Here is a 72,089-nt window from a genome sequence, read left to right as displayed (position 1 = left end):
TTTGCAAATATTATTATTATTATAATTTATTATAATTATGTATTTATGGTCTGAGCTGGGTCCTGGTGGTGGTCTCCAGAGCTCTGTTTCTGTTTCTCATTCCTGCTGTCTTCTGGGTCAGGAACACACACGGTGGGTCAGGACATCGGGATACTCATATCTGTTTGTTATCAGAACTCAAGATAAGACCCAGATAGAGACAGTTCGAATCACAGATGTTTATTAACAAAACAGGGGGCAGCAGACGACAGGTCAAGGGCAGGCAGAGGTCGGTAATCCAGGGCAGAGACAGTAAGATACAGAACAGCAGGCAGGGTCAGGATAGGGCAGGCAGAGTAGGCTTGACGAGACAAGTGGAGACAGAGGGCTGTGAGACAAAGGTTTACAATCCTTGATACATAAAAAGTATGATGTATACGGAGGGTGCTGGGCAACAGAAGACGAACAGCAGAGGGGCTAAGGATTTTAGAGACGGGGAAAGGTCCGATAAAATGGGGGGAAAGTTTGCTGGACTCCACCTGGAGGGGCAGATCCCAAGTGGACATCCATACCCTCTGCCCGAGACGATAACGGGGAGCCGGGGTCCGGTGGCGGTCCGCCTGTCATCGATACCTGGAGGGAGTCTTGAGAAGAGCAGACCGTGCTCTCTTCTAGGTACGGCCACAGCTCAGGGAAGAGCGTGGGGCTGATAACCCATCGAACACTCGAAAGGCGAGAGACCAGTGGCTGAGCAGGGGAGGGTGTTGCGTGCGTATTCTACCTACACAAGTTGCTGGCTCCAGGTGTTGAACCGGGTGAACAGCAGGACCCATCGAGCTAGCCTGGAGTTAAGCCGCTTGGCAGTGTGCAGATATTCCAGGTTCTTGTGATCCGTCCACACAATGAATGGATGTTCCGCCCCCTCTAACCAGCGCCCCCACTCCTCCAATGCCATCTTCACCGCGAGTAGTTCTCGATTCCCCACCTCATAATTCCTCTCCTTGGCGTTAAGACGATGGGAGAAGAAGGAGCAGGGATGCAGCTTAAGGTCCAGGGCAGAACACTGGGACAGGACGGCCCCAACTCCGACATCCAAAGGGTCTACCTCCACCACCAACTGACGGGACGGGGTCCGGATGGATTCATATTGGAGCTGTGGTGAAGCGGTGCTTAAGGTCCAGGAACTCCCGGTCAGCAGCTGGGGACTACGTGAACGGGACCATGGGAGAGGTGAGTGCTGAAAGGGGGGAATTCAGGGTGCTGTAACCAGGGTGCTGTAACCAGGGTGCTGTATCCAGGGTGCTGTAACCAGGGGTGCGAAGGTGAATGGAAAGATACTGGTGCTTTCCATGCCGTCCCTAGGACGGGTACGTTACTTGAGTGGGTTGAGTCACTGACGTGATCTTCCTGTCCAGTTTGTCGCCCCCTCGGGCTCATGCAGTGGAGGAGATCTTTGTCGGCTATTCTCAGCCTTGTCTCAAGGTAGTAGGTTGGTGGTCTGTTGATATCCCTCTGGTGGTGTGGGGGCTGTACTTTTGACAAAGTGGGTGGGGTTATATCCTGCCTGGTTGGCCCTGTCTGGGGGTATCGTTGGACGGGGCCACAGTGTCTCCCGACCCCACTGTCTCAGCCTCCTGTATCTATGCTGCAATAGTCTATGTGCCGGGGGGCTAGTCTGTCAGTCTGTTATATCTGGTGTTATTCTCCTGTCTTATCCGGTGTCTTGTGTGAATTTAAGTATGCTCCCTCTAATTCTCTCTCTCTCCCTTCCATCCCGGATGACCTGAGCCCTACAACCATGCCTCAGGACTACCTGGCCTGATGACTCCTTGCTGTCCCCAGTCCACCTGGTCGTGCTGCTGCTCCAGTTTCCACTCTTCTGCCTGCGGCTATGGAACCCTGACCTGTTCACCGGACGTGCTACCTTGTCCCAGACCTGCTGTTTTCAACTCTCTCTCTCTCTACCGCACCTGCTATTTCAACCTCTAAATGCCCGGCTATTAAAAGCCAAGTGACATTTACTCCTGATGTACTGACCTGTTGCAACCTCTACAAACGCTGTGATTATTATTTGACCCTGCTTGTCATCTATGAACGTTTGAACATCTTGGAGAAAAATCAGGCCTTAATGGCCATGTACTGTTATAATCTCCACAGCCAGAAGGGGACTGGCCCCCCCTCAGAACATAGTAAATAATGAAATACAATCTAATTAAACTGAATCAATATTTATTCAGCTACATTAACACATCAATACAAGTAAAAAATGAAATACAATGAACTTTCACAACTACAATTACAAACTGCAACTATATCAAGAGTTAATAAACCATATTCCCTGAGCTTAAAAACATTTTCTAAATCACTATTGTTATTATTATTAAAAGGCTACAGACAAAAGTTGTATGAAAATGATTTTAAAAGGTTAAACAAATATCCCCCCAAATATTAAGTAACTCGTAAAAATATAAAAACTGTTGTTTTTCCTCCCAGCTGCTGGTATTGATGGCTGGTATAGGTCTCACTCTGCTGGTATTGATGGCTGATATAGGTCTCACTCTGCTGGTATTGAGGGCTGGTATAGGTCTCACTCTGCTGGTATTGATGGCTGGTATAGGTCTCACTCTGCTGGTATTGATGGTTGGTATAGGTCTCACACTCTGCTGGTATTGATGGATGGTATATGTCTCACTCTGCTGGTATTGATGGATGGTATAGGTCTCACACTCTGCTGGTATTGATGGCTGGTATAGGTCTCACTCTGCTGGTATTGATGGATGGTATAGGTCTCACACTCTGCTGGTATTGATGGCTGGTATAGGTCTCACACTCTGCTGGTATTGATGGATGTGTAAGTCTCACACTGCTGGTATCGATCAATGGTATATTTCTCACTCTGCTGGTATCGATGGATGGTATAGGTCTCACTCTGCTGGTATTGATGGATGGTATAGGTCTCACACTCTGCTGGTATTGATGGATGGTATAGGTCTCACTCTGCTGGTATTGATGGCTGGTATAGGTCTCACTCTGCTGGTATTGATGGCTGGTATAGGTCTCACACTCTGCTGGTATTGATGGATGTGTAAGTCTCACACTGCTGGTATCGATGGATGGTATAGGTCTCACTCTGCTGGTATCGATGGATGGTATAGGTCTCACTCTGCTGGTATTGATGGATGGTATAGGTCTCACACACTGCTGGTATCGATGGATGGTATAGGTCTCACACTCTGCTGGTATTGATGGCTGGTATAGGTCTCACTCTGCTGGTATTGATGGATGGTATAGGTCTCACTCTGCTGGTATTGATGGCTGGTATAGTTCTCACTCTGCTGGTATTGATGGCTGGTATAGGTCTCACACTGCTGGTATTGATGGATGGTATAGGTCTCACTCTGCTGGTATTGATGGCTGGTATAGGTCTCACACTCTGCTGGTATTGATGGCTGTGTAGGTACTGAAGTCAGAGTTCTGGACTCTCTTCTTCTTCTTTGGTCTCCTCTGTCCCTGACGGATATCCAACGAGGCATTACACAGGTCTCCTTCCTCCTGAGAGAGAGAGAGAGAGAGAGAGAGAGAGAGAGAGAGAGAGAGAGAGAGAGAGAGAGAGGGAGAGAGAGAGAGAGAAACACAGACAGAGACAGAGAGAGATTTTACAATTAATCTGTTAATATTATTCATATATAATCATACATTATTATTATTTCATGAAATGCATCATATCACTATGTTTTACTGCTTATTCCTTTAGTTTTTAATGAGTATACTCGCCAATGCTTTGAATAGTACTGGGTTACAAATAACCTTGACTACAAATAAAGATGGCCACCAGTCATAGAACTACAACACCCATTCCGACTGTACAGATACATTACCTTCTCTCTTCTCTCACTTCCCCTGGTGGTCGTCCTGTTCAGAGGAACCTGAGTCTCAGCTGCAGCTGCAGAGGAAGAGTTATCACCATTAAAACAACAAGTAAAGAACACATATGATATTGAACTGTCAATTTAACATGGTTTACATTAGTTTACCAGAGTATTTGAAAGAAGGTTTGATTGATTGATTGATGGCTGGTTTATTGATTGATTGATTATTTCATTGATTGATTGAGTTGGAGAGTAAAACAGATTAAGTGAGAGTGAATGTATACTAACTTTGTAAGTAAAATAATCAATTTTGTATATTATTGATGTTGTCAAAAACAGAAGATTAGGATATAGGATGTTCCTTACTTCAACAGTTAGTAAGATGGAATTTAAATATATCAAATCGACAAAAGGAATGAGTGAGTCAGTGCATGCTATGAAATAGTGAAAGAGCACATAATGCTATTGGTAATGAAGTTAGTTTCCCTGTTGTTCTGCAGAAGGAGTAGACACAGGAAGAGGAGAGGAGGGAGGAGAGGAGAGCAGACACAGGACACAGACTGAACAGCAACATCCAACACAGTCCACAGTCTACATCAGGAGAGGAGGAGGACTCAGGAGGACTGACGTCTGGACAAAACATTAAACACGAACAGAACTACTCTCTTAGAGTGAGATGTCAATTATCTAATGCTGATTGGATGTTTACAGATGATCTTGAGGCAATGTTTTATGACCCTAGATCAGCCTCGGATGATTGATTCAAAATAACATTTAATGGAACCCAGACACACCAATACTAATACAATATTAATAATACCAAAGATACAGCAAGAAGATCTATATATAGAATAATAATAGTTCTTACCAAGTGAAATCCTAGTGGTGATGTTTCCATAGTGATAGACCCCTTTCTGTTTAAGAAAACCTTTCCCTCCATCATCCTCCAACTTGTACTCCTTAGTCCCACAGTAGTAGAGTCCCAGGTCAGATCCAGTGATGTTCTCAATCAGTAGATCATAGGAGTTGTTGGAGGCGTTCCACACCAGATTATATCCAGGGAAAGGGTTGGGAATATCAGAATTTTCTCGAAGATTAACGTAAACCTTGTATGTTGAAATAACAAGAGGTGGCTGGTACTTGTGAGAACAGTTCCTATACCACATAATGTATACTCCAGTAGTTATGTTGCAGTCACAGTAGAGAGTGATGTTGTCTCCTGGTCTGACTCTCAGCTCCACCTCTGATGCAGAGATCCCATCCTGACTGGAGGAAACAGCACCTACAGGTAGCAGAGGAACAGTGTTAGGATGAACTGACTGGAGGAAACAGCACCTACAGGTAGCAGAGGAACAGTGTTAGGATGAACTGACTGGAGGAAACAGCACCTACAGGTAGCAGAGGAACAGTGTTAGGATGAACTGACTGGAGGAAACAGCACCTACAGGTAGCAGAGGAAGGAACAGTGTTAGGATGAACTGACTGGAGGAAACAGCACCTACAGGTAGCAGAGGAACAGTGTTAGGATGAACTGACTGGAGGAAACAGCACCTACAGGTAGCAGAGGAACAGTGTTTGGATGAACTGACTGGAGGAAACAGCACCTACAGGTAGCAGAGGAACAGTGTTAGGATGAACTGACTAGAGGAAACAGCACCTACAGGTAGCAGAGGGAGGAACAGTGTTAGGATGAACTGACTGGAGGAAATAGCACCTACAGATAGCAGAGGAACAGTGTTAGGATGAACTGACTGGAGGAAACAGCACCTACATGTAGCAGAGGAACAGTGTTAGGATGAACTGACTGGAGGAAACAGCACCTACAGGTAGCAGAGGAACAGTGTTAAGATGAACTGACTGGAGGAAACAGCACCTACATGTAGCAGAGGAACAGTGTTAGGATGAACTGACTGGAGGAAACAGCACCTACAGGTAGCAGAGGAACAGTGTTAGGATAAACTGACTGGAGGAAACAGCACCTACAGTTAGCAGAGGAACAGTGTTAGGATAAACTGACTGGAGGAAACAGCACCTACAGGTAGCAGAGGAAAAGTGTTAGGATGAACTGACTGGAGGAAACAGAACCTACAGGTAGCAGAGGAAGGAACAGTGTTAGGATGAACTGACTGGAGGAAACAGAACCTACAGGTAGCAGAGGAACAGTGTTAGGATGAACTGACTGGAGGAAACAGAACCTACAGGTAGCAGAGGAAGGAACAGTGTTAGGATGAACTGACTGGAGGAAACAGAACCTACAGGTAGCAGAGGAACAGTGTTAGGATGAACTGACTGGAGGAAACAGCACCTACAGGTAGCAGAGGAACAGTGTTAGGATGAACTGACTGGAGGAAACAGCACCTACAGGTAGCAGAGGAAGGAACAGTGTTAGGATGAACTGACTGGAGGAAACAGCACCTACAGGTAGCAGAGGAACAGTGTTAGGATGAACTGACTGGAGGAAACAGCACCTACAGGTAGCAGAGGAACAGTGTTTGGATGAACTGACTGGAGGAAACAGCACCTACAGGTAGCAGAGGAACAGTGTTAGGATGAACTGACTAGAGGAAACAGCACCTACAGGTAGCAGAGGGAGGAACAGTGTTAGGATGAACTGACTGGAGGAAATAGCACCTACAGATAGCAGAGGAACAGTGTTAGGATGAACTGACTGGAGGAAACAGCACCTACATGTAGCAGAGGAACAGTGTTAGGATGAACTGACTGGAGGAAACAGCACCTACAGGTAGCAGAGGAACAGTGTTAAGATGAACTGACTGGAGGAAACAGCACCTACATGTAGCAGAGGAACAGTGTTAGGATGAACTGACTGGAGGAAACAGCACCTACAGGTAGCAGAGGAACAGTGTTAGGATAAACTGACTGGAGGAAACAGCACCTACAGTTAGCAGAGGAACAGTGTTAGGATAAACTGACTGGAGGAAACAGCACCTACAGGTAGCAGAGGAAAAGTGTTAGGATGAACTGACTGGAGGAAACAGAACCTACAGGTAGCAGAGGAAGGAACAGTGTTAGGATGAACTGACTGGAGGAAACAGAACCTACAGGTAGCAGAGGAACAGTGTTAGGATGAACTGACTGGAGGAAACAGCACCTACAGGCAGCAGAGGAACAGTGTTAGGATGAACTGACTGGAGGAAACAGCACCTACAGGTAGCAGAGGAACAGTGTTAGGATGAACTGATTGGAGGAAACAGCACCTACAGTTAGCAGAGGAACAGTGTTAGGATGAACTGAATGGAGGAAACAGCACCTACAGGTAGCAGAGGAACAGTGTTAGGATGAACTGACTGGAGGAAACAGCACCTACAGGTAGCAGAGGAACAGTGTTAGGATGAAATGACTGGAGGAAACAGCACCTACAGGTAGCAGAGGAACAGTGTTAGGATGAACTGACTGGAGGAAACAGCACCTACAGGTAGCAGAGGAACAGTGTTAGGATGAACTGACTGGAGGAAACAGCACCTACAGGTAGCAGAGGAACAGTGTTTGGATGAATCACAGAATGTCACTTTGATATCATAAACTTCTCCACATGTAAAACATGTCTTTACCACAATATCAGAATCATAAGATAACAAATCTAGTCAACTATAAAACCACATCAAGAAACCAGCTATCATCCAGCTATAAGGCCCCTAACCCTAACCCTAACCCTAACCCTAACCCTAACCCTAACCCTAACCCTAACCCTAACCCTAACCCTAACCCAAGGTCTTTGCTGCGTATTTCCGTGTTCATGACTAGATATACGTTACCATGAAAGGGAATACGAGCAGCGATTGGTTCGATGGAGTGGAAAGTTTTCAGCTTGTGGTCCTTTTCTCTGAAACCCATGTTGTGTGACATGAAGAGGAGGGTCTAGCATCGAGGAAAACAGGTTTCACACCAACATGACGTCAATGGAAAATATTCAGCTTTGAGGTGTTCACCTTAGATAGCAACACCTTAAGAGACCTATAGACACTCTATGAAGAAACAAACACACATTTTGATGACTGAGTTGACCTTTAAACCTTGAAGAAAATACATTTATACAGAGGCTTAAAGTAGGTCTATAGGACTTGATACCTATAGTCAGGAAATAGGAGATTGAGACACACCCAGCTACTCTGAACAACAGGAAGTCAGTGTGGGTTTCCTGTGTACTGAGTGTGTCTTTTCAGCCAATCAGTGACTAGCTCTTATATGAGTACTGTAATGCCAACATCATAATATCAGACTTATCAACATTAGTTGTGGTCAATGTATGTATCTGTTTACATGAGTGCACATATATGTGGGTATATGGGAGAGTGTCCATATATTATTAGATAATAATAGAGTCATACAAACACGCAAGCATGCATGCACGCTCACACACACACTTATGAGAAGGTACAGAGTGGCTGGCCAAGCAGTTGACACATCACGTGTCAAGTAGATGGAAACATTGTGGTTTCTACAGACCTGAAAACTACCCCACAGAACTGAATTCCAGGCATCACTTAACCCTTCAGACCTCCCCTCAGACTTGAAACCCAGGCCCCCCTTAACCCATCAGACCTCCCCTCAGACCTGAAGCATAGGCCCCATTAACCCATCAGACCTCAGTCCCGCTTAACACACAAAAAGGACTAGGCATTCATATGCAATCATAGGCACACACACTCACATAACCCTTCAGACCTCCCCTCAGACCTGAAACCCAGGCCCCCCTTAACCCCTCAGTCCTCCCCTCAGACCTGAAACCCAGGCCCCACTTAACCCCTCAGTCCTCCCCTCAGACCTGAAACCCAGGCCCCCCTTAACCCCTCAGTCCTCCCCTCAAACCTGAAACCCAGGCCCCCCTTAACCCCTCAGTCCTCCCCTCAGACCAGGAAACCCAGGCCCCCCTTAACCCCTCAGTCCTCCCCTCAGACCTGAAACCCAGGCCCCCCTTAACCCCTCAGTCCTCCCCTCAGACCTGAAACCCAGGCCCCCCTTAAACCCTCAGTCAGACCTGATTGGCAGAGAAGACACGCTCAGTACACAGGAAACCCACACTGACTTCCTGTTGTTGCCATGGTGCTGTCATTCAGCCAGAAGAAAAGAGTCCAAACGTTATTGTTACAAGTTAATTTGTCACAGATATCTATCCCCTTCACACATATTGACCAGAGTGTGTATGGCAAACTTTAGGTCTAAAATTAGACCTACTTCCTGACTACAGGTATAAAGGCCTACTTTAGGTCTAACATTAGTCCTACTACCTGACTATAGGTATAAAGGCCTACTTTAGGTCTAACATTAGACCTACTGCCTGACTACAGTTATAATGGCCTACTTTAGGTCTGACATTAGACCTACTGCCTGACTACATGTATAAAGGCCTACTTTAGGTCTAACATTAGTCCTACTGCCTGACTACAGGTATAAAGGCCTACTTTAGGTCTAACATTAGACCTACTGCCTGACTACATGTATAAAGACCTATAGGCCTACTTTAGGTCTAACATTAGTCCTACTGCCTGACTACAGGTATAAAGGCCTACTTTAGGTCTAACATTAGTCCTACTGCGTGACTACAGGTATAAAGGCCTACTTTAGGTCTAACATTAGTCCTACTGCCTGACTACAGGTATGAAGGCCTACTTTAGGTCTAACATTAGTCTTACTGCCTGACTACAGGTATAAAGTTCTACTTTAGGTCTAACATTAGTCCTACTGCCTGACTACAGGTACAAAGGCCTACTTTAGGTCTAATATTAGTCCTACTGCCTGACTACAGGTATGAAGACCTATAGGACTACTTTAGGTCTAACATTAGTCCTACTGCCTGACTACAGGTATAAAGACCTATAGGCCTACTTTAGGTCTAACATTAGTCCTACTACCTGACTACAGGTATAAAGGCCTACTTTAGGTCTAACATTAGTCCTACTGCCTGACTACAGGTATAAAGGCCTACTTTAGGTCTAACATTAGTCCTACTGCCTGACTACAGGTATAAAGACCTATAGGCCTACTTTAGGTCTAACATTAGTCCTACTACCTGACTACAGGTATAAAGGCCTATTTTAGGTCTAACATTAGTCCTACTGCCTGACTACAGGTATAAAAGACTACTTTAGGTCTAACATTAGTTCTACTACCTGACTACAGGTATAAAATACTACTTTAGGTCTAACATTAGTCCTACTACCTGACTACAGGTATAAAATACTACTTTAGGTCTAACATTAGTTCTACTACCTGACTACAGGTATAAAATACTACTTTAGGTCTAACATTAGTCCTACTGCCTGACTACAGGTAAAAAGGCCTACTTTAGGTCTAACATTAGTCCTACTGCCTGACTACATGTATAAAGGCTTATAGTCCAACTTTAGGTCTAACATTAGACCTACTGCCTGACTACAGGTATAAAGGCCTACTTTAGGTCTAACATTAGTCCTACTGCCTGACTACATGTATAAAGGCCTACATTAGGTCTAACATTAGACCTACTGCCTGACTACAGGTATAAAGGTCTACTTTAGGTCTAACAATAGTCCTACTGCCTGACTACAGGTATAAAGGCCTACTTTAGGTCTAACATTAGACCTACTGCCTGACTACATGTATAAAGGCCTACATTAGGTCTAACATTAGACCTACTGCCTGACTACAGGTATAAAGGCCTACTTTAGGTCTAACATTAGTCCTACTGCCTGACTACAGGTATAAAATTCTACTTTAGGTCTAACATTAGTCCTACTGCCTGACTACAGGTATAAAGACCTATAGGCCTACTTTAGGTCTAACATTAAACCTACTCCCTGACTACATGTATAAAGGCCTACTTTAGGTCTAACATTAGTCCTACTGCCTGACTACAGGTATAAAGGTCTACTTTAGGTCTAACATTAGTCCTACTAACTGACTAGAGGTATAAAGGCCTACTTTAGGTCTAACATTAGTTCTACTACCTGACTACAGGTATAAAATACCACTTTAGGTCTAACATTAGTCCTACTGCCTGACTACAGGTATAAAGGCCTACTTTAGGTCTAACATTAGTCCTACTACCTGACTACAGGTATAAAGTCATATAGTTCTACTTTAGGTCTAACATTAGTCCTACTACCTGACTACAGGTATAAAGGCCTATAGCCCTACTTTAGGTCTAACATTAGACCTACTGCCTGACTACAGTTATAATGGCCTACTTTAGGTCTGACATTAGACCTACTGCCTGACTACATGTATAAAGGCCTACTTTAGGTCTAACATTAGTCCTACTGCCTGACTACAGGTATAAAGGCCTACTTTAGGTCTAACATTAGACCTACTGCCTGACTACAGGTATAAAGGCCTATAGTCCTACTTTAGGTCTAACATTAGTCCTACTACCTGACTACAGGTATAAAGGCCTATAGCCCTACTTTAGGTCTAACATTAGTCCTACTGCCTGACTACAGGTATAAAGGCCTACTTTAGGTCTAACATTAGTCCTACTGCCTGACTACATGTATAAAGACCTATAGGCCTACTTTAGGTCTAACATTAGTCCTACTGCCTGACTACAGGTATAAAGGCCTACTTAAGGTCTAACGTTAGTCCTACTGCCTGACTACAGGTACAAAGGCCTACTTTAGGTCTAATATTACTCCTACTGCCTGACTACAGGTATGAAGACCTATAGGACTACTTTAGGTCTAACATTAGTCCTACTGCCTGACTACAGGTATAAAGACCCTATAGGCCTACTTTAGGTCTAACATTAGTCCTACTACCTGACTACAGGTATAAAGGTCTATTTTAGGTCTAACATTAGTCCTACTGCCTGACTACAGGTATAAAGGCCTTCTTTAGGTCTAACATTAGTCCTACTACCTGACTACATGTATAAAATACTACTTTAGGTCTAACATTAGTTCTACTGCCTGACTACAGGTATAAAATACTACTTTAGGTCTAACATTAGTTCTACTGCCTGACTACAGGTATAAAGGCCTACTTTAGGTCTAACATTAGTCCTACTGCCTGACTACATGTATAAAGGCTTATAGTCCTACTTTAGGTCTAACATTAGACCTACTGCCTGACTACAGGTATAAAGGCTTACTTTAGGTCTAACATTAGTCCTACTGCCTGACTACATGTATAAAGGCTTATAGTCCTACTTTAGGTCTAACATTAGACCTACTGCCTGACTACAGGTATAAAGGCCTACTTTAGGTCTAACATTAGTCCTACTGCCTGACTACAGGTATAAAGGCCTACTTTAGGTCTAACATTAGTCCTACTGCCTGACTACAGGTATAAAGACCTATAGGTCTACTTTAGGTCTAACATTAGTCCTACTGCCTGACTACAGGTATAAAGGTCTACTTTAGGTCTAACAATAGTCCTACTGCCTGACTACTGGTATAAAGGCCTACTTTAGGTCTAACATTAGACCTACTGCCTGACTACATGTATAAAGGCCTACTTTAGGTCTAACATTAGTCCTACTGCCTGACTACAGGTATAAAGGTCTACTTTAGGTCTAACATTAGTCCTACTGCCTGACTAGAGATATAAAGGCCTACTTTAGGTCTAACATTAGTTCTACTACCTGACTACAGGTATAAAATACTACTTTAGGTCTAACATTAGTCCTACTGCCTGACTACAGGTATAAAGGCCTACTTTAGGTCTAACATTAGTCCTACTACCTGACTACAGGTATAAAGTCATATAGTTCTACTTTAGGTCTAACATTAGTCCTACTGCCTGACTACAGGTATAAAGGCCTACTTTAGGTCTAACATTAGTCCTACTGCCTGACTACAGGTATAAAGGTCTACTTTAGGTCTAACATTAGTCCTACTGCCTGACTACAGGTATAAAGGCCTACTTTAGGTCTAACATTAGTTCTACTACCTGACTACAGGTATAAAAGACTACTTTAGGTCTAACATTAGTGCTACTACCTGACTACAGGTATAAAATAATACTTTAGGTCTGACATTAGTCCTACTGCCTGACTACAGGTATAAAGGCCTACTTTAGGTCTAACATTAGTCCTACTACCTGACTACAGGTATAAAGGCCTACTTTAGGTCTAACATTAGTCCTACTGCCTGACTACAGGTCATAGCCGGCCGCGACTGGGAGACCCATGGGGCGGTGCACAATTGGCCCAGCGTCGTCCAGGGTATGGGAGGGAATGGCCGGCAGGGATGTAGCTCAGTTGGTAGAGCATGGTGTTTGCAACGCCAGGGTTGTGGGTTCGATTCCCACGGGGGGCCAGTATGATTATTTTTATATTTTTTATAATGTATGCACTCACTAATTGTAAGTCGCTCTGGATAAGAGCGTCTGCTAAATGACTAAAATGTAAAATGTAAAGTCCTATAGACCTACTTTAAGCCTCTGTATAAATGTATTTTTTTCAAGGTTTAAAGGTCAACTCAGTCATCAAAATGTGTTTTTCTTTCTTCATAGAGAGTCTATAGGTCTCTTAAGGTGTTGCTATCTAAGGTGAACATCACAAAGCTGAATATTTTCCATTGACGTCATGTTGGTGTGAAGCCTGTTTACCTCGATTGTAGACCCTACTTTTCATGTCACACAAGATAAGGAGATAAGGACCACAAGCTGAAAACTTTCCACTCGATCGAACCAATCGCTGCTCGTATGCCCTTTCATGGTAAAGTACATCTAGTCATGAACACGGAAATACGCAGCAAAGACCTTGTTACTCAAAGACCCAGCTACTCTTTGACAGTCACCATCAGACCATCAGACCACCAGATGGACAGGCTGTGTGTTGCTCTGATTGCATTCTTATGTGAGTAACTTGTTTTACTGGGCCTTATAGCTGGATGATAGCTGATTTCTTGATGTGGTTTTATGGTTGACTAGATTCGTTTTCTTATTATTCTGATATTGTGGTAAAGACATGAGGTTTATATTTTACATGTGGAGAAGTTTATTATATCAAAGTGACATTCTGTGATTCATCCTAACACTGTTCCTCTGCTACCTGTAGATGCTGTTTCCACCAGTCAGTTCATCCTAACACTGTTCCTCTGCTACCTGTAGGTGCTGTTTCCTCCAGTCGGTTCATCCTAACACTGTTCCTCTGCTACCTGTAGGTGCTGTTTCCTCCAGTCAGTTCATCCTAACACTGTTCCTCTGCTACCTGTAGGTGCTGTTTCCTCCAGTCAGTTCATCCTAACACTGTTCCTCTGCTACCTGTAGGTGCTGTTTCCTCCAGTCAGTTCATCCTAACACTGTTCCTCTGCTACCTGTAGGTGCTGTTTCCTCCAGTCAGTTCATCCTAACACTGTTCCTCTGCTACCTGTAGGTGCTGTTTCCTCCAGTCAGTTCATCCTAACACTGTTCCTCTGCTACCTGTAGGTGCTGTTTCCTCCAGTCAGTTCATCCTAACACTGTTCCTCTGCTACCTGTAGGTGCTGTTTCCTCCAGTCAGTTCATCCTAACACTGTTCCTCTGCTACCTGTAGGTGCTGTTTCCTCCAGTCAGTTCATCCTAACACTGTTCCTCTGCTACCTGTAGGTGCTGTTTCCTCCAGTCAGTTCATCCTAACACTGTTCCTCTGCTACCTGTAGGTGCTGTTTCCTCCAGTCAGTTCATCCTAACACTGTTCCTCTGCTACCTGTAGGTGCTGTTTCCTCCAGTCAGTTCATCCTAACACTGTTCCTCTGCTACCTGTAGGTGCTGTTTCCTCCAGTCAGGATGGGATCTCTGCATCAGAGGTGGAGCTGAGAGTCAGACCAGGAGACAACATCACTCTCTACTGTGACTGCATCATAACTACTGGAGTATACATTATGTGGTATAGGAACTGTTCTCACAAGTACCAGCCGCGTCTTGTTATTTCAACATACAAGGTTTACGTTAATCTTCAAGAAAATTCTGATAATCCCAAACCTTTCCCTGGATATAATGTGGTGTGGAACCCCTCTAACAACTCCTATGATCTACTGATTGAAAACATCACTGGATCTGACCTGGGACTCTACTACTGTGGGACTATGGAGACTAAGTACAAGATGGAGGATGATGGAGGGAAAAGAGGTATTAAACAGAAAGAGGTCTACCACTATGGAAACATCATCACTAGGATTTCACTTGGTAAGAACAATTATTATTCTATATATAGATCTTCTGGCTGTATCTTTAGTATTATTCATATTGTGTTAGTATTGGTGTGTCTGGGTTCCATTAAATGTTATTTTGAATCAATCATCCGAGGCTGATCTAGGGTAATAAACCATTGCCTCAAGATCATCTGTAAACATCCAATCAGCAGTAGATAATTGACAACTCACTCTAAGAGTTTAGTTCTGTTTGTGTTTAATGTTTTGTCCAGACGTCAGTCCTCCTGAGTCCTCCTCCTCCTCTCCTCCTGAGTCCTCCTCCTCCTCTCCTCCTGTAGACTGTGGACTGTGTTGGATGTTGCTGTTCAGTTTGTGTCCTGTGTCTGCTCTCCTCTCCTATTCCTGTATCTACTACTTCTGCAGAACTACAGGTAAACTCACTCTCTCACTCTCTGTCAGGAGTCACTTAGTCACTCATTCATTTTTAAAGTCTGGGTATTCCTAATCAACCTTTCTTATTATTCTAATAATTAGCTATGTTTTTAACCTTCGTTTGAAAAGCATCTTGACCACAATATGTAAACATCTACTTACTTTGAACTGATGTGTCCTAGTTTGACCTCGAACGTGGTGTTTTAATGGTGAGAACTCTCCCTCTGCAGCTCCAACTGAGACTCAGGTTCCTCTGAACAGGACTACGACCAGGGGAAGTGACAGCAGAGTGCAGACTACAGTCAAGGTGGGTGTTGTCGTTTTATTTTTTGTAGTCATCTTGATTTGTAGTCCATGTGTTTGGCAACCGAGCCTTATTCAAAGACTATTTTCAATGTCAGATATGATCATTAAAAACAGAAGGAAAATAGCAACAATACATAATGTATAATCCTAATGTATGATAATATATAATTAATATTAACAGATTATTAATTTAATCTCTCTCTCGCTCTCCTTGTCTCTCTCTCTGTCTCCTTGTCTCTCTCTCTGTCTCCTTGTCTCTCTCTCTTTCTCTCACTCTCTCGCTCACTCTGACTTCAGTACCTATACCATCCATCAATACCCGCAGAGTGTGAGACCTGTACCAGCCATCAATACCAGCAGAGTGTGAGACCTGTACCAGCCATCAATACCAGCAGAGTGTGAGACCTGTACCATCCATCAATACCAGCAGAGTGTGAGACCTATACATCCATCAATACCAGCAGAGTGTGAGACCTATACGTCCATCAATACCAGCAGAGTGTGAGACCTATACAATCCATCAATACCAGCAGAGTGTGAGACCTATACCAGCCATCAATACCAGCAGAGTGTGAGACCTATACCAGCCATCAATATCAGCAGAGTGTGAGACCTATACCAGCCATCAATACCAGCAGAGTGTGAGACCTATACCATCCATCAATACCAGCAGAGTGAGAGACCTATACCATCCATCAATACCAGCAGAGTGTGAGACCTATACCATCCATCAATACCAGCAGAGTGTGAGACCTATAGCATCCATCAATACCAGCAGAGTGAGACCTATACCATCCATCAATACCAGCAAAGTGAGACCTATACCATCCATCAATACCCGCAGAGTGTGAGACCTATACCATCCATCAATACCAGCAGAGTGAGACCTATACCATCCATCAATACCAGCAGTGTGAGACCTATACCATCCATCAATACCAGCAGAGTGTGAGACCTATACCATCCATCAATACCCGCAGAGTGTGAGACCTATACCATCCATCAATACCCGCAGAGTGTGAGACCTATACCATCCATCAATACCAGCAGAGTGAGACCTATACCATCCATCAATACCCGCAGTGTGAGACCTATACCATCCATCAATACCAGCAGAGTGAGACCTAAACCATCCATCAATACCAGCAGAGTGTGAGACCTATACCAGCCATCAATACCAGCAGAGTGTGAGACCTATACCATCCATCAATACCAGCAGAGTGTGAGACCTATACCATCCATCAATACCAGCAGAGTGAGACCTATACCATCCATCAATACCCGCAGTGTGAGACCTATACCATCCATCAATACCAGCAGAGTGAGACCTATACCATCCATCAATACCAGCAGAGTGTGAGACCTATACCAGCCATCAATACCAGCAGAGTGTGAGACCTATACCATCCATCAATACCAGCAGAGTGAGACCTATACCATCCATCAATACCAGCAGAGTGAGACCTATACCATCCATCAATACCACCATAGTGAGACCTATACCATCCATCAATACCAGCAGAGTGAGACCTATACCATCCATCAATACCAGCAGAGTGAGACCTATACCATCCATCAATACCAGCAGTGTGAGACCTATACCATCCATCAATACCAGCAGAGTGAGACCTATACCATCCATCAATACCAGCAGAGTGTGAGACCTATACCATCCATCAATACCAGCAGTGAGACCTATACCATCCATCAATACCAGCAGTGTGAGACCTATACCATCCATCAATACCAGCAGTGTGAGACCTATACCATCCATCAATACCAGCAGAGTGTGAGACCTATACCATCCATCAATACCAGCAGAGTGTGAGACCTATACCATCCATCAATACCAGCAGAGTGAGACCTATACCAGCCATCAATACCAGCAGAGTGTGAGACCTATACCATCCATCAATACCAGCAGAGTGTGAGACCTATACCATCCATCAATACCAGCAGAGTGAGACCTATACCAGCCATCAATACCAGCAGAGTGTGAGACCTATACCATCCATCAATACCAGCAGAGTGAGACCTATACCATCCATCAATACCAGCAGAGTGTGAGACCTATACCAATATGTGACAACGACAGTTTTGATATTTTTAAGAGTTACTTAATTTTGGGGGGAATATTTTTATATTCTTGTTTTAAACCGTTTCATACTAGTGATTTCTTTTTTAACTTTGTTTGTAGCCTTTTAATAAGAATAACGAAATTGATTTAGAAAATGTTTTTAAGCTCAGGGAATATGGTTAAATAGCTTTTGATGTAGTTGTTGTTTTGTAATTGTAGTTGTGTAAATTAATTGTATTTCATTTGTAAGTGTATTGATATGTGTTAATGTAGCTGAATAAATGTAAATGCAAATATTGATTCAGTTTAATATGATTTCATGTCATCATGTCTTTGTCTCCCCTTAAGGTCTTTGAGGACAAGGTCATGCTATTTGGTTTGACAAATTCTCCAGCAAACCTTTGAGGTATTTGAGGGTGTGGCTTAGATGTGAAGAGTTGTGATTTAGAGGTGAAGAGGGTGTGGCTTAGAGACTAGGAGGGTGTGGCTTAGAAACGAAAAGGGTTTGGCTTTAGAGGATGACAGATATGCATAACCAGAGCAAGGAGGCTAAGGGGCGTGATTTAAATGTTACGTGGTCTGGCTTAGAACCGAAGGGGTGTGGTTTTAGGAGCTAATGGGGTGTGGCTTAAGAGGAAGACAGCGTTGTTGATTAGAACCACAGTAGTTTCTGTGGTTTCATACAAACACGTCGCCCTGGAATCTTTAACCCCTGTTCCTGTAAAGCTACCGTCCTGTTGGTTACAACTGGGGTTGGAGCGAATACCTACAGGAGGGTAGCTCTCCACAAACAGGGTTGGAGAGCCCTGACGTGGCCTATGGCTCAACATTTTAAGTGTCTTAAATGTAGCTCTGTAAAGCTTTCAGTGAAACCACATTCTCAATAGAGTTACATAGTGAAATCAGGTTGATTATACCACAGAACAGGAGAATCTCTGAAAAAATAGCCATTTCATTCCAGAAGATAACCATTACAAATAGAAATCATACATGAAAAGTAGCTCAATCTAAAATAACAAATCCATTACAATACAACTACTATTTTGTAGACCTTTTCAAATGGAAAAAAACCTTTATAAAATAAAATAGAAATAAAATAAAAACTGCATTTAAAAGCACTCTAAGCCCTTACTAAAAATTCACCAAATTAAAAGCAATAAAAACCATATGGGTAATAGAGAAAGAATGAGACAGACCAGCAGATGATGGTGTGATGAAAACATGACAACAGTTTAATGCTGATCTCATTGGACACGTAGAAGAGAAAATTCAATTCACTACAGACATGGAGAATGACTGGTCTCTGCCTCTTTTCTGGACTTCTCTCCTCTCCTTACCAACTCCTGGTTTTAACACAACAACACAAGATGTTAAACTGTTGTTATATCACTGTACTGGATGAGAAGTTAAGTTAACAAAAACTGATATGAATATCCCCATGTCCTGTCCCACTGTGTGTTTTCCCGACCCAGAAGGCAGCAGGAATGAGGAACAGAAACAGAGCTCTGGAGACCACCACCAGGACCCAGCTCAGACCATAAATACATAATTATAATAAATTATAATAATAATTATATTTGCAAAATAAAATGATGTTTTTCAGAGATTATAATGTTCTGTAGTATAATTCACCTGACTTCTCTATGTAACTCTATTGAGAATGTGGTTGAAAGCTTTACTGAGCTACTTTGAGTAAACTTCAACCATAGGCTAGGTGTTTGTATGAAACCATGGAAACTGCTGTGGTTCTGTTCAGCATCTGTCTTCCTCTAAAGACACACCCCCTTAGCATCTAAGCCACACCTTCTTAGCCTAAGAGTCACACCCTTGTCACGTCTAAGCCAACCCTCTTAATATGTTAGCCACACCTGCTAATTGTCTAAGCCACACACTCAAACAAAAACCTCTGAAAGGTTGCTGGAGCCTTTCCAAACAGAATGGTATGACCTTAACATTGAGGAAACCATAGGGCAGAATTTCCCAAACTTGGTCCTGCGGACCCCAAGGGGTGCACATTTAAAAAACCAAAACGTTCCATAGGGTTAAACTGCGTCACTCTTGGATCATCTGTCTTGCAAGTAGCGCTGTCACATTGTCTCTTTTTGATACAAGCAGTGTCTTCACATTTCACCACACCTAATTTTATAATCAATTTTAAATGCTTACGGCAATGAAAGTAAAATCAGTAAATCAAATTAAACTAAATCAATATTTATTCAAGGTACATTAAAAACATATCAGTTCCCTTTACAAAAATATATATGACCATATTTCCTGAAGTTTTGAAAATATTATTTTACTCTGATAGATTCAATGCAGGTGTGTTCTACAGTTAAATTAATGCAAGCTTAAAAACATCAATTTTAATAATTATAAAGGCAAAAAATAATACTCAACCATAATAAAATGACTCTAAACTCATTGTCATACGTTGAGAGAGAGAGAAAGATATTGGAAGTTAAAAGTATTCCATAAAAAGTAAAAGAACTGGTAATAACATCAAAGTTCTTGTCCTCCCAGTTAAGACTATAATGTTTCAAGTCTCACACACTGCTGGTATTGATGGCTGGTATAGGTCTCACTCTGCTAGTATTGATGGAGGGTATAGGTCTCTCACTCTGCTGGTATTGATGGCTGGTATAGGTCTCACACTCTGCTGGTATTGATGGATGGTATAGGTCTCTCACTCTGCTGGTATTGATGGAGGGTATAGGTCTCACACTCTGCTGGTATTGATGGATGGTATAGGTCTCACTCTGCTGGTATTGATGAATGGTATAGGTCTCACACTCTGCTGGTATTGATGGCTGGTATAGGTCTCACTCTGCTGGTATTGATGGATGGTATAGGTCTCACACTCTGCTTGTATTGATGGATGGTATAGGTCTCACTCTGCTGGTATTGATGGATGGTATAGGTCACACTCTGCTGGTATTGATGGAGGGTATAGGTCTCACACTCTGCTGGTATTGATGGATGGTATAGGTCTCACTCTGCTGGTATTGATGGATGGTATAGGTCTCTCACTCTGCTGGTATTGATGGAGGGTATAGGTCTCACACTCTGCTGGTATTTATGGCTGGTATAGGTCTCACACTCTGCTGGTATTGATGGATGGTATAGGTCTCTCACTCTGCTGGTATTGATGGAGGGTATAGGTCTCACACTCTGCTGGTATTGATGGCTGGTATAGGTCTCACTCTGCTGGTATTGATGAATGGTATAGGTCTCACACTCTGCTGGTATTGATGGCTGGTATAGGTCTCACTCTGCTGGTATTGATGGATGGTATAGGTCTCACACTCTGCTGGTATTGATGGATGGTATAGGTCTCACTCTGCTGGTATTGATGGATGGTATAGATCTCACTCTGCTGGTATTGATGGAGGGTATAGGTCTCACTCTGCTGGTATTGATGGATGGTATAGGTCTCACACTCTGCTGGTATTGATGGATGGTATAGGTCTCACTCTGCTGGTATTGATGGAGGGTATAGGTCTCACACTCTGCTGGTATTGATGGATGGTATAGGTCTCACTCTGCTGGTATTGATGGATGGTATAGGTCTCACTCTGCTGGTATTGATGGATGGTATAGGTCTCACTCTGCTGGTATTGATGGATGGTATAGGTCTCTCACTCTGCTGGTATTGATGGCTGGTATAGGTCTCACACTCTGCTGGTATTGATGGATGGTATAGGTCTCACACTCTGCTGGTATTGATGGATGGTATAGGTCTCACACTCTGCTGGTATTGATAGATGGTATAGGTCTCACTCTGCTGGTATTGATGGCTGGTATAGGTCTCACACCCTGCTGGTAGTGATGGCTGGTATAGGTCTCACACTCTGCTGGTATTGATGGATGGTATAGGTCTCACACTCTGCTGGTATTGATGGATGGTATAGGTCTCACACTCTGCTGGTATTGATGGATGGTATAGGTCTCTCACTCTGCTGGTATTGATGGCTGGTATAGGTCTCACTCTGCTGGTATTGATGGCTGGTATAGGTCTCACACTCTGCTGGTATTGATGGATGGTATAGGTCTCACACTCTGCTGGTATTGATGGCTGGTATAGGTCTCACACTCTGCTGGTATTGATGGCTGGTATAGGTCTCACACTCTGCTGGTATTGATGGATGGTATAGGTCTCACACTGCTGGTATTGATGGATGGTATAGGTCTCACTCTGCTGGTATTGATGGCTGGTATAGGTCTCACACTCTGCTGGTATTGATGGCTGTGTACGTACTGAAGTCAGAGTTCTGGACTCTCTTCTTCTTCTTTGGTCTCCTCTGTCCCTGACGGATATCCAACGAGGCATAACACAGATCTCCTTCCTCCTGAGAGAGAGGGAGACAGAGCGAGAGAGAGAGAGAGAGAGAGAGAGAGAGAGAGAGAGAGAGAGAGAGAGAGAGGCACACAGATGGAGAGTGAGAGAGAGAGACAAGAGAGAGATGGTGAGAGAGATACAAGAGAGAGAGAGATTTAACAATTAATCTGTTAATGTTATTGATATATAATCATACATTATGATTATTTCAAGTAATTCATCATATTATTATGTTTTACTGCTTATTCCTTTAGTTTTTAATTAGTATACTTGCCACTGCTTTGAGTAGTACTGGGTTACAAATCGCATGGACTACAAATAAAGATGGCCACCAGTCAAATAACTACAACACACATTCTGACTATACCTTCTCTCTTCTCTCACTTCCCCTGGTGGTAGTCCTGTTCAGAGGAACCTGAGTCTCAGCTGCAGCTGCAGAGGAAGAGTTATCACCATTAAAACAACAAGTAAAGAACACATCTGATATTGAGCTGTCAATTTAACATGGTCTACATTAGTTTACCAGAGTATTTGAAAGAAGGTTTGATTGATTTATTGATTGATTGATGGTTGATTGGTTGGATCAATTATTGATTTATTATTTCATTGATTGATTGAGTTGGAGAGTAAAACAGATTAAGTGAGAGTGAGTGTATTCTGACTTTCTAAGTACAATACTGACTTTTATCAAATAAAGGAATGAGTAAAAGAGTGCTATAAAAGAGTGAAGGAGCATATACAGCTTGTAAATAATGACTTAACAATGAATGAGTGACTAAGTGACTCCTGACAGAGAGTGAGAGAGTGAGTGTACCTGTTGTTCTGCAGAAGGAGTAGACACAGGAAGAGGAGAGGAGGGAGGAGAGGAGAGCAGACACAGGACACAGACTGAACAGCAACATCCAACACAGTCCACAGTCTACATCAGGAGAGGAGGAGGGGGACTCAGGAGGACTGACGTCTGGACAAAACATTAAACACAAACAGAACTACATTCTTAGATTGTCTACTGCTGAATGGATGTTTAAAGATGATCTTGAGGCAATGTTTCATGACCTTAGATCACCCTCGGATGATTGATTCAAAATAACATTTAATGGAAACCAGACACACCAATACTAATACAATATTAATAATACTAAAGATACAGCCAGAAGATCTATATATAGAATAATAATTGTTCTTACCAAGTGAAATCCTAGTGGTGATGTTTCCATAGTGGTAGACCTCTTTCTTTCCAATTAGTTTTCCTTCTTCCACCACGTTAGTCTCCATAGTCCCACAGTAGTAGAGTCCCAGGTCAGATCCAGTGATGTTCTCAATCAGTAGATCCCAGGAGTTGTTAGAGGGGTTCCACACCACATTATATCCAGGAAAAGGGTTGGGATTATCAGAAATGTCCTGAAGATTTTGGTAAGTTGAAATAACAAGAGGTGGCTGGTACTTGTGAGAACAGTTCCTATACCACATAATGTATACTCCAGTAGTTATGTTGCAGTCACAGTAGAGAGTGATGTTGTCTCCTGGTCTGACTCTCAGCTCCACCTCTGCTGCAGAGATCCCATCCTGACTGGAGGAAACAGCACCTACAGGTAGCAGAGGAACAGTGTTAGGATGAACTGACTGGAGGAAACAGCACCTACAGGTAGCAGAGGAACAGTGTTAGGATGAACTGACTGGAGGAAACAGCACCTACAGGTAGCAGAGGAACAGTGTTAGGATGAACTGACTGGAGGAAACAGCACCTACAGGTAGCAGAGGAACAGTGTTAGGATGAACTGACTGGAGGAAACAGCACCTACAGGTAGCAGAGGAACAGTGTTAGGATGAACTGACTGGAGGAAACAGCACCTACAGGTAGCAGAGGAACAGTGTTAGGATGAACTGACTGGAGGAAACAGCACCTACAGGTAGCAGAAATACTGAATATAATTTTGATATCATAAACATCTGTACAGGCAAATATGTACTAGATGTTATTCACCACAGTCACCACAATATCACAATAATAAGACAACAAATCTAGTCAACTATAAAACAGACGAGCAACAAAAAGAAATCAGCTGAATCACAGAATGTCACTTTGATTTCATAAACTTCTCCACAAGGAAAGATGAACCTCATGTCTTTACCACAGTGATCACAATATCAGAATAATAAGATAACAGATCTAGTCTACCATAAAACCACATAAGAAACCAGCTATCATTCAACTATAAGGCCCAGTAAAACAAGTTACTCACATAAGAATGCAATCAGAGCAACACACAGCCTGTCCATCTGGTGGTCTGATGGTCTGATGGTGACTGTCAGAGAGTAGCTGGGTCTTTGAGTAACAAGGTCTTTGCTGCGTATTTCCGTGTTCATGACTAGATATACTTTACCATGAAAGGGCATACGAGCAGCGATTGTTTCGATGGAGTGGAAAGTTTTCAGCTTGTGGTCCTTTTCTCAGAAACCCATGTTGTGACATGAAGAGGAGGGTCTAGCATCGAGGTAAACAGGTTTCAAAGTAACGTGACGTCACTGGAACATATTCAGCTTTAAGTTGGTCACTGTAGACAGCAACACCTAACTAGCAGCACCTGGTCAACCACATGAAGAACCAAACACTCATTCTGGTGTTAATGTTGACCCCCTAAGAAAATGCTCTTGAGACAGAGACCTATCTTGAGACAGAGACCTATCCTGAGACAGAGACCTATCTTGAGACAGAGACCTATCTTGAGACAGAGACCTATCTTGAGACAGAGACCTATCCTGAGACAGAGGCCTATCTTGAGACAGAGACCTATATTGAGACAGAGACCTATCTTGAGACAGAGACCTATATTGAGACAGAGACCTATCTTGAGACAGAGACCTATCCTGAGACAGAGACCTAAGGTTGGCCTATATAACTGCAACCTGCCAGTATTAATGTTTGATTTATCAAATGATGAACATCCAGTAATCATAACATTTAAATCCTCACCATGATCTGTATGAGCTAATTGAGGAATCCCAAAATTATTATTTATCCACCACACATCTAGGCCTCACCAATGTTGGACACCCTGAATTGAATGCAGCAAGAAATTACAATCAGAAACTACAATAACCATGATGCTCTGGAGAGGATGTGATGGTACATTCAAGTCAATTATAGTTTAAGAGCTATGCCATTTGTAGTTCTTTATCTTTGTGGATGTAGTTCTGTATCTAACAATCTCTTTTTCTTCAGGATTAGTGGGAAAACAAATAGGACATAGACAGAGATATGATGCACTCAGTGAGAACATGTGTGACATCATCAGGAGAATAGCAGCACCATGGGTGAACAACTACTTATAACTTGGATGTACTCTGTTCCTCAGGCCAAATGGTAGACAGACAAACAGACAAACAGAGAGACAGACATCACCATGGCAACTGCAACAGGATGTCAGTGTGGGTTTCCTGTGTACTGAGTGTGTCTTCTCAGCCAATCAGTGACTAGCTCTTATATGAGTACTGTAATGCCAACATCATAATATCAGACTTACCAACATTAGTAGTGGTCAATGTATGTATCTGTTTACATGAGTGCACATATATGTGGGTATATGGGAGAGTGTCCATATAATTGTATATCATGTATATTCCTATGTCTGTGGTTGTGGTTTACTCAGCTAGTGCTGCTGCTCTGTAGGGGAGGGGTTAAGGGGGGCCTGGGTTTCAGGTCTGAGGAAAGAGCAGTGAGCTGGGTCTGTCAGTAACAGGGTCAGAGTAGCTGGGTCTGTCAGTAACAGGGTCAGAGTAGCTGGGTCTTTCAGTAACAGGGTCAGAGTAGCTGGGTCTTTCAGTAACAGGGTCAGAGTAGCTGGGTCTGTCAATAACAGGGTCAGAGTAGCTGGGTCTGTCAGTAACAGGGTCAGAGTAGCTGGGTCTGTCAGTAACAGGGTCAGAGTAGCTGGGTCTGTCAGTAACAGGGTCAGAGTAGCTGGGTCTCTGATGCAGATATCAGTTAGTATGACAGGTACACACAACCATAAAGGATACAAGCACAACTACTGCCCTGCACTCTCATGTTAACAGTTCACACCTCTTGACTTGAACTAGTCCATCTCAAGGTCTGATGGGTAATGTTAGACTCCAGATGTGGAACACATCCAGACTGAGATGGACCCACACCACATGAGGAAGTCACACCTCATGACTTGAGTCTTAGAGGTGTTGATACAGCTGAATGACTTTGTTGTTTCAGTCAAAGTAACATCATAAAGTATCTATCTGGTATCTGTTCCCTCTTACAGCCTGTTAATACTACACTTTATACCATGCATACCTGGAGAAATATTACATATAATTAGATAATAATAGAGTCATACAAACAAGCAAGCATGCATGCACGCTCACACACACACTTATGAGAAGGTATAGAGTGGCTGGCCAAGCAGTTGACACATCACGTGTCAAGTAGATGGAAACATTGTGGTTTCTACAGACCTGAAAACTACCCCACAGAACTGAATTCCAGGCCCCACTTAACCCTTCAGACCTCCCCTCAAACCTGAAACCCAGGCCCCCTTAACCCCTCAGTCCTCCCCTCAGACCTGAAACCCAGGCCCCCCTTAACCCCTCAGTCCTCCCCTCAGACCTGAAACCCAGGCCCCCCTTAACCCCTCAGTCCTCCCCTCAGACCTGAAACCCAGGCCCCCCATAACCCCTCAGTCCTCCCCTCAGACCTGAAACCCAGGCCCCCCTTAACCCCTCAGTCCTCCCCTCAGACCTGAAACCCAGGCCCCCCTGAACCCCTCAGACCTGAAACCCAGGCCCCCTTAACCCCTCAGTCCTCCCCTCAGACCTGAAACCCAGGCCCCCTTAACCCCTCAGTCCTCCCCTCAGACCTGAAACCCAGCCCCCCCTTAACCCCTCAGTCCTCCCCTCAGACCTGAAACCCAGCCCTCCTTAACCCCTCCCCTAAAGAGCAGCAACACTACCTGAGTAAACCACAACCACAGACATAGGACTATACATGATACACAATCATATGGACACACTCCAATATACCCACATATATGTGCACTCATGTAAACAGATACATACATTGACCACTACTAATGTTGGTAAGTCTGATATTATGATGTTGGCATTACAGTACTCATATAAGAGCTAGTCACTGATTGGCTGAAAAGACACACTCAGTACACAGGAAACCCACACTGACTTCCTGTTGTTCAGAGTAGCTGGGTCTTTCAGTAACAGGTTCAGAGTAGCTGGGTCTTTCAGTAACAGGGTCAGAGTAGCTGGGTCTGTCAGTAACAGGGTCAGAGTAGCTGGGTCTGTCAGTAACAGGGTCAGAGTAGCTGGGTCTGTCAGTAACAGGGTCAGAGTAGCTGGGTCTTTCAGTAACAGGGTCAGAGTAGCTGGGTCTTTCAGTAACAGGGTCAGAGTAGCTGGGTCTTTCAGTAACAGGGTCAGAGTAGCTGGGTCTTTCAGTAACAGGGTCAGAGTAGCTGGGTCTTTCAGTAACAGGGTCAGAGTAGCTGGGTCTTTCAGTAACAGGGTCAGAGTAGCTGGGTCTGTCAGTAACAGGGTCAGAGTAGCTGGGTCTTTCAGTAACAGGGTCAGAGTAGCTGGGTCTTTCAGTAACAGGGTCAGAGTAGCTGGGTCTTTCAGTAACAGGGTCAGAGTAGCTGGGTCTTTCACTAACAGGGTCAGAGTAGCTGGGTCTTTCAGTAACAGGGTCAGAGTAGCTGGGTCTTTCAGTAACAGGGTCAGAGTAGCTGGGTCTTTCAGTAACAGGGTCAGAGTAGCTGGGTCTTTCAGTAACAGGGTCAGAGTAGCTGGGTCTTTCAGTAACAGGGTCAGATTAGCTGGGTCTTTCAGTAACAGGGTCAGAGTAGCTGGGTCTGTCAGTAACAGGGTCAGAGTAGCTGGGTCTTTCAGTAACAGGGTCAGAGTAGCTGGGTCTTTCAGTAACAGGGTCAGAGTAGCTGGGTCTTTCAGTAACAGGGTCAGAGTAGCTGGGTCTTTCAGTAACAGGGTCAGAGTAGCTGGGTCTTTCAGTAACAGGGTCAGAGTAGCTGGGTCTGTCAGTAACAGGGTCAGAGTAGCTGGGTCTGTCAGTAACAGGGTCAGAGTAGCTGGGTCTTTCAGTAACAGGGTCAGAGTAGCTGGGTCTTTCAGTAACAGGGTCAGAGTAGCTGGGTCTTTCAGTAACAGGGTCAGAGTAGCTGGGTCTGTCAGTAACAGGGTCAGAGTAGCTGGGTCTTTCAGTAACAGGGTCAGAGTAGCTGGGTCTTTCAGTAACAGGGTCAGAGTAGCTGGGTCTGTCAGTAACAGGGTCAGAGTAGCTGGGTCTTTCAGTAACAGGGTCAGAGTAGCTGGGTCTTTCAGTAACAGGGTCAGAGTAGCTGGGTCTTTCAGTAACAGGGTCAGAGTAGCTGGGTCTTTCACTAACAGGGTCAGAGTAGCTGGGTCTTTCAGTAACAGGGTCAGAGTAGCTGGGTCTTTCAGTAACAGGGTCAGAGTAGCTGGGTCTTTCAGTAACAGGGTCAGAGTAGCTGGGTCTTTCAGTAACAGGGTCAGAGTAGCTGGGTATTTCAGTAACAGGGTCAGAGTAGCTGGGTCTTTCAGTAACAGGGTCAGAGTAGCTGGGTCTGTCAGTAACAGGGTCAGAGTAGCTGGGTCTTTCAGTAACAGGGTCAGAGTAGCTGGGTCTTTCATTAGGCCAGAGTGTGAGAGTCCAAACGTTATTATTACAAGTTAATTTGTCACAGATATCTCTCCCATTCACACATATTGACCAGAGTGTGTATGGCAAACTTTAGGGCTAAAATTAGACCTACTTTCTGACTACAGGTATAAAGTCCTATAGGCCTACTTTAAGCCTCTGTGTAAATGTATTTTCTTCAAGGTTTAAAGGTCAACTCAGTCATCAAAATGTGTTTTTATTTCTTCATAGAGTGTCTATAGGTCTCTTAAGGTGTTGCTATCTAAGGTGAACACCTCAAAGCTGAATATTTTCCATTGACGTCATGAATGTGTGAAGCCTGTTTACCTCGATTGTAGACCCTACTTTTCATGTCACACAACATCGGTTTCCGAGAAAAGGACCACAAGCTGAAAACTTTCCACTCGATCGAACCAATCGCTGCTCGTATGTCCTTTCATGGTAAAGTATGTCAAATCATGAACACGGAAATACGCAGCAAAGACCTTGTTACTCAAAGACCCAGCTACTCTCTGACAGTCACCATCAGACCATCAGACCACCAGATGGACAGGCTGTGTGTTGCTCTGATTGCATTCTTATGTGAGTAACTTGTTTTACTGGGCCTTATAGCTGGATGATAGCTGATTTCTTGATGTGGTTTTATAGTTGACTAGATCTGTTGTCTTATTATTGTGATGTTGTGATCACTGTGGTAAAGAGATGAGGTTCATCTTTGCATGTGGAGAAGTTTATGATATCAAAGTGACATTCTGTGATTCATCCTAACACTGTTCCTCTGCTACCTGTAGGTGCTGTTTCCTCCAGTCAGTTCATCCTAACACTGTTCCTCTGCTACCTGTAGGTGCTGTTTCCTCCAGTCAGTTCATCATAACACTGTTCCTCTGCTACCTGTAGGTGCTGTTTCCTCCAGTCAGTTCATCCTAACACTGTTCCTCTGCTACCTGTAGGTGCTGTTTCCTCCAGTCAGTTCATCCTAACACTGTTCCTCTGCTACCTGTAGGTGCTGTTTCCTCCAGTCAGTTCATCCTAACACTGTTCCTCTGCTACCTGTAGGTGCTGTTTCCTCCAGTCAGGATGGGATCTCTGCAGCAGAGGTGGAGCTGAGAGTCAGACCAGGAGACAACATCACTCTCTACTGTGACTGTATCATAACTACTGGAGTATACATTATGTGGTATAGGAACTGTTCTCACAAGTACCAGCCGCGTCTTGTTATTTCGACAGACAAGGTTTACGTTAATCTTCAAGAAAATTCTGATAATCCCAACCCTTTCCCTGGATACAATGTGGTGTGGAACCCCTCTAACAACTCCCATGATCTACTGATTGAGAACATCACTGGATCTGACCTGGGACTCTACTACTGTGGGACTGTGGAGTACAAGGTGGAGGATGATGGAGGGAAAGGAGGTATTAAACAGAAAGGGGTCTATCACTATGGAAACATCACCACTAGGATTTCACTGGGTAAGAACTATTATTATTCTATATATAGATCTTCTTGCTGTATCTTTGGTATTATTAATATTGTATTAGTATTGGTGTGTCTGGGTTCCATTAAATGTTATTTTGAATCAATCATCCGAGGCTGATCTAGGGTCATAAAACATTGCCTCAAGATCATCTGTAAACATCCAATCAGCAGTAGATAATTGACAACTCACTCTAAGAGAGTAGTTCTGTTTGTGTTTAATGTTTTGTCCAGACGTCAGTCCTCCTGAGTCCTCCTCCTCCTCTCCTCCTGAGTCCTCCTCCTCTCCTGATGTAGACTGTGGACTGTGTTGGATGTTGCTGTTCAGTCTATGTCCTGTGTCTGCTCTCCTCTCCTCCCTCCTCTCCACTTTCTGTGTCTACTCCTTCTGCAGAACAACAGGTAAACTAACTTCATTACTAATAGCATTATGTGCTCTTTCACTATTTCATAGCATGCACTGACTCACTCATTCCTTTTGTCGATTTGATATATTTAAATTCCATCTTACTAACTGTTGAAGTAAGGAACATCCTATATCCTAATCTTCTGTTTTTGACAACATCAATAATATACAAAATTGATTATTTTACTTACAAAGTTAGTATACATTCACTCTCACTTAATCTGTTTTACTCTCCAACTCAATCAATCAATGAAATAATCAATCAATCAATAAACCAGCCATCAATCAATCAATCAAACCTTTCAAATACTCTGGTAAACTAATGTAAACCATGTTAAATTGACAGTTCAATATCAGATGTGTTCTTTACTTGTTGTTTTAATGGTGATAACTCTTCCTCTGAAGCTGCATCTGAGACTCAGGTTCCTCTGAACAGGACGACCACCAGGGGAAGTGAGAGAAGAGAGAAGGTAATGTATCTGTACAGTCGGAATGGGTGTTGTAGTTCTATGACTGGTGGCCATCTTTATTTGTAGTCAAGGTTATTTGTAACCCAGTACTATTCAATGCATTGGCGAGTATACTCATTAAAAACTAAAGGAATAAGCAGTAAAACATAGTGATATGATGCATTTCATGAAATAATAATAATGTATGATTATATATGAATAATATTAACAGATTAATTGTAAAATCTCTCTCTCTCTCTCTCTCTCTCTCTCTCTCTCTCTCTCTCTCTCTCTCTCTCTCTCTCTCTCTCTCTCTCTCTCTCTCTCTCTCTCTCTCTCTCTCTCTCTCTCTCTCTCTCTCTCTCTCTCTCTCTCTCTCTCTCTCTCTCTCTCTCTCTCTCTCTCTCTTCTCTCAGGAGGAAGGAGATCTGTGTTATGCCTCGTTGGATATCCGTCAGGGACAGAGGAGACCAAAGAAGAAGAAGAGAGTCCAGAACTCTGACTTCAGTACCTACACAGCCATCAATACCAGCAGAGTGTGAGACCTATACCAGCCATCAATACCAGCAGAGTGTGAGACCTATACCAGCCATCAATACCAGCAGAGTGAGACCTATACCAGCCATCAATACCAGCAGAGTGTGAGACCTATACCATCCATCAATACCAGCAGAGTGAGACCTATACCAGCCATCAATACCAGCAGAGTGAGACCTATACCAGCCATCAATACCAGCAGAGTGAGACCTATACCAGCCATCAATACCAGCAGAGTGAGACCTATACCAGCCATCAATACCAGCAGAGTGAGACCTATACCAGCCATCAATACCAGCAGCTGGGAGGAAAAACAACAGTTTTTATATTTTTACGAGTTACTTAATATTTGGGGGGATATTTGTTTAACCTTTTAAAATCATTTTCATACAACTTTTGTCTGTAGCCTTTTAATAATAATAACAATAGTTATTTAGAAAATGTTTTTAAGCTCAGGGAATATGGTTTATTAACTCTTGATATAGTTGCAGTTTGTAATTGTAGTTGTGAAAGTTCATTGTATTTCATTTTTTAAGTGTATTGATGTGTTAATGTAGCTGAATAAATATTGATTCAGTTTAATTAGATTGTATTTCATTATTTACTAAGCTAACATATGGAATTGTTTTAAGATGGTCATACCATGGATCATTTAGCTATTTGATTTAGAATTTTAGGACCCCTTTAGGTATAAAAATATATATATATATAAAACATTTTTTTGTTAAATATTTAATTTGGCCTTGACTACTATAGCCCATAGAAACACATTGAATAACACATTCATAAATGGCAAAAAAGACTGTCACAAAATAAATCATAAGTTTGAAGTGTCTGAAAGCTCAGGGAATATTTTAGTTTTGTGGGACATATTTAAGTTCTTATTTTTGTTGGCACCAAACTACCTCCATACTTCCATTTGTTTGTATGGGTTACCTTCAGACGAGCCCTGTGGCACTTTAGGGGGTTGTACACCGAAACGGAGAACATCATCGTATTTGTGAGTCTCCCCTTTCCACAGTGGGGTCATATTAGTTTATCGGACAAACCGTTCGGACGCTACAGACGTTTTGGTGAGAAGACCGACAAAAACCGCCGTAGCTCGGCCACATTCCACCGCGGATGCGGAAGGCAGGATATTGAGACGTAGGCTATGCAAAAATCTCGGATTTTGATGGGGATTTTTTTATTATGTTACTCAAACGTTTAAGGATTAACCTTGTTCCTGGAAAGCTACCGTTCTGTAGGTTTTCAATCCAACTCTAATTTAGCACACCTGATTCTAATAATCAGCTGGTTGATAAACTGAATCAGGTTAGTTACAACTGGGGTTGGAGCGAAAACCTACAGGAGAGTAGATCTCCACGAACTGGGTTGGAGAGCCCTGACCTAGCCTATGGTTGAACATTTTAAGTGTCTTAAATGTACTGTAGCTCAGTAAAGCTTTCAGTGAAACCACATGCTCAATAGAGTTACATAGCGAAATAAGGTTAATTATACCACAGAACAGCAGTCTCTGAAAAAACATCACTTTCATTTGAGGAAATTAGATCATGCTGATCTCATTGGACACGTAGAAGAGAAGTTAAATTCAGAATGACTGGCCTTTGCTTCTTTTCTGGACTTCCCTCTTCTCCTTACCACCTCCTGGTTTTAACACAACAACAACACAACATGTTAAACTGTTGTCACATCACAGTACTGGATGAAAAGTTATGTTAACACAAATGTCACACCCTGATCTGTTCAATCAATCAAATTAATTTATGAAGCCCTTTTTACATCAGCAGATGTCACAAAGTGCTATACAGAAACCCAGCCTAAAACCCCAAGCAGTAAGCAATACAGATGTAGAAGCACGTGGTTAGGAAAAACTCCCTAGAAAGGCAGAAACCTAGGAAAAAAACTAGAGAGGAACCATGTTCTGAGGGGGGGCCAGTCCCCTTCTGGCTGTGGAGATTATAACAGTACATGGTCATTAAGGCCTGATTTTTCTCCAAGATGTTCAAACGTTCATAGATGACCAGCAGGGTCAAATAATAATCACAGCGTTTGTAGAGGTTGCAACAGGTCAGTACATCAGGAGTAAATGTCACTTGGCTTTTCATAGCCGGGCATTTAGAGGTTGAAATAGCAGGTGCGGTAGAGCGAGAGAGTTGAAAACAGCAGGTCTGGGACAAGGTAGCACGTCCGGTGAACAGGTCAGGGTTCCATAGCCGCAGGCAGAAGAGTGGAAACTGGAGCAGCAGCACGACCAGGTGGACTGGGGACAGCAAGGAGTCATCAGGCCAGGTAGTCCTGAGGCATGGTTGTAGGGCTCAGGTCATCCGGGATGAGAGGGAGAGAGAGAGAATTAGAGGGAGCATACTTAAATTCACACAGGACACCGGATAAGACAGGAGAATAACACCAGATATAACAGACTGACAGACTAGCCCCCCGGCACATAGACTATTGCAGCATAGATACTGGCGGCTGAGACAGGGGGGGTCGGGAGACACTGTGGCCCCGTCCAACGATACCCCCAGACAGGGCCAACCAGGCAGGATATAACCCCACCCACTTTGCCAAAGCACAGCCCCCACACCACCAGAGGGATATCAACAGACCACCAACCTACTACCTTGAGACAAGGCTGAGAATAGCCCACGAAGATCTCCTCCACTGCACGAGCCCGAGGGGGCGACAAACTGGACAGGAAGATCACGTCAGTGACTCAACCCACTCAAGTAACGTACCCCTCCTAGGGACGGCATGGAAAGCACCAGTAAGCCAGTGACTCAGCCTCCAAAAAAAGGGGTCAGAAGCAGAGAATCCCAATGGAGAGACGGGAACCGGCCAGACAGAGACAGCAAGGGCGGTTTGTCGCTCCAGTATCTTTCCATTCACCTTCGCACCCCTGGTTACAGCACCCTGGTTACAGCACCCCTGGTTACAGCACCCTGGATACAGCACCCTGGATACAGCACCCTGGTTACAGCACCCTGAATTCCCCCCTTTCAGCACTCACCTCTCCCATGGTCCCGTTCACGTAGTCCCCAGCTGCTGACCGGGAGTTCCTGGACCTTAAGCACCGCTTCACCACAGCTCCAATATGAATCCATCCGGACCCCGTCCCGTCAGTTGGTGGTGGAGGTAGACCCTTTGGATGTCGGAGTTGGGGCCGTCCTGTCCCAGTGTTCTGCCCTGGACCTTAAGCTGCATCCCTGCTCCTTCTTCTCCCATCGTCTTAACGCCAAGGAGAGGAATTATGATGTGGGGAATCGAGAACTACTCGCGGTGAAGATGGCATTGGAGGAGTGGGGGCGCTGGTTAGAGGGGGCGGAACATCCATTCATTGTGTGGACGGATCACAAGAACCTGGAATATCTGCACACTGCCAAGCGGCTTAACTCCAGGCTAGCTCGATGGGCCCTGCTGTTCACCCGGTTCAACACCTGGAGCCAGCAACTCGTGTAGGTAGAATACGCACGCAACACCCTCCCCTGCTCAGCCACTGGTCTCTCGCCTTTCGAGTGTTCGATGGGTTATCAGCCCCACGCTCTTCCCTGAGCTGTGGCCGTACCTAGAAGAGAGCCCGGTCTGCTCTTCTCAAGACCCCCTCCAGGTATCGATGACAGGCGGACCGCCACCGGACCCCGGCTCCCCGTTATCGTCTTGGGCAGAGGGTATGGATGTCCACTCGGGATCTGCCCCTCTGGGTGGAGTCCAGCAAACTTTCCCCCCATTTTATCGGACCTTTCCCCATCTCTAAGATCCTTAGCCCCTCTGCTGTTCGTCTTCTGTTGCCCAGCACCCTCCGTATACATCCCACTTTTCATGTATCAAGGATTGTAAACCTTTGTCTCACAGCCCTCTGTCTCCACTTGTCTCGTCAAGCCTACTCTGCCTGCCCTATCCTGATCCTGCCTGCTGTTCTGTATCTTACTGTCTCTGCCCTGGATTACCGACCTCTGCCTGCCCTTGACCTGTCGTCTGCTGCCCCCTGTTTTGTTAATAAACATCTGTGATTCGAACTGTCTGCATCTGGGTCTTATCCTGAGTTCTGATAACAAACAGATATGAGTATCCCGATGTCCTGACCCACCGTGTGTGTTCCCGACCCAGAAGGCAGCAGGAATGAGGAACAGAAACAGAGCTCTGGAGACCACCACCAGGACCCAGCTCAGACCACAGTCAGGAAGACAGCAGGAATGAGGAACAGAAACAGAGCTCTGGAGACCACCACCAGGACCCAGCTCAGACCATAAATACATAATTATAATAAATTATAATAATAATTATATTTGTAAAATAAATTGATGTTTTTCTGAGATTATAATGTTCTGTGGTATAATTCACCTGACTTCTCTATGTAACTCTATTGAGAATGTGGTTGAAAGCTTTACTGAGCTACTTTTAGTAAACTTCAACCATAGGCTAGGTGTTTGTATGAAACCACAGAAACTGTGCTGTTTCAAGGGGTGCACATTTAAAAAACCAAAACGTTCCATAGGGTTAAACTACGTCACTCTTGGATCATCTGTCTTGCAAGTAGCGCTGTCACTTTATCTCTTTTTGATACAAGCAGTGTCTTCACATTTCACCACACCTAATTTTGTAATCAATTTTAAATGCTTACGGCAATGAAAGTAAAATCAGTCAATCAAATTAAACTAAATCAATATTTATTCAAGGTACATTTAAAACATATCAGTTCACTTTACAAAAAGATATATGACCATATTTCCTGAAGTTTTGAAAATATTATTTTACTCTGATAGATTCAATGCAGGTGTGTTCTACAGTCAAATTAATGCAAGCTTAAAAACATCAATTGTAATAATTATAAAAGGCAAAAAAAGATACAAAATAATACAAATAAATTCTAAACTCATTGTCATTGTCGTTGAGCGAGAGACAAATATATTGGAAGTTAAAATTATTCCATCAAAAATAAAACAACTGGTAAAAACATCAAAATCCTTGTCCTCCCAGTTAAGTCTATGATGCTTAAAGTCTCACACTATGCTGGTATTGATGGCTGGTATAGGTCTCACTCTGCTGGTATTGACGGCTGGTATAGGTCTCACTATGCTGGTATTGATGGCTGGTATAGGTCTCATACTCTGCTGGTATTGATGGCTGGTATAGGTCTCACACTCTGCTGGTATTGATGGCTGTGTAGGTACTGAAGTCAGAGTTCTGGACTCTCTTCTTCTTCTTTGGTCTCCTCTGTGTCTGACGGATATCCAACGAGGCATAACACAGATCTCCTTCCTCCTGAGAGAGAGAGAGAGAGAGAGAGAGAGAGAGAGACAGAGAGAGAGGAGAGAGAGACAGAGAGAGAGGAGAGAGAGACAGAGAGAGAGGAGAGAGAGACAGAGAGAGAGAGAGAGAGAGAGAGAGAGAGAGAGAGAGAGAGAGAGAGAGAGAGAGAGAGAGAGAGAGAGAAAGAGACTTTACAATTAATCTGTTAATGTTACTAATATATAATCATACATTATGATTATTTCATGTAATTCATCATATTATTATGTTTTACTGCTTATTCCTTTAGTTTTTAATTAGTATACTTGCCACTGCTTTGAAGAGTACTGGGTTACAAATAACATGGACTACAAATAAAGATGGCCACCAGTCAAAGAACTACAACACCCATACTGACTACACCTTCTCTCTGCTGTCACTTCCCCTGGTTGTAGTCCTGTTCAGAGGAACCTGAGTCTCAGCTGCAGCTGCAGAGGAAGAGTTATCACCATTAAAACACCAAGTAAAGAACACATCTGATATTGAGCTGTCAATTTAACATGGTCTACATTAGTTTACCAGAGAATTTGAAAGAATATTTGATTGATTGATTGATGGTTGATTGGTGATGTGGATTTTTACATTGATATGGGTTTTAGATTGGTAGATCGCTGTTGCTGTGCGAGAACTGAATTGGTTCCTCTCACTGGGTTCGTGTGTGTGTGAAATGGGCATCTGACCTGTGTTCGGGTCAGATTCTACAGTTGTCTTATCTTATCAGGGACTGAAACCAGACTGTGACCCTGTGGCTCCCCGTAGGCAAATCCCGGGAACGAGCCGGGGTTGAACAGAGTTCAGGCTAAACCCTTTGTCTCTCCTGGGGGCGGCTTCTTGATTACTTACAGCAAGACGGGGTGGCTTAAATAATGACTTAAAAAATGAATGAGTGAAAAGTTGAATCCTGACATAGAGCGTGAGAGAGTGAGTTTACCTGTTGTTCTGCAGAAGGAGTAGACACAGGAAGAGGAGAGGAGGGAGGAGAGGAGAGCAGACACAGGACACAGACTGAACAGCAACATCCAACACAGTCCACAGTCTACATCAGGAGAGGAGGAGGGGGACTCAGGAGGACTGACGTCTGGACAAAACACAGGTATAAATGGAGAACAATGATCATAGACCTCATTCTCCTCTCATTCAAGGAAACCAGACATGCTTTACCAAAACCAAATATACAGCCATTAAATGAAGATAGAATAATACATTGTTCTTACCAAATGAAAGCCTTCTCATGACATGTCCATAGCGGTAGACGTATTTCTGTTCAATACCTTGTTCCATCTTAATCTCCAAAATCCCACAGTAGTAGAGTCCCAGGTCAGATCCAGTGATGTTCTCAATCAGTAGATCATAGGAGTTGTTAGATCGGTTCCATAACATCATATACCGAGGATTTAGGAAACCGTAATAATATGTAACAACTAGAGGAGGCTGGTGCTCATGAGAGCAGTTCCTGAACCAAACAGTGTACATTCCAAATGTTGGTCTACAGTCACTATAGAGAGTGATGTTGTCTCCTGGTCTGACTCTCAGCTCCACCTCTGCTGCAGAGATCCCATCCTGACTGGAGGAAACAGCACCTACAGGTAGCAGAGGAACAGTGTTAGGATGAACTGACTGGAGGAAACAGCACCTACAGGTAGCAGAGGAACAGTGTTAGGATGAACTGACTGGAGGAAACAGCACCTACAGGTAGCAGAGGAACAGTGTTAGGAAGAACTACACATTGCCATTTGGTTCATCATAAAGTTCTCTGCATGTAAAAATATAGCAAACATCACAATATCACAATAATAAGATAACAGATCTAGTCAACCATAAAACCACATCAAGAAATCAGCTATCATCCAGCTATGAGGCCCAGTAAAACAAGTTACTCACATAAGAATGCAATCAGAGCAACACACAGCCTGTCCATCTCGTGGTCTGATGGTGTTATGATGAGTGTCAGAGAATAGCTGGGTCTTTGAATAACAAGGTCTTTGCTGCATATTTCCGTGTTCATGACTAGATATACTTTACCATGAAAGGGCATACAAGCAGCGATTGGTTCGATCGAGTGGAAAGTTTTCAGCTTGCGTTCCTTTTCTCTGAAACCCATGTTGTGTGACATGAAGGGGATTGTCTAGCATCGAGGTAAACATGTTTCACACCAACGTGACGTCACTGGAACATATTTAGCTTTGAGGTTGTCACTGTACTGTAGATAGCAACACCTAACTAGCAGCACTTGGTCAAGTCAACCTGCTGCAACATCATTAAACACGACATGAAGAACCAAACACTCATTCTGGTGTCACTTTTGACCCCCTAAGAAAAGACTCTTGAAACAGAGACCTATCTTGAGACAGAGACCTATCCTGAGACAGAGACCTATCCTGAGACAGAGACCTATCTTGAGACAGAGACCTATCCTGAGACAGAGACCTATCCTGAGACAGAGACCTATCTTGAGACAGAGACCTATCCTGAGACCTATCTTGAGACAGAGACCTAAGGTTGGCCTCTAAAACTACAGCCTGCCAGTATTAATGTTTGATATATGCAATAATAAACAGTAATCATCACATTTAAATCCTCACCATGATCTGTATGAGCTAATTGAGACTTCCCAAAACTATTATTTATCCACCAAACATCTAGGCCTCACCAACACCATGACTTGAAGGCAGCCAGGAACTTCAATAAGAAACTACAATAACCATGATGCTCTAGAGGCTGTCATGGTACATCCAAGCCAATTATAGTTTAAGAGCTATGCTATTTGTAGTTCTTTATCTTTGTGGATGTAGTTCTGTATCTAACGATCTCTTTTTCTTCAGGATTAGTGGGAAAACAAATAGGACATAGACAGAGACATGATGCACTCAGTGAGAACATGTGTGACATCATCAGGAGAATAGCAGCACCATGGGTGAACAACTACTTATAACTTGGATGTACTCTCTTCCTCAGGCCAAATGGTAGACAGACAAACAGACAAACAGAGAGACAGACATCACCATGGCAACTGCAACAGGATGTCAGTGTGGGTTTCCTGTGTACTGAGTGTGTCTTCTCAGCCAATCAGTGACTAGCTCTTATATGAGTACTGTAATGCCAACATCATAATATCAGACTTACCAACATTAGTAGTGGTCAATGTATGTATCTGTTTACATGAGTGCACATATATGTGGGCATGTGGGAGAGTGTCCATATGATTGTATATCATTTATAGTCCTATGTCTGTGGTTGTGGTTTACTCAGCTAGTGCTGCTGCTCTGTAGGGGAGGGGTTAAGGGGGGGCTGGGTTTCAGGTCTGAGGAAAGAGCAGTGAGCTGGGGCTGTCAGTAACAGGGTCAGAGTAGCTGGGTCTTTCAGTAACAGGGTCAGAGTAGCTGGGTCTGTCAGTAACAGGGTCAGAGTAGCTGGGTCTTTCAGTAACAGGGTCAGAGTAGCTGGGTCTTTCAGTAACAGGGTCAGAGTAACTGGGTCTGTCAGTAACAGGGTCAGAGTAGCTGGGTCTGTCAGTAACAGGGTCAGAGTAGCTGGGTCTTTCAGTAACAGGGTCAGAGTAGCTGAGTCTGTCAGTAACAAGGTCAGAGTAGCTGAGTCTTTCAGTAACAGGGTCAGAGTAGCTGGGTCTTTCAGTAACAGGGTCAGAGTAGCTGGGTCTTTCAGTAACAGGGTCAGAGTAGCTGGGTCTTTCAGTAACAGGGTCAGAGTAGCTGGGTCTTTCAGTAACAGGGTCAGAGTAGCTGGGTCTTTCAGTAACAGGGTCAGAGTAGCTGGGTCTTTCAGTAACAGGGTCAGAGTAGCTGGGTCTTTCAGTAACAGGGTCAGAGTAGCTGGGTCTTTCAGTAACAGGATCAGAGTAGCTGGGTCTTTCAGTAACAAGATCAGAGTAGCTGGGTCTTTCAGTAACAAGGTCAGAGTAACTGGGTCTTTCAGTAACAGGGTCAGAGTAGCTGGGTCTGTCAGTAACAGGGTCAGAGTAGCTGGGTGTGTCAGTAACAGGGTCAGAGTAGCTGGGTCTTTCAGTAACAGGGTCAGAGTAGCTGGGTCTTTCAGTAACAGGGTCAGAGTAGCTGGGCCTTTCAGTAACATGGTCAGAGTAGCTGGGTATTTCAGTAACAGGGTCAGAGTAGCTGGGTCTGTCAGAAACAGGGTCAGAGTAGCTGGGTCTTTCAGTAACAGGGTCAGAGTAGCTGGGTCTTTCAGTAACAGGGTCAGAGTAGCTGGGTCTTTCAGTAACAGGGTCAGAGTAGCTGGGTCTGTCAGTAACAGGGTCAGAGTAGCTGGGTCTTTCAGTAACAGGGTCAGAGTAGCTGGGTCTTTCAGTAACAGGGTCAGAGTAGCTGGGTCTTTCAGTAACAGGGTCAGAGTAGCTGGGTCTTTCAGTAACAGGGTCAGTGTAGCTGGGTTTGTCAGTAACAGGGTCAGAGTAGCTGGGTCTGTCAGTAACAGGGTCAGAGTAGCTGGGTCTTTCAGTAACAGGGTCAGAGTAGCTGGGTCTTTCAGTAACAGGGTCAGAGTAGCTGGGTCTGTCAGTAACAGGGTCAGAGTAGCTGGGTCTTTCAGTAACAGGGTCAGAGTAGCTGGGTCTTTCAGTAACAGGGTCAGAGTAGCTGGGTCTGTCAGTAACAGGGTCAGAGTAGCTGGGTCTTTCAGTAACAGGGTCAGAGTAGCTGGGTCTTTCAGTAACAGGGTCAGAGTAGCTGGGTCTTTCAGTAACAGGGCCAGAGTAGCTGGGTCTTTCAGTAACAGGGTCAGAGTAGCTGGGTCTTTCAGTAACAGGGTCAGAGTAGCTGGGTCTGTCAGTAACAGGGTCAGAGTAGCTGGGTCTGTCAGTAACAGGGTCAGAGTAGCTGGGTCTTTCAGTAACAGGGTCAGAGTAGCTGGGTCTGTCAGTAACAGGGTCAGAGTAGCTGGGTCTTTCAGTAACAGGGTCAGAGTAGCTGGGTCTTTCAGTAACAGTGTCAAAGTAGCTGGGTCTTTCAGTAACAGGGTCAGAGTAGCTGGGTCTGTCAGTAATAGGGTCAGAGTAATTGGGTCTGTCAGTAACAGGGTCAGAGTAGCTGGGTCTGTCAGTAACAGGGTCAGAATAGCTGGGTCTTTCAATAACAGGGTCAGAGTAGCTGGGTCTGTCAGTAACAGGGTCAGAGTAGCTGGGTCTTTCAGTAACAGGGTCAGAGTAGCTGGGTCTTTCAGTAACAGGGTCAGAGTAGCTGGGTCTTTCAGTAACAGGGTCAGAGTAGCTGGGTCTGTCAGTAACAGGGTCAGAGTAGCTGGGTCTTTCAGTAACAGTGTCAGAGTAGCTGGGTCTTTCAGAAACAGGGTCAGAGTAGCTGGGTATTTCAGTAAAAGGGTCAGAGTAGCTGGGTCTGTCAGTAACAGGGTCAGAGTAACTGGGTCTTTCAGTAACAGGGTCAGAGTAGCTGGGTCTGTCAGTAACAGGGTCAGAGTAGCTGGGTCTTTCAGTAACAGGGTCAGAGTAGCTGGGTATTTCAGTAACAGGGTCAGAGTAACTGGGTCTGTCAGTAACAGGGTCAGAGTAGCTGGGTCTGTCAGTAACAGGGTCAGAGTAGCTGGGTCTTTCAGTAACAGGGTCAGAGTAGCTGAGTCTGTCAGTAACAGGGTCAGAGTAGCTGAGTCTTTCAGTAACAGGGTCAGAGTAGCTGGGTCTTTCAGTAACAGGGTCAGAGTAGCTGGGTCTTTCAGTAACAGGGTCAGAGTAGCTGGGTCTTTCAGTAACAGGGTCAGAGTAGCTGGGTCTTTCAGTAACAGGGTCAGAGTAGCTGGGTCTTTCAGTAACAGGGTCAGAGTAGCTGGGTCTTTCAGTAACAGGGTCAGAGTAGCTGGGTCTTTCAGTAACAGGGTCAGAGTAGCTGGGTCTTTCAGTAACAGGATCAGAGTAGCTGGGTCTTTCAGTAACAGGATCAGAGTAGCTGGGTCTTTCAGTAACAGGGTCAGAGTAACTGGGTCTTTCATTAACAGGGTCAGAGTAGCTGGGTCTGTCAGTAACAGGGTCAGAGTAGCTGGGTCTGTCAGTAACAGGGTCAGAGTAGCTGGGTCTTTCAGTAACAGGGTCAGAGTAGCTGGGTCTTTCAGTAACAGGGTCAGAGTAGCTGGGCCTTTCAGTAACATGGTCAGAGTAGCTGGGTATTTCAGTAACAGGGTCAGAGTAGCTGGGTCTGTCAGAAACAGGGTCAGAGTAGCTGGGTCTTTCAGTAACAGGGTCAGAGTAGCTGGGTCTTTCAGTAACAGGGTCAGAGTAGCTGGGTCTTTCAGTAACAGGGTCAGAGTAGCTGGGTCTGTCAGTAACAGGGTCAGAGTAGCTGGGTCTTTCAGTAACAGGGTCAGAGTAGCTGGGTCTTTCAGTAACAGGGTCAGAGTAGCTGGGTCTTTCAGTAACAGGGTCAGAGTAGCTGGGTCTTTCAGTAACAGGGTCAGTGTAGCTGGGTTTGTCAGTAACAGGGTCAGAGTAGCTGGGTCTGTCAGTAACAGGGTCAGAGTAGCTGGGTCTTTCAGTAACAGGGTCAGAGTAGCTGGGTCTTTCAGTAACAGGGTCAGAGTAGCTGGGTCTGTCAGTAACAGGGTCAGAGTAGCTGGGTCTTTCAGTAACAGGGTCAGAGTAGCTGGGTCTTTCAGTAACAGGGTCAGAGTAGCTGGGTCTGTCAGTAACAGGGTCAGAGTAGCTGGGTCTTTCAGTAACAGGGTCAGAGTAGCTGGGTCTTTCAGTAACAGGGTCAGAGTAGCTGGGTCTTTCAGTAACAGGGTCAGAGTAGCTGGGTCTTTCAGTAACAGGGTCAGAGTAGCTGGGTCTTTCAGTAACAGGGTCAGAGTAGCTGGGTCTGTCAGTATCAGGATCAGAGTAGCTGGGTCTGTCAGTAACAGGGTCAGAGTAGCTGGGTCTTTCAGTAACAGGGTCAGAGTAGCTGGGTCTGTCAGTAACAGGGTCAGAGTAGCTGGGTCTTTCAGTAACAGGGTCAGAGTAGCTGGGTCTTTCAGTAACAGTGTCAGAGTAGCTGGGTCTTTCAGTAACAGGGTCAGAGTAGCTGGGTCTGTCAGTAATAGGGTCAGAGTAATTGGGTCTGTCAGTAACAGGGTCAGAGTAGCTGGGTCTGTCAGTAACAGGGTCAGAGTAGCTGGGTCTTTCAATAACAGGGTCAGAGTAGCTGGGTCTGTCAGTAACAGGGTCAGAGTAGCTGGGTCTTTCAGTAACAGGGTCAGAGTAGCTGGGTCTTTAAGTAACAGGGTCAGAGTAGCTGGGTATTTCAGTAACAGGGTCAGAGTAGCTGGGTCTTTCAGTAACAGGGTCAGAGTAGCTGTGTCTGTCAGTAACAGGGTCAGAGTAGCTGGGTCTTTCAGTAACAGGGTCAGAGTAGCTGGGTCTTTCAGTAACAGGGTCAGAGTAGCTGGGTCTGTCAGTAACAGGGTCTGAGTAGCTGGGTCTTTCAGTAACAGGGTCAGAGTAGCTGGGTCTTTCAGTAACAGGGTCAGAGTAGCTGGGTCTGTCAGTAACAGGGTCAGAGTAACTAGGTCTGTCAGTAACAGGGTCAGAGTAGCTGGGTCTGTCAGTAACAGGGTCAGAGTAGCTGGGTCTGTCAGTAACAGGGTCAGAGTAACTGGGTCTTTCAGTAACAGGGTCAGAGTAGCTTGGTCTTTCAGTAACAGGGTCAGAGTAGCTGGGTCTGTCAGTAACAGGGTAAGAGTAGCTGGGTCTGTCAGTAACAGGGTCAGAGTAGCTGGGTCTGTCAGTAACAGGGTCAGAGTAGCTTGGTCTTTCAGTAACAGGGTCAGAGTAGCTGGGTCTGTCAGTAACAGGGTCAGAGTAGCTGGGTCTTTCAGTAACAGGGTCAGAGTAGCTGGGTCTGTCAGTAACAGGGTCAGAGTAACTAGGTCTGTCAGTAACAGGGTCAGAGTAGCTGGGTCTTTCAGTAACAGTGTCAGAGTAGCTGGGTCTTTCAGTAACAGGGTCAGAGTAGCTGGGTCTTTCAGTAACAGGGTCAGAGTAGCTGGGTCTTTCAGTAACAGGGTCAGAGTAGCTGGGTCTATCAGTAACAGGGTCAGAGTAGCTGGGTCTTTCAGTAACAGGGTCAGAGTAGCTGGGTCTTTCAGTAACAGGGTCAGAGTAGCTGGGTCTGTCAGTAACAGGGTCAGAGTAGCTGGGTCTTTCAGTAACAGGGTCAGAGTAGCTGGGTCTTTCAGTAACAGGGTCAGAGTAGCTGGGTCTTTCAGTAACAAGGTCAGAGTAGCTGGGTCTTTCAGTAACAGGGCCAGAGTAGCTGGGTCTTTCAGTAACAGGGTCAGAGTAGCTGGGTCTGTCAGTAACAGGGTCAGAGTAGCTGGGTCTTTCAGTAACAGGGTCAGAGTAGCTGGGTCTTTCAGTAACAGGGTCAGAGTAGCTGGGTCTGTCAGTAACAGGGTCAGAGTAGCTGGGTCTTTCAGTAACAGGGTCAGAGTAGCTGGGTCTTTCAGTAACAGGGTCAGAGTAGCTGGGTCTTTCAGTAACAGGGTCAGAGTAGCTGGGTCTTTCAGTAACAGGGTCAGAGTAGCTGGGTCTTTCAGTAACAGGGTCAGAGTAGCTGGGTCTGTCAGTATCAGGGTCAGAGTAGCTGGGTCTGTCAGTAACAGGGTCAGAGTAGCTGGGTCTTTCAGTAACAGGGTCAGAGTAGCTGGGTCTGTCAGTAACAGGGTCAGAGTAGCTGGGTCTTTCAGTAACAGGGTCAGAGTAGCTGGGTCTTTCAGTAACAGTGTCAGAGTAGCTGGGTCTTTCAGTAACAGGGTCAGAGTAGCTGGGTCTGTCAGTAATAGGGTCAGAGTAATTGGGTCTGTCAGTAACAGGGTCAGAGTAGCTGGGTCTGTCAGTAACAGGGTCAGAGTAGCTGGGTCTTTCAATAACAGGGTCAGAGTAGCTGGGTCTGTCAGTAACAGGGTCAGAGTAGCTGGGTCTTTCAGTAACAGGGTCAGAGTAGCTGGGTCTTTAAGTAACAGGGTCAGAGTAGCTGGGTATTTCAGTAACAGGGTCAGAGTAGCTGGGTCTTTCAGTAACAGGGTCAGAGTAGCTGTGTCTGTCAGTAACAGGGTCAGAGTAGCTGGGTCTTTCAGTAACAGGGTCAGAGTAGCTGGGTCTTTCAGTAACAGGGTCAGAGTAGCTGGGTCTGTCAGTAACAGGGTCTGAGTAGCTGGGTCTTTCAGTAACAGGGTCAGAGTAGCTGGGTCTTTCAGTAACAGGGTCAGAGTAGCTGGGTCTGTCAGTAACAGGGTCAGAGTAACTAGGTCTGTCAGTAACAGGGTCAGAGTAGCTGGGTCTGTCAGTAACAGGGTCAGAGTAGCTGGGTCTGTCAGTAACAGGGTCAGAGTAACTGGGTCTTTCAGTAACAGGGTCAGAGTAGCTTGTTCTTTCAGTAACAGGGTCAGAGTAGCTGGGTCTGTCAGTAACAGGGTAAGAGTAGCTGGGTCTGTCAGTAACAGGGTCAGAGTAGCTGGGTCTTTCAGTAACAGGGTCAGAGTAGCTTGGTCTTTCAGTAACAGGGTCAGAGTAGCTGGGTCTGTCAGTAACAGGGTCAGAGTAGCTGGGTCTTTCAGTAACAGGGTCAGAGTAGCTGGGTCTGTCAGTAACAGGGTCAGAGTAACTAGGTCTGTCAGTAACAGGGTCAGAGTAGCTGGGTCTTTCAGTAACAGTGTCAGAGTAGCTGGGTCTTTCAGTAACAGGGTCAGAGTAGCTGGGTCTTTCAGTAACAGGGTCAGAGTAGCTGGGTCTTTCAGTAACAGGGTCAGAGTAGCTGGGTCTATCAGTAACAGGGTCAGAGTAGCTGGGTCTGTCAGTAACAGGGCCAGAGTACCTGGGTCTGTCAGTAACAGGGTCAGAGTAGCTGGGTCTTTCAGTAACAGGGTCAGAGTAGCTGGGTCTTTCAGTAACAGGGTCAGAGTAGCTGGGTCTTTCAGTAACAGGGTCAGAGTAGCTGGGTCTGTCAGTAACAGGGTCAGAGTAGCTGGGTCTTTCAGTAACAGGGTCAGAGTAGCTGTGTCTTTCAGTAACAGGGTCAGAGTAGCTGGGTCTTTCAGTAACAGGGTCAGAGTAGCTGGGTCTGTCAGTAACAGGGTCAGAGTAGCTGGGTCTTTCAGTAACAGTGTCAGAGTAGCTGGGTCTTTAAGTAACAGGGTCAGAGTAGCTGGGTATTTCAGTAACAGGGTCAGAGTAGCTGGGTCTTTCAGTAACAGGGTCAGAGTAGCTGTGTCTGTCAGTAACAGGGTCAGAGTAGCTGGGTCTTTCAGTAACAGGGTCAGAGTAGCTGGGTCTGTCAGTAACAGGGTCAGAGTAGCTGGGTCTTTCAGTAACAGGGTCAGAGTAGCTGGGTCTTTCAGTAACAGGGTCAGAGTAGCTGGGTCTGTCAGTAACAGGGTCAGAGTAACTAGGTCTGTCAGTAACAGGGTCAGAGTAGCTGGGTCTGTCAGTAACAGGGTCAGAGTAGCTGGGTCTGTCAGTAACAGGGTCAGAGTAACTGGGTCTTTCAGTAACAGGGTCAGAGTAGCTTGGTCTTTCAGTAACAGGGTCAGAGTAGCTGGGTCTTTCAGTAACAGGGTAGGAGTAGCTGGGTCTGTCAGTAACAGGGTCAGAGTAGCTGGGTCTTTCAGTAACAGGGTCAGAGTAGCTTGGTCTTTCAGTAACAGGGTCAGAGTAGCTGGGTCTGTCAGTAACAGGGTCAGAGTAGCTGGGTCTTTCAGTAACAGGGTCAGAGTAGCTGGGTCTGTCAGTAACAGGGTCAGAGTAACTAGGTCTGTCAGTAACAGGGTCAGAGTAGCTGGGTCTTTCAGTAACAGGGTCAGAGTAGCTGGGTCTTTCAGTAACAGGGTCAGAGTAGCTGGGTCTTTCAGTAACAGGGTCAGAGTTGCTGGGTCTTTCAGTAACAGGGTCAGAGTAGCTGGGTCTATCAGTAACAGGGTCAGAGTAGCTGGGTATTTCAGTAACAGGGTCAGAGTAGCTGGGTCTGTCAGTAACAGGGTCAGAGTAGCTGGGTCTTTCAGTAACAGGGTCAGAGTTGCTGGGTCTGTCAGTAACAGGGTCAGAGTAACTGGGTCTGTCAGTAACAGGGTCAGAGTAGCTGGGTCTGTCAGTAACAGGGTCAGAGTAGCTGGGTCTTTAACTAACAGGGTCAGAGTAGCTGGGTCTTTCAGTAACAGGGTCAGAGTAGCTGGGTCTGTCAGTAACAGGGTCAAAGTAGCTGGGTCTTTCAGTAACAGTGTCAGAGTAGCTGGGTCTTTCAGTAACAGGGTCAGAGTAGCTGGGTATTTCAGTAACAGGGTCAGAGTAGCTGGGTCTGTCAGTAACAGGGTCAGAGTAGCTGGGTCTTTCAGTAACAGGGTCAGAGTAGCTGGGTCTGTCAGTAACAGGGTCAGAGTAGCTGGGTCTGTCAGTAACAGGGTCAGAGTAGCTGGGTCTTTCAGTAACAGGGTCATAGTAGCTGGGTCTTTCAGTAACAGGGTCAGAGTAGCTGGGTCTGTCAGTAACAGGGTCAGAGTAGCTGGGTCTTTCAGTAACAGTGTCAGAGTAGCTGGGTCTTTCAGTAACAGGGTCAGAGTAGCTGGATATTTCAGTAACAGGGTCAGAGTAGCTGGGTCTTTCAGTAACAGGGTCAGAGTAGCTGGGTCTTTCAGTAACAGGGTCAGAGTAGCTGGGTCTGTCAGTAACAGGGTCAGAGTAGCTGGGTCTGTCAGTAACAGGGTCTGAGTAGCTGGGTCTTTCAGTAACAGGGTCAGAGTAGCTGGGTCTTTCAGTAACAGTGTCAGAGTAGCTGGGTCTTTCAGTAACAGGGTCAGAGTAGCTGGGTCTGTCAGTAACAGGGTCAGAGTAACTAGGTCTGTCAGTAACAGGGTCAGAGTAGCTGGGTCTGTCAGTAACAGGGTCAGAGTAACTAGGTCTGTCAGTAACAGGGTCAGAGTAGCTGGGTCTGTCAGTAACAGGGTCAGAGTAGCTGGGTCTGTCAGTAACAGGGTCAGATTAACTGGGTCTTTCAGTAACAGGGTCAGAGTAGCTGGGTCTTTCAGTAACAGGGTCAGAATAGCTGGGTCTGTCAGTAACAGGGTCAGAGTAAGTGGGTCTGTCAGTAACAGGGTCAGAGTAGCTGGGTCTTTCAGTAACAGGGTCATAGTAGCTGGGTCTGTCAGTAACAGGGTCAGAGTAGCTGGGTCTTTCATTAACACGGTCAGAGTAGCTGGGTCTTTCAGTAACAGGGTCAGAGTAGCTGGGTCTTTCAGTAACAGGGTCAGAGTAGCTGTGTCTTTCAGTAACAGGGTCAGAGTAGCTGGGTCTTTCAGTAACAGGGTCAGAGTAGCTGGGTCTTTCAGTAACAGGGTCAGAGTAGCTGGGTCTTTCAGTAACAGGGTCAGAGTAGCTGGGTCTTTCAGTAACAGGGTCAGAGTAGCTGGGTCTGTCAGTAACAGGGTCAGAGTAGCTGGGTCTTTCAGTAACAGGGTCAGAGTAGCTGGGTCTTTCAGTAACAGGGTCAGAGTAGCTGGGTCTTTCAGTAACAGGGTCAGAGTAGCTGGGTCTTTCAGTAACAGGGTCAGAGTAGCTGGGTCTTTCAGTAACAGGGTCAGAGTAGCTGGGTCTTTCAGTAACAGGGTCAGAGTTGCTGGGTCTTTCAGTAACAGGGTCAGAGTAGCTGGGTCTTTCATTAACAGGGTCAGAGTAGCTGGGTCTTTCAGTAACAGGGTTAGAGTAGCTGGGTCTTTCAGTAACAGGGTCAGAGTAGCTGGGTCTTTCAGTAACAGGGTCAGAGTAGCTGGGTCTTTCAGTAACAGGGTCAGAGTAGCTGGGTCTGTCAGTAACAGGGTCAGAGTAGCTGGGTCTGTCAGTAACAGGGTCAGAGTAGCTGGGTCTTTCAGTAACAGGGTCAGAGTAGCTGGGTCTTTCAGTAACAGGGTCAGAGTAGCTGGGTCTGTCAGTAACAGGGTCAGAGTAGCTGGGTCTTTCAGTAACAGGGTCAGAGTAGCTGGGTCTTTCATTAACACGGTCAGAGTAGCTGGGTCTTTCAGTAACAGGGTCAGAGTAGCTGGGTCTTTCAGTAACAGGGTCAGAGTAGCTGTGTCTTTCAGTAACAGGGTCAGAGTAGCTGGGTCTTTCAGTAACAGGGTCAGAGTAGCTGGGTCTTTCAGTAACAGGGTCAGAGTAGCTGGGTCTTTCAGTAACAGGGTCAGAGTAGCTGGGTCTTTCAGTAACAGGGTCAGAGTAGCTGGGTCTGTCAGTAACAGGGTCAGAGTAGCTGGGTCTTTCAGTAACAGGGTCAGAGTAGCTGGGTCTTTCAGTAACAGGGTCAGAGTAGCTGGGTCTTTCAGTAACAGGGTCAGAGTAGCTGGGTCTTTCAGTAACAGGGTCAGAGTAGCTGGGTCTTTCAGTAACAGGGTCAGAGTAGCTGGGTCTTTCAGTAACAGGGTCAGAGTTGCTGGGTCTTTCAGTAACAGGGTCAGAGTAGCTGGGTCTTTCATTAACAGGGTCAGAGTAGCTGGGTCTTTCAGTAACAGGGTTAGAGTAGCTGGGTCTTTCAGTAACAGGGTCAGAGTAGCTGGGTCTTTCAGTAACAGGGTCAGAGTAGCTGGGTCTTTCATTAGGCCTACTTTCTGACTACAGGTATAAAGTCCTATAGACCTACTTTAAGCCTCTGTATAAATGTATTTTCTTTAAGGTTTAAAGGTCAACTCAGTCATCAAAATGTGTTTTTATTTCTTCATAGAGTGTCTATAGGTCTCTTAAGTTGTTGCTATCTAAGGTGAACACCTCAAAGCTGAATATTTTCCATTGACGTCATGTATGTGTGAAGCCTGTTTACCTCGATTGTAGACCCTACTTTTCATGTCACACAACATCGGTTTCCGAGAAAAGGACCACAAGCTGAAAACTTTCCACTCCATCGAACCAATCGCTGCTCGTATATCCTTTCATGGTAAAGTATGTCAAATCATGAACACGGAAATACGCAGCAAAGACCTTGTTACTCAAAGACCCAGCTACTCTCTGACAGTCACCATCAGACCATCAGATGGACAGGCTGTGTGTTGCTCTGATTGCATTCTTATGTGAGTAACTTGTTTTACTGGGCCTTATAGCTGGATGATAGCTGATTTCTTGATGTGGTTTTATAGTTGACTAGATTTGTTATCTTATTATTGTGATATTGTGATCACTGTGGTAAAGACGTGAGGTTCATCTTTACATGTGGAGAAGTTTATGATATCAAAGTGACATTCTGTGATTCATCCTAACACTGTTCCTCTGCTACCTGTAGGTGCTGTTTCCTCCAGGCAGTTCATCCTAACACTGTTCCTCTGCTACCTGTAGGTGCTGTTTCCTCCAGTCAGTTTATCCTAACACTGTTCCTCTGCTACCTGTAGGTGCTGTTTCCTCCAGTCAGTTTATCCTAACACTGTTCCTCTGCTACCTGTAGGTGCTGTTTCCTCCAGTCATTTCACCCTAACACTGTTCCTCTGCTACCTGTAGGTGCTGTTTCCTCCAGTCAGTTTATCCTAACACTGTTCCTCTGCTACCTGTAGGTGCTGTTTCCTCTAGTCAGTTCATCCTAACACTGTTCCTCTGCTACCTGTAGGTGCTGTTTCCTCCAGTCAGTTCATCCTAACACTGCTCCTCTGCTACCTGTAGGTGCTGTTTCCTCCAGTCAGTTCATCCTAACACTGTTCCTCTGCTAACTGTAGGTGCTGTTTCCTCCAGTCAGTTCATCCTAACACTGTTCCTCTGCTACCTGTAGGTGCTGTTTCCTCCAGTCAGTTCATCCTAACACTGCTCCTCTGCTACCTGTAGGTGCTGTTTCCTCCAGTCAGTTGATCCTAACACTGCTCCTCTGCTACCTGTAGGTGCTGTTTCCTCCAGTCAGTTCATCCTAACACTGTTCCTCTGCTACCTGTAGGTGCTGTTTCCTCCAGTCAGGATGGGATCTCTGCAGCAGAGGTGGAGCTGAGAGTCAGACCAGGAGACAACATCACTCTCTACTGTGACTGCAACATAACTACTGGAGTATTCATTATGTGGTATAGGAACTGTTCTCACAAGTACCAGCCGCGTCTTGTTATTTCAACAGACAAGGTTTACGTTAATCTTCAAGAAAATCATCTTTAAACATCCATTCAGCAGTAGACAATCTAAGAATGTAGTTCTGTTTGTGTTTAATGTTTTGTCCAGACGTCAGTCCTCCTGAGTCCCCCTCCTCCTCTCCTGATGTAGACTGTGGACTGTGTTGGATGTTGCTGTTCAGTCTGTGTCCTGTGTCTGCTCTCCTCTCCTCCCTCCTCTCCTCTGCTTGTGTCTACTCCTTCTGCAGAACAACAGGTAAACTCACTCTCTCACTCTCTGTCAGGAGTCACTTTTTCACTCATTTATTTTTAAGTCATTATTTACAAGCTGTATATGCTTTTTCACTTTTTTATAGCACTCTTTTACTCATTCCTTTATTTGATAAAAGTCACTATTGTATTTAAAAAGTCAGAATACACTCACTCTCACTTAATCTGTTTTACTCTCCAACTCAATCAATCAATGAAATAATCAATCAATCATTGATCCAACCAATCAACCAATCAATAAATCAATCAAACCTTCTTTCAAATACTCTGGTAAACTAATGTAGACCATGTTAAATTGACAGCTCAATATCAGATGTGTTGTTAACTTGCTGTTTTAATGGTGATAACTCTTCCTCTGCAGCTGCAGCTGAGACTCAGGTTCCTCTGAACAGGACTACCACCAGGGGAAGTGAGAGAAGAGAGAAGGTATAGTCAGAATGTGTGTTGTAGTTCTTTGACTGGTGGCCATCTTTGTTTGTAGTCCATGCGATTTGTAACCCAGTACTACTCAAAGCAGTGGCAAGTATACTAATTAAAAACTAAAGGAATAAGCAGTAAAACATAATAATATGATGAATTACTTGAAATAATCATAATGTATGATTATATATCAATAACATTAACAGATTAATTGTAAAATCTCTCTCTCTCTCTTGTATCTCTCTCCCCATCTCTCTCTTGTCTCTCTCACTCTCCATCTGTGTGCCTCTCTCTCTCTCTCTCTCTCTCTCTCTCTCTCTCTCTCTCTCTCTCTCTCTCTCTCTCTCTCTCTCTCTCTCTCTCTCTCTCTCTCTCTCTCTCTCTCTCTCTCTCTCTCTCTCTCTCTAGGAGGAAGGAGATCTGAGTTATGCCTCGTTGGATATCCGTCAGGGACAGAGGAGACCAAAGAAGAAGAAGAGAGTCCAGAACTCTGACTTCAGTACCTACACAGCCATCAATACCAGCAGAGTGTGAGACCTATACCAGCCATCAATACCAGCAGAGTGTGAGACCTATACCATCCATCAATACCAGCAGTGTGAGACCTATACCATCCATCAATACCAGCAGAGTGAGACCAATACCAGCCATCAATACCAGCAGAGTGAGACCTATACCATCCATCAATACCAGCAGACTGTGAGACCTATACCAGCCATCAATACCAGCAGACTGTGAGACCTATACCATCCATCAATACCAGCAGACTGTGAGACCTATACCAGCCATCAATACCAGCAGACTGTGAGACCTATACCATCCATCAATACCAGCAGAGTGTGAGACCTATACCATCCATCAATACCAGCAGGGTGTGAGACCTATACACTCCATCAATACCAGCAGAGTGAGACCTTTACCATCCATCAATACCAGCAGAGTGAGACCTATACCAGCCATCAATACCAGCAGGGTGTGAGACCTATACCATCCATCAATACCAGCAGAGTGTGAGACATATACCCTCCATCAATACCAGCAGACTGTGAGACCTATACCATCCATCGATACCAGCAGAGTGTGAGACCTATACCCTCCATCAATACCAGCAGAGTGTGAGACCTATACCAGCCATCAATACCAGCAGTGTGAGACCTATACAATCCATCAATACCAGCAGAGTGAGACCTATACCAGCCATCAATACCAGCAGAGTGTGAGACCTATACCAGCCATCAATACCAGCAGTGTGAGACCTATACCATCCATCAATACCAGCAGAGTGTGAGACCTATACCCTCCATCAATGCCAGCAGACTGTGAGACCTATACCATCCATCGATACCAGCAGAGTGTGAGACCTATACCCTCCATCAATACCAGCAGAGTGTGAGACCTATACCAGCCATCAATACCAGCAGTGTGAGACCTATACCATCCATCAATACCAGCAGAGTGAGACCTATACCATCCATCAATACCAGCAGAGTGAGACCTATACCATCCATCAATACCAGCAGAGTGAGACCTATACCAGCCATCAATACCAGCAGAGTGTGAGACCTATACCATCCATCAATACCAGCAGAGTGAGACCTATACCAGTCATCAATACCAGCAGAGTATGAGACCTATACCATCCATCAATACCAGCAGAGTGAGACCTATACCATCCATCAATACCAGCAGAGTGAGACCTATACCATCCATCAATAACAGCAGAGTGAGACCTATACCATCCATCAATACCAGCAGGGTGAGACCTATACCATCCATCAATACCAGCAGAGTGAGACCTATACCAGCCATCAATACCAGCAGTGTGAGACCTATACCATCCATCAATACCAGCAGTGTGAGACCTATACCATCCATCAATACCAGCAGAGTGAGACCTCTACCAGCCATCAATACCAGCAGTGTGAGACCTATACCATCCATCAATACCAGCAGAGTGAGACCTATACCAGCCGTCAATACCAGCAGTGTGAGACCTATACCAGCCATCAATACCAGCAGAGTGAGACCTATACCAGCCATCAATACCAGCAGGGTGTTAGACTTGAACCATTATAGACTTAACTGGGAGGACAAGAACTTTGATGTTATTACCAGTTCTTTTACTTTTTATGGAATAATTTTAACTTCCAATATCTTTCTCTCTCTCTCAACGTATGACAATGAGTTTAGAGACATTTTATTATGCTTGAGTATTATTTTTTGCCTTTATAATTATAAAAAATTATGTTTTTAAGCTTGCATTAATTTGACTGTAGAACACACCTGCATTGAATCTATCAGAGTAAAATAATATATTTTCAAAACTTCAGGAAATATGGTCATATATATTTTTGTAAAGGGAACTGAAATGTTTTAAATGTACCTTGAATAAATATTGATTTAGTTTAATTTGATTTACTGATTTTACTTTCATTGCCGTAAGCATTTAGAATTTATTTTAAAATTAGGTGTGGTGAATTACGAAGACACTGCTTGTATCAAAAAGAGATAAAGTGACAGCGCTACTTGCAAGACAGATGATCCAAGACTGACATAGTCTACCCCTATGGAACGTTTTGGTTTTTTAAATGTGCACCCCTTGGGGTCCGCAGGACCAAGTTTGGGAAATTCTGCCCTATGGTCTCCTCAATGTTAAGGTTATACCATTATGTTTGGAAAGGCTCCAGCAACCTTTCAGAGGTTTTTGTTTGAGGGTGTGGCTTAGACAATTAGCAGGTGTGGCTAACATATTAAGAGGGTTGGATTAGAAGTGACAAGGGTGTGACTCTTAGGCTAAGGAGGTGTGTCTTAGATGCTAAGGGGGTGTGTCTTTAGAGGAAGACAGATGCTGAACAGAACCACAGCACAGTTTCTGTGGTTTCATACAAACACCTAGCCTATGGTTGAAGTTTACTAAAAGTAGCTCAGTAAAGCTTTCAACCACATTCTCAATAGAGTTACATAGAGAAGTCAGATGAATTATACCACAGAACATTATAATCTCAGAAAAACATCATTTTATTTTACAAATATAATTATTATTATAATGTATTATAATTATGTATTTATGGTCTGAGCTGGGTCCTGGTGGTGGTCTCCAGAGCTCTGTTTCTGTTCCTCATTCCTGCTGCCTTCTGGGTCGGGAAAACACACGGTGGGTCAGGACATGGGGATACTCATATCAGTTATTGTTAACTTCTCATCCAGTACAGTGATATAACAACAGTTTAACATGTTGTGTTGTTGTGTTAAAACCAGGAGTTGGTAAGGAGAAGAGGGAAGTCCAGAAAAGAGGCAGAGACCAGTCATTCTCCAGGTCTGTAGTGAATTGAACTTCTCTTCTACGTGTCCAATGAGATCAGCATGAAACTGTTGTCATGTGATTTCTTCACACCATCATCTGCTGGTCTGTCCCATTCTTTCTCTATTACCCAGATGGTTTTTATTGCTTTATTTTGGTGAATTTTTAGTAAGGGCTTAGAGATTGCTTTTAAACACAGAAAAAGTTAATCCTTTTGAAATTGCAGTTTCTATTTTATATCTATTTTATTTTGTAAAGGTTTTTTTACCATTTGAAAAGGTCTACAAAATTATATTTGAATTGTAATGGATTTGAGCTGGGTCCTGGCGGTGGTCTCCAGAGCTCTGTTTCTGTTCCTCATTCCTGCTGTCTTCCTGACTGTGGTCTGAGCTGGGTCCTGGTGGTGGTCTCCAGAGCTCTGTTTCTGTTCCTCATTCCTGCTGTCTTCCTGACTGTGGTCTGAGCTGGGTCCTGGTGGTGGTCTCCAGAGCTCTGTTTCTGTTCCTCATTCCTGCTGTCTTCCTGACTGTGGTCTGAGCTGGGTCCTGGTGGTGGTCTCCAGAGCTCTGTTTCTGTTCCTCATTCCTGCTGTCTTCCTGACTGTGGTCTGAGCTGGGTCCTGGTGGTGGTCTCCAGAGCTCTGTTTCTGTTCCTCATTCCTGCTGTCTTCTGGTTTCGTAAAATTCAAGGTGGGACATGATAGGGGGCTAGTCTGCTATTCATATCAGTTTGTGTTTCAACTCATCAACCAGTACACTGGCTGTGTTTCAACTCATCAATCAGTACACTGCCTGTGTTTTAACTCATCAATCAGTACCCTGACTTCTAGTTTTACATGTTGTTTTGTTGTTGTTTGATTAAAATCAGGATCCTGTTGGAAGATGATGAAGGCCTGAAAAGAAGCAGAGAGCAGAGACCAGTCATTCTCCATGACACAACTGTAGTTGCGATGTTCCCCTCAGAGAGCAGAGACCAGTCATTCTCCATGACACAACTGTAGTTGCGATGTTCCCCTCAGAGAGCAGAGACCAGTCATTCTCCATGACACAACTGTAGTTGCGATGTTCCCCTCAGAGAGCAGAGACCAGTCAACTGCTTTTCTACACATACACCAGCTTTAATAAAAGTATGCATCAGTGAATTTCCAATACACACTTTTTTTATGAAGTTTTTTTATTTATTTTATTTTTGTCACTTATCAGACGCTCTTATCCAGAGCGACTTACAGGAGCAATTAGGGTTAAGTGCCTTGCTCAAGGGCACATCGGCAGATTTTTCACCTAGTCGGCTCAGGGATTAGAACCAGCGACCTTTCAGTTACTGGCACAACGCTCCTAACCACTAAGCCACCTGACACCCATAGGATGTATAAACATGTACAATAATGTGTTTTTTGGATGAACCTTTTGTTAATATGTGATTTACGTTGGTGACATTTTGCTTTGTAATACCTATCTTTTGAAATAAAATGCTTGATTTTACAAAGATTCTATGGTTCTGTGGTATGATTAACTTGATTTCACTGTGTAACTCAATTGAGAACGTGGTTGAAAGCTCTACTGAGCTACTGACAAGCATCTTCAAACAGGTAGAAACTGTTGCGGTTCTCCTCAGCATCTCTGTAACTCTCTAAACCACACCCTCTTATAATCTAAACCACACCCTCTTACAATCTAAACCACACCCTCTTACAATCTAAACCACACCCTCTTACAATCTAAACCACACCCTCTTATAATCTAAATCACACCCTCTTACATTCTAAACCACACCCTCTTACAATCTAAACCACATTCTCTTACAACCTAAACCACACCCTCTTACAATCTAAACCACACCCTCTTATAATCTAAACCACACCCTCTTACATTCTAAACCACACCCTCTTACAATCTAAACCACATTCTCTTACAATCTAAACCACACCCTCTTACATTCTAAACCACACCCTCTTACAACCTAAACCACACCCTCTTACAACCTAAACCACACCCTCTTACAATCTAAACCACACCCTCTTATAATCTAAACCACACCCTCTTACAACCTAAACCACACCCTCTTACAATCTAAACCACACCCTCTTACAATCTAAACCACACCCTCTTACAATCTATAATCTGTGGTCCTCTGTAGCTCAGCTGGTAGAGCACGGCGCTTGTAACGCCAAGGTAGTGGGTTCGATCCCAGGGACCACCCATACACAAAAATGTATGCACGCATGACTGTAAGTCGCTTTGGATAAAAGCGTCTGCTAAATGGCATATTATTATTATTATTATCTAAACCACACCCTCTTACAATCTAAACCACACCCTCTTACAACCTAAACCACACCCTCTTACAATCTAAACCACACCCTCTTACAATATATGTCACACCTATTAGTCAATAAACCACACCCTCTTCACATCTAAGCCACACCCTCTTAACATCGAAACCACACCGTCTTAGCCTCTGTGTGTGTGTGTGAGCGTGTGTGTGTGTGTGTGCGTGGGTTTGCCTGCGTATACATGCGTGTGCAAAGTGCAAGCCTTGGTGAGTCTGTGGTTGATTCAGCTCTGCTGCTGCTCAGTGAGGTATGGGCTGGAGGTTCAAGGCGTGGGAGGCCAGGCCTGCAGAAAACCACAACTGTTTCCAAAAGCTTTATTACCTATTTGGCCTTAGCTTGTGATAAGATAAAACAGTACATGAATGTCATTCAATGTCCCCAATAGAAGTAGTATTAAATGAATGTATGAAGAGTCAGATAACCAGATAGCAACTTAAATATGTTGTCTTGAGTGCAATACCATCGGCACCTATACAGTATGTGGTCTGAACAGATATGGGTTCAACTACTATTTGAAATAATTTAAAATTCTTAAATCTGTGCTTGATTGAGCTTGCCTGACTAAACGGACCAATAGAATGGTCTCTAACCGCAACCATCTGGTACTCCAGGCAGGCCAGAGCAAACGCTCAAGGTTTTTGAAAGATTTCAAATGGTATCTGAACCCAGGTCTGGTGTGAGGGTCCTACCTAAGTGCCTAAACTAGCATGAAGAGGTTCAACAAAGGTGTTAAATGATGACTGCCTCCTACACATAGAGATGGGTAGAGGGCACGTGTTGTCACAAAGCCTGTTTAAGCATGGGCAGCATCATTGAAGTAGTCAACTGAGGCCATGAGGGCAGATGTCAGGGGCGGGCCTTTATGGGGCGGGCCTTTAACTCTATGCTCCTACGCCAGAATGGAAATACCCCTCTACTACTCTCCAGACAGTCTCCACCAGACCCTACGATGGGTAGGCTGTGTATCGCTCTGATCACACTGTTAAGTGAGTAAACTTTTACATTACAGGTCTATATTGATCGATTTGAGATGAAAATGAATGGTTCCCCATTACTTCACTGTAAAAAAATTGATTTGTGTTATTTTAAGGTATTTTTTGGCATAGAGTCCAATCTGTGGTCTATTCTGTGTGTTGTAGGCCATGAAACTGCATAGCAGGCCATCTTTATTGTAAAGGGACTTTAAGTCTCTAACATTGTTGTAGTTTCGTAGCGTTCATCCTAACACTGTTCCTCTGCTACCTGTAGATGCTGTTTCCTCCAGTCAGTTCATCCTAACACTGTTCCTCTGCTACCTGTAGGTGCTGTTTCCTCCAGTCAGTTCATCCTACCACTGTTCCTCTGCTACCTGTAGGTGCTGTTTCCTCCAGTCAGTTCATCCTAACACTGTTCCTCTGCTACCTGTAGGTGCTGTTTCCTCCAGTCAGTTCATCCTAACACTGTTCTTCTGCTACCTGTAGGTGCTGTTTCCTCCAGTCAGTTCATCCTAACACTGTTCCTCTGCTACCTGTAGGTGCTGTTTCCTCCAGTCAGATCATCCTAACACTGTTCCTCTGCTACCTGTAGGTGCTGTTTCCTCCAGTCAGTTCATCCTAACACTGTTCCTCTGCTACCTGTAGGTGCTGTTTCCTCCAGTCAGTTCATCCTAACACTGTTCCTCTGCTACCTGTAGGTGCTGTTTCCTCCTAATGAGGGTACAGAGCGTATTGTTGTTTTTGATAAAATAAAGGAAACCTTAAGACAGTGTGACCAAGAGGGGTGTATGGTTTTAGGGGGGGACTGGAACTGTACTGTGGATTTTACTGTTGATCGCACCGCTGAAGAACCTCACCTGCGGTCAGCAATTTGTCTGTCTGGTCTATTAACTGAGTTTGAGCTTTCTGATGTGTGGAGAGTAAGGAATGCAAAAGTTAGGCAGTACACATGGCTAAAAGTTAATGAAGGTCATGTCAGTGCAGCAAGGTTAGACAGGTTGTATGTATCTGAGCAATACTGTAGTAGGGTTGGAAGGTGTGACATTACTCCTGTGGGTTTCTCTGATCACCATATTGTCACTGTTGATATTCACTTGTCCTGTCCACGAAGGTCATCATCTTATTGGTATTTTAATGTTAAATTGTTACATGATGTCATGTTTTGTGAAAGGTTTTTGTTGTTTTGGGAAAAATGGAGGGTTACAAAAGGGAATTTTGAGTCCTTGAGACAATGGTGGGAGGTTGGGAAGGCCCAAATACGATTATTTTGTCAACAGTATACTGCTCTGTCTCGAATTGAAGTTAAAGAGACTATCAGGACCCTTGAGCAGAACATTAAATCTATTGAATTGAAGTTGCTCACTCAGAATGACCCCGGACTAGTCATGAACTTACAGGACAAGAAACATGAATTGAGGTCGTTTCTGCATGAAAGAGTGAAGGGTGCCTTGATTAGGTCTCGTTTCGCTTCCCTCAAGGATATGGATGCTCCTAGTGCTTTTTTTTTTAACCTAGGACAGTCGACATTGCAACGTAAACAGATGGTCTGCCTTCGTCTCCCTGATGGGAAGGTGACCACGGACGACAGTGAAATGCGTCAACATGCCGTGGATTTCTATTCTGCCCTCTATAAGGCGGAGGATTGTGACTCTCTGTGTACTGAACAGTTGTTACACGGTCTTCCTCAATTGGGACCTGAGCAAAGAGTCGCATTGGACTCTGACATTACACTGCAAGAGCTGTCCACAGCAGTTATGCAGCTCTCAACAGGCCGAGCCCCTGGCATTGATGGTTTACCATCTGAGTTTTACAAGCACTTTTGGGGGTCTATTGGGGAGGATTTTTATGAAGTGGTGTGTGAATCTTTTCATGAGGGCTCTCTTCCCTGTATCTTGTCAACGTGCGGTACTTTCACTGTTGCCAAAAAAGGGGGATTTGGCTCTCATAAAAAATTGGAGACCTGTTGCTTTGCTGTGTGCAGAATATAAAATTGTTTCTAAATGTCTCTCAAACAGGTTGAAAGAGTATCTGGGATTGTTGGTCCACAAGGACCAGTCCTACTGTGTACCTGATCGCTCTATTGTTGACAACTTGTTTCTAATAAGAGATGTTTTGGACATTTGTAAACTGTCTGATGTAAATGTGGGTTTACTTTCTTTGGATCAGGAGAAGGCTTTTGATCGTGTGGACCACCAGTACTTGTTTAAAACAATGAAAGCCTTTGGGGTTGGGGGATGTTTTTTTGTCTTGGATGAAGTTACTGTATGCTGGGGCCTCGTGTATGGTGAAGGTGGGGGGTGGTTTGAGTTGTCCCATCCCTGTCCAAAGGGGCATCAGGCAGGGATGCCCAATTTCAGGGCAGTTATACAGTCTGGCGATTGAACCAATGCTTTGCTTTTTAAGAGCGAAGCTTACTGGTTTCTCTGTGCCAGGTGTAATGAAGGGTCCCACGATAGCACTGTCTGCGTATGCAGATGACGTGACAGTTTTTATTACAGGGGATGAGGATGTTAAGGTTCTCTCAGACGCCTTAAAGGTGTATGAGGGGGCCTCCTCAGCTAGAGTCAATTGGGGAAAGAGTGAAGCGCTGTGGGCAGGCCAGCTTCAGATGGGGTCCGCTCCACGGTTACCAGGGGGGCTTCAGTGGGGCAGAGATGGGATGAAGACTTTGGGGGTTTTTCTAGGCTCCGATGTCTTTCAGAAAAAGAACTGGGAGGGTGTAGTGGAGAAAGTGTGTGCCAGACTGTCAAGATGGAAATGGGTGCTGCCCCAGCTGTCTTATAGGGGAAGGGTACTGGTAGCTAATAACCTAGCTGCCTCTCACCCTGTGGCACAGACTAATGATTTTACAGCCACCAAAGGGTCTGATACAAGAGCTTCAGAGGACCCTTGTCAACTTCTTCTGGTCTGGACAACATTGGATTAAAGCTTCAGCCCTGTACCTGCCACTGCACGAGGGTGGGCAAGGCCTGGTGGACATTTCTTCCAGGATCATGGCTTTCCGGCTTCAAGCAGCCCAGAGACTGTTGTACAGTGACGGTTCTAGCTGGGTTGACACAGCCTACGCATTGATGAGGAGAGCGGGCTGTTTGGGCTTAGACAAGCATCTTTTCCTCTTAAAGCTGGAGGGGGTGAGTTGCCTGGCCTGACTCCATTCTATGAGTCTGTTATGCAGGCTTGGAGAGTTCTGGTCAAGTCCCGTAAGGCCTGCACGCCACCAGGGATGTGGCTTTTGAAGAGCCTCTTTTTCACAACACTGCCATCCAGTCCCGTGTTCTGGGTTCAGCTAGCCTACGTTCATGCCTGTTAGGCGTGGGGTGTACTAAGCTGGGTCATCTGATGTGGAACAGGAATAGGTCGTTGGAGGAGCTGGGAGAAAGAGCGGGATCCGATCGTCTCGCCTACTGAGGAAGGTTGTCGCTGAGGTCTGTGATTCCTTGCCAGTACTTCATCTGCAGTATGTGACTGACACCTCCAATTCTGATCGGTGGAAGGAGGGTCTGGATTATGTGTTCCCTGCACTGATTGTTAGTGCTGCGGCGGGGCATTCGAGGAGGACGTGGGGATGCTGCTTTCCTTCGATACCCCGGAGCTGGGTGAGTTCAAGGAGGTGGGAAAGAAGGCCATGTACAGAACATGTGTAAAGGTGTCCCATGCCTCTTCCCTGGAAGGGGTAAAATCGACGAGGTGGGCGGGTGTGCTTGGTCCAGGTGCCTCCCCAAAAAGGCCGCTGGCGAACACTATACAAACTGCCTATTGATAAGAGGACAGCTGATCTCCAATGGAGGATAATACATGGAGCCATAGCCACCAACATGTATCTGGTACACCTGGATCCTACTGTTGGGGAGGAGTGTCCATTCTGTGCTGAACCTGAAACTCTGGCACATCTGTTTTTACAGTGTCCCAGGTTGGTCGGGATGATTGACCTGATCACTAACTGGTTCTCAGCGCTGGGAGAGGTTTTCTCTTCCCAACTGTACATATTGGGGCCAAAGTACAGGTTTAGTCAGAAAGCTGTAGTTTTGTTGCTTAATTTTGTGTTAGGGGCAGCAAAATTAGCCATATGGAAGACCCGAAAGAACAGTATTCGGGGACAGGGGTCTGTGGATGTGGTGGGAATGCTGGAGGGAATGGTGGCAGCAAGATTGAGAATTGAGTTTGCCTATTACAAACTGGTCAACAATATTGATCTGTTCATGAGTATATGGGGCATTCAGACGCTGTTGTGTTCAGTTACTGTGGAGGAGGAATTGGAGTTGTGTTTTTAATTGATGTGTAAATACGGTTTTGTATGAGTATTTGTGTGGTGGGCTCCCAGACCCAATAAAGATTATTTAAAACTCAAACTCTCTCTCTCTCTCTCTCTCTCTCTCTCTCTCTCTCTCTCTCTCTCTCTCTCTCTCTCTCTCTCTCTCTCTCTCAGGAGGAAGGAGATCTGTGTTATGCCTCGTTGGATATCCGTCAGGGACAGAGGAGACCAAAGAAGAAGAAGAGAGTCCAGAACTCTGACTTCAGTACTTACTCAGCCATCAATACCAGCAGAGTGTGAGACCTATACCATCCATCAATACCAGCAGAGTGAGACCTATACCAGCCATCAATACCAGCAGAGTATGAGACCTATACCATCCATCAATACCAGCAGAGTGAGACCTATACCATCCATCAATACCAGCAGAGTGAGACCTATACCATCCATCAATAACAGCAGAGTGAGACCTATACCATCCATCAATACCAGCAGGGTGAGACCTATACCATCCATCAATACCAGCAGAGTGAGACCTATACCAGCCATCAATACCAGCAGTGTGAGACCTATACCATCCATCAATACCAGCAGTGTGAGACCTATACCATCCATCAATACCAGCAGAGTGAGACCTATACCAGCCATCAATACCAGCAGTGTGAGACCTATACCATCCATCAATACCAGCAGAGTGAGACCTATACCAGCCATCAATACCAGCAGTGTGAGACCTATACCAGCCATCAATACCAGCAGAGTGAGACCTATACCAGCCATCAATACCAGCAGGGTGTTAGACTTGAACCATTATAGACTTAACTGGGAGGACAAGAACTTTGATGTTATTACCAGTTCTTTTACTTTTTATGGAATAATTTTTAACTTCCAATATCTTTCTCTCTCTCTCAACGTATGACAATGAGTTTAGAGACATTTTATTATGGTTGAGTATTATTTTTTGCCTTTATAATTATAAAAAATTATGTTTTTAAGCTTGCATTAATTTGACTGTAGAACACACCTGCATTGAATCTATCAGAGTAAAATAATATTTTCAAAACTTCAGGAAATATGGTCATATATATTTTTGTAAAGGGAACTGAAATGTTTTAAATGTACCTTGAATAAATATTGATTTAGTTTAATTTGATTTACTGATTTTACTTTCATTGCCGTAAGCATTTAGAATTTATTTTAAAATTAGGTGTGGTGAATTACGAAGACACTGCTTGTATCAAAAAGAGATAAAGTGACAGCGCTACTTGCAAGACAGATGATCCAAGACTGACATAGTCTACCCCTATGGAACGTTTTGGTTTTTTAAATGTGCACCCCTTGGGGTCCGCAGGACCAAGTTTGGGAAATTCTGCCCTATGGTCTCCTCAATGTTAAGGTTATACCATTATGTTTGGAAAGGCTCCAGCAACCTTTCAGAGGTTTTTGTTTGAGGGTGTGGCTTAGACAATTAGCAGGTGTGGCTAACATATTAAGAGGGTTGGATTAGAAGTGACAAGGGTGTGACTCTTAGGCTAAGGAGGTGTGTCTTAGATGCTAAGGGGGTGTGTCTTTAGAGGAAGACAGATGATGAACAGAACCACAGCACAGTTTCTGTGGTTTCATACAAACACCTAGCCTATGGTTGAAGTTTACTAAAAGTAGCTCAGTAAAGCTTTCAACCACATTCTCAATAGAGTTACATAGAGAAGTCAGGTGAATTATACCACAGAACATTATAATCTCAGAAAAACATCATTTTATTTTACAAATATAATTATTATTATAATGTATTATAATTATGTATTTATGGTCTGAGCTGGGTCCTGGTGGTGGTCTCCAGAGCTCTGTTTCTGTTCCTCATTCCTGCTGTCTTCTGGTTTCGTAAAATACAAGGTGGGACATGATAGGGGGCTAGTCTGCTATTCATATCAGTTTGTGTTTCAACTCATCAACCAGTACACTGACTGTGTTTCAACTCATCAACCAGTACACTGGCTGTGTTTTAACTAATCAACCAGTACACTGCCTGTGTTTTAACTCATCAATCAGTACCCTGACTTCTAGTTTTACATGTTGTTTTGTTGTTGTTTTGATTAAAATCAGGATCCTGTTGGAAGATGATGAAGGCCTGAAAAGAAGCAGAGACCAGAGACCAGAGACCAGTCATTCTCCATGACACAACTGTAGTTGCGATGTTCCCTCAGAGAGCAGAGACCAGTCAACTGCTTTTCTACACATACATCAGCTTTAATAAAAATATGCATCAGTGAATTTCCAATACACACTTTTTTTATGAAGCTTTTTTTTTATTTTAGTCATTTATCAGACGCTCTTATCCAGAGCAATTAGGGTTAAGTGCCTTGCTCAAGGGCACATCGGCAGATTTTTCACCTAGTCGGCTCAGGGATTAGAACCAGCGACCGTTCAGTTACTGGCACAACGCTCCTAACCACTAAGCCACCTGACACCCGTGAGATGTATAAACATGTACAACCGTTTGTTTGACAATAATGTGTTTTTTGGATGAACCTTTTGTTAATATGTGATTTACGTTGGTGACATTTTGCTTTGTAATACCTATCTTTTGAAATAAAAATGCTTGATTTTACAAAGATTCTATGGTTCTGTGGTATGATTAACTTGATTTCACTGTGTAACTCAATTGAGAACGTGGTTGAAAGCTTTACTGAGCTACTGACAAGCATCTTCAAACAGGTAGAAACTGTTGCGGTTCTCCTCAGCATCTCTGTAACTCTCTAAACCACACCCTCTTATAATCTAAACCACACCCTCTTACAATCTAAACCACACCCTCTTATAATCTAAACCACACCCTCTTATAATCTAAACCACACCCTCTTACAATCTAAACCACATCCTCTTACAATCTAAACCACACCCTCTTACAACCTAAACCACACCCTCTTACAATATATGCCACACCTATTAGCCAATAAACCACACCCTCTTAACATCTAAGCCACACCCTCTTAACATCGAAACAACTCCCTCTTAAAATATAAACCACACCCTCAACATCTAAACCACACCGTCTTAGCCTCTGTGTGTGTGTGAGTGTGTGTGTGAGCGTGTGTGTGTGCGTGTGTGTGTGTGTGAGCGTACGTGTGTGTGTGGGTTTGCCTGCGTATACATGTGTGTGCAAAGTGCAAGCCTAGGTGAGTCTGTGGTTGATTCAGCTCTGCTGCTGCTCAGTGAGGCGTGGGCTGGAGGTTCAAGGCGTGGGAGGCCAGGCCTGCAGAAAACCACAACTGTTTCCAAAAGCTTTATTACCTATTTGGCCTTAGCTTGTGATAAGATAAAACAGTACTTGAATGTCATTCAATGTCCCCAATAGAAGTAGTATTAAATGAATGTATGAAGAGTCAGATAACCAGATAGCAACTTAAACATGTTGTCTTGAGTGGAACACCATCCAGCACTATACGGTATGTGGTCTGAACAGATATGGGTTCAACTACTATTTGAAATAATTTCAAATACTTAAATCGGTGCTTGATTGAGCTTGCCTGACTAAACGGACCAATAGAATGGTCTCTAACCGCAACCATCTGGTACTCCAGGCAGGCCAGAGCAAACGCTCAAGGTTTTTGAAAGATTTCAAATAGTATCTGAACCCAGGTCTGGTGTGAGCGCGCGTCATACCTAAGTGCCTGAACTAGCATGAAGAGGTTCAACAAAGGTGTTAAATGATGACTGCCTCCTACACATAGAGATGGGTAGAGGGCACGTGTTGTCACAAAGCCTGTTTAAGCATGGGGCAGTATCATTGAAGTAGGCAACTGAGGCCATGAGGGCAGATGTCAGGGGCGGGCCTTCTTTCTAACTCTATGCTCCTACGCCAGAGTGGAAATACCCCTCTTCTACTCTCAGACAGTCTCCACCAGACCCTACGATGGGTAGGCTGTGTATCGCTCTGATCACACTGTTAAGTGAGTAAACTTTTACATTACAGGTCTATATTGATCGATTTGAGATGAAAATGTATGGTTCTCCATTACTTCACTGTAAAAAAATTGATTTGTGTTATTTTAAGGTATTTTTTGGCATAGAGTCCAATCTGTGGTCTATTCTGTGTGTTGTAGGCCATGAAACTGCATAGCAGGCCATCTTTATTGTAAAGGGACTTTAAGTCTCTAACATTGTTGTAGTTTCGTAGCGTTCATCCTAACACTGTTCCTCTGCTACCTGTAGGTGCTGTTTCCTCCAGTCAGTTCATCCTAACACTGTTCCTCTGCTACCTTTAGGTGCTGTTTCCTCCAGTCAGTTCACCCTAACACTGTTCCTCTGCTACCTGTAGGTGCTGTTTCCTCCAGTCAGTTCATCCTAACACTGTTCCTCTGCTACCTGTAGGTGCTGTTTCCTCCAGTCAGTTCATCCTAACACTGTTCCTCTGCTAACTGTAGGTGCTGTTTCCTCCAGTCAGTTCATCCTAACACTGTTCCTCTGCTACCTGTAGATGCTGTTTCCTCCAGTCAGTTCATCCTAACACTGTTCCTCTGCTACCTGCAGGTGCTGTTTCCTCCAGTCAGTTCATCCTAACACTGTTCCTCTGCTACCTGTAGGTGCTGTTTCCTCCAGTCAGTTCATCCTAACGCTGTTCCTCTGCTACCTGTAGGTGCTGTTACCTCCAGTCAGTTCATCCTAACACTGTTCCACTTCCTCTGCTACCTGTAGGTGCTGTTTCCTCCAGTCAGTTCATCCTAACACTGTTCCTCTGCTACCTGTAGGTGCTGTTACCTCCAGTCAGTTCATCCTAACACTGTTCCACTTCCTCTGCTACCTGTAGGTGCTGTTTCCTCCAGTCAGTTCATCCTAACACTGCTCCTCTGCTACCTGTAGGTGCTTTTTCCTCCAGTCAGTTCATCCTAACACTGTTTCTCTGCTACCTGTAGGTACTGTTTCCTCCAGTCAGTTCATCCTAACACTGTTCCTCTGCTACCTGTAGGTGCTGTTTCCTCCAGTCAGTTCATCCTAACACTGTTCCTCTGCTACCTGTAGGTGCTGTTTCCTCCAGTCAGTTCATCCTAACACTGTTCCTCTGCTACCTGTAGGTGCTGTTTCCTCCAGTCAGTTCATCCTAACACTGTTCCTCTGCTACCTGTAGGTGCTGTTTCCTCCAGTCAGTTCATCCCTAACACTGTTCCTCTGCTACCTGTAGGTGCTGTTTCCTCCAGTCAGTTCATCCCTAACACTGTTCCTCTGCTACCTGTAGGTGCTGTTTCCTCCAGTCAGTTCATCCTAACACTGTTCCTCTGCTACCTGTAGGTGCTGTTTCCTCCAGTCAGTTCATCCTAACACTGTTCCTCTGCTACCTGTAGGTGCTGTTTCCTCCAGTCAGTTCATCCTAACACTGTTCCTCTGCTACCTGTAGGTGCTGTTTCCTCCAGTCAGTTCATCCTAACACTGTTCCTCTGCTACCTGTAGGTGCTGTTTCCTCCAGTCAGTTCATCCTAACACTGTTCCTCTGCTACCTGTAGGTGCTGTTTCCTCCAGTCAGTTCATCCTAACACTGTTCCTCTGCTACCTGTAGGTGCTGTTTCCTCCAGTCAGTTCATCCCTAACACTGTTCCTCTGCTACCTGTAGGTGCTGTTTCCTCCAGTCAGTTCATCCTAACACTGTTCCTCTGCTACCTGTAGGTGCTGTTTCCTCCAGTCAGTTCATCCTAACACTGTTCCTCTGCTACCTGTAGGTGCTGTTTCCTCCAGTCAGTTCATCCTAACACTGTTCCTCTGCTACCTGTAGGTGCTGTTTCCTCCAGTCAGTTCATCCTAACACTGTTCCTCTGCTACCTGTAGGTGCTGTTTCCTCCAGTCAGTTCATCCTAACACTGTTCCTCTGCTACCTGTAGGTGCTGTTTCCTCCAGTCAGTTCATCCTAACACTGTTCCTTCCTCTGCTACCTGTAGGTGCTGTTTCCTCCAGTCAGTTCATCCTAACACTGTTCCTTCCTCTGCTACCTGTAGGTGCTGTTTCCTCCAGTCAGTTCATCCTAACACTTTTCCTTCCTCTGCTACCTGTAGGTGCTGTTTCCTCCAGTCAGTTCATCCTAACATTGTTCCTCTGCTACCTGTAGGTGCTGTTTCCTCCAGTCAGTTCATCCTAACGCTGTTCCTCTGCTACCTGTAGGTGCTGTTTCCTCCAGTCAGTTCATCCTAACACTGTTCCTTCCTGCTACCTGTAGGTGCTGTTTCCTCCAGTCAGTTCATCCTAACACTGTTCCTCTGCTACCTGTAGGTGCTGTTTCCTCCAGTCAGTTCATCCTAACACTGTTCCTCTGCTACCTGTAGGTGCTGTTTCCTCCAGTCAGTTCATCCTAACACTGTTCCTCTGCTACCTGTAGGTGCTGTTTCCTCCAGTCAGTTCATCCTAACACTGTTCCTCTGCTACCTGTAGGTGCTGTTTCCTCCAGTCAGTTCATCCTAACACTGTTCCTCTGCTACCTGTAGATGCTGTTTCCTCCAGTCAGTTCATCCTAACACTGTTCCTCTGCTACCTGTAGGTGCTGTTTCCTCCAGTCAGTTCATCCTAACACTGTTCCTCTGCTACCTGTAGGTGCTGTTTCCTCCAGTCAGTTCATCCTAACACTGTTCCTCTGCTACCTGTAGGTGCTGTTTCCTCCAGTCAGTTCATCCTAACACTGTTCCTCTGCTACCTGTAGGTGCTGTTTCCTCCAGTCAGTTCATCCTAACACTGTTCCTCTGCTACCTGTAGGTGCTGTTTCCTCCAGTCAGTTCATCCTAACACTGTTCCTCTGCTACCTGTAGGTGCTGTTTCCTCCAGTCAGTTCATCCTAACACTGTTCCTCTGCTACCTGTAGGTGCTGTTTCCTCCAGTCAGTTCATCCTAACGCTGTTCCTCTGCTACCTGTAGGTGCTGTTTCCTCCAGTCAGTTCATCCTAACACTGTTCCTCTGCTACCTGTAGGTGCTGTTTCCTCCAGTCAGTTCATCCTAACACTGTTCCTCTGCTACCTGTAGGTGCTGTTTCCTCCAGTCAGTTCATCCTAACACTGTTCCTCTGCTACCTGTAGGTGCTGTTTCCTCCAGTCAGTTCATCCTAACACTGTTCCTCTGCTACCTGTAGGTGCTGTTTCCTCCAGTCAGTTCATCCTAACACTGTTCCTCTGCTACCTGTAGGTGCTGTTTCCTCCAGTCAGTTCATCCTAACACTGTTCCTCTGCTACCTGTAGGTGCTGTTTCCTCCAGTCAGTTCACCCTAACACTGTTCCTCTGCTACCTGTAGGTGCTGTTTCCTCCAGTCAGTTCATCCTAACACTGTTCCTCTGCTACCTGTAGGTGCTGTTTCCTCCAGTCAGTTCATCCTAACACTGTTCCTCTGCTACCTGTAGGTGCTGTTTCCTCCAGTCAGTTCATCCTAACACTGTTCCTCTGCTACCTGTAGGTGCTGTTTCCTCCAGTCAGTTCATCCTAACACTGTTCCTCTGCTACCTGTAGGTGCTGTTTCCTCCAGTCAGTTCATCCTAACACTGTTCCTCTGCTACCTGTAGGTGCTGTTTCCTCCAGTCAGTTCATCCTAACACTGTTCCTCTGCTACCTGTAGGTGCTGTTTCCTCCAGTCAGTTCATCCCTAACACTGTTCCTTCCTGCTACCTGTAGGTGCTGTTTCCTCCAGTCAGTTCATCCTAACACTGTTCCTTCCTGCTACCTGTAGGTGCTGTTTCCTCCAGTCAGTTCATCCTAACACTGTTCCTCTGCTACCTGTAGGTGCTGTTTCCTCCAGTCAGTTCATCCTAACACTGTTCCTCTGCTACCTGTAGGTGCTGTTTCCTCCAGTCAGTTCATCCTAACACTGTTCCTCTGCTACCTGTAGGTGCTGTTTCCTCCAGTCAGTTCATCCTAACACTGTTCCTCTGCTACCTGTAGGTGCTGTTTCCTCCAGTCAGTTCATCCTAACACTGTTCCTCTGCTACCTGTAGGTGCTGTTTCCTCCAGTCAGTTCATCCTAACACTGTTCCTCTGCTACCTGTAGGTGCTGTTTCCTCCAGTCAGTTCATCCTAACACTGTTCCTCTGCTACCTGTAGGTGCTGTTTCCTCCAGTCAGTTCATCCTAACACTGTTCCTCTGCTACCTGTAGGTGCTGTTTCCTCCAGTCAGTTCATCCTAACACTGTTCCTCTGCTACCTGTAGGTGCTGTTTCCTCCAGTCAGTTCATCCTAACACTGTTCCTCTGCTACCTGTAGGTGCTGTTTCCTCCAGTCAGTTCATCCTAACACTGTTCCTTCCTGCTACCTGTAGGTGCTGTTTCCTCCAGTCAGTTCATCCTAACACTGTTCCTCTGCTACCTGTAGGTGCTGTTTCCTCCAGTCAGTTCATCCTAACACTGTTCCTTCTGCTACCTGTAGGTGCTGTTTCCTCCAGTCAGTTCATCCTAACACTGTTCCTTCTGCTACCTGTAGGTGCTGTTTCCTCCAGTCAGTTCATCCTAACACTGTTCCTTCCTGCTACCTGTAGGTGCTGTTTCCTCCAGTCAGTTCATCCTAACACTGTTCCTTCCTGCTACCTGTCAG

The 72,089-nt window shown here is 44.7% G+C and overlaps 1 protein-coding gene and 3 long non-coding RNA genes across 4 annotated transcripts; 3 read left to right on the top strand and 1 right to left on the bottom strand.

The window, feature by feature from the left end:
• The first annotated feature begins 29,118 nt into the window (after positions 1-29,118).
• Positions 29,119-30,427, top strand: LOC123484291. The gene is made up of 3 exons (XM_045214474.1): positions 29,119-29,350; positions 29,825-30,181; positions 30,414-30,427. The coding sequence occupies exons 1-3, from the start codon at positions 29,119-29,121 to the stop codon at positions 30,425-30,427; spliced, it is 603 nt and encodes a 200-aa protein (XP_045070409.1).
• A 137-nt stretch (positions 30,428-30,564) lies between these two features.
• Positions 30,565-31,689, top strand: LOC123484297. Its single transcript, XR_006658481.1, has 3 exons — positions 30,565-30,644; positions 31,054-31,118; positions 31,514-31,689. It is a non-coding gene; the product is annotated as an uncharacterized LOC123484297 (long non-coding RNA).
• Positions 31,690-36,721: 5,032 nt separating this feature from the next.
• LOC123484296 lies at positions 36,722-37,927 on the bottom strand. The gene is made up of 3 exons (XR_006658480.1): positions 37,855-37,927; positions 37,287-37,351; positions 36,722-36,896 (listed from the first exon to the last, which is right to left on the bottom strand). It is a non-coding gene; the product is annotated as an uncharacterized LOC123484296 (long non-coding RNA).
• Positions 37,928-52,157: 14,230 nt separating this feature from the next.
• Positions 52,158-63,825, top strand: LOC123484290. The gene is made up of 3 exons (XR_006658474.1): positions 52,158-52,248; positions 52,624-52,688; positions 63,716-63,825. It is a non-coding gene; the product is annotated as an uncharacterized LOC123484290 (long non-coding RNA).
• The last annotated feature ends 8,264 nt before the right edge of the window (positions 63,826-72,089 follow it).

This window comes from Coregonus clupeaformis, unplaced genomic scaffold (assembly GCF_020615455.1).
Source record: "Coregonus clupeaformis isolate EN_2021a unplaced genomic scaffold, ASM2061545v1 scaf0262, whole genome shotgun sequence".
Classification (NCBI taxonomy): domain Eukaryota; kingdom Metazoa; phylum Chordata; class Actinopteri; order Salmoniformes; family Salmonidae; genus Coregonus; species Coregonus clupeaformis.
This window is presented reverse-complemented; position numbering and strand designations above follow the sequence as displayed.

Excerpts from the sequence above, each read along its gene's own strand:
- LOC123484291 (XM_045214474.1), top strand. The coding sequence starts at position 29,119 with ATGTCACACAACATCGGTTTCCGAGAAAAGGACCACAAGCTGAAAACT. Across the intron at positions 29,351-29,824 it reads TGCTCTGATTGCATTCTTAT|GTGCTGTTTCCTCCAGTCAG; the intron begins GTGAGTAACTTG and ends TGCTACCTGTAG.